Source organism: Lygodium microphyllum, chromosome 3, assembly GCF_053477565.2.
Source record: "Lygodium microphyllum isolate KBCC chromosome 3, Lygodium_microphyllum_v1.1.10, whole genome shotgun sequence".
In the NCBI taxonomy this organism is placed as follows: Eukaryota; Viridiplantae; Streptophyta; class Polypodiopsida; order Schizaeales; family Lygodiaceae; genus Lygodium; species Lygodium microphyllum.
In genome coordinates, this window is record NC_141137.1 from 143,049,217 (window position 1) to 143,121,305 (window position 72,089).

At 40.5% G+C, this 72,089-nt stretch overlaps 1 protein-coding gene across 3 annotated transcripts; it reads left to right on the forward strand.

Annotated features, from left to right (window-relative positions):
- The first annotated feature begins 5,626 nt into the window (after nucleotides 1-5,626).
- On the forward strand, nucleotides 5,627-57,391 carry LOC148038969 (CLK4-associating serine/arginine-rich protein). Of its 3 annotated transcripts, none has more exons than XM_087674834.1 (13): nucleotides 5,627-5,987; nucleotides 20,305-20,343; nucleotides 20,438-20,586; nucleotides 20,730-20,805; nucleotides 20,916-21,201; nucleotides 21,692-21,801; nucleotides 21,926-21,973; nucleotides 22,079-22,312; nucleotides 22,661-22,768; nucleotides 55,788-55,921; nucleotides 56,019-56,163; nucleotides 56,292-56,339; nucleotides 56,937-57,388. In XM_087674834.1, the coding sequence occupies exons 1-13, from the start codon at nucleotides 5,791-5,793 to the stop codon at nucleotides 56,956-56,958; spliced, it is 1,596 nt and encodes a 531-aa protein (XP_087530960.1). In that variant the 5' UTR covers nucleotides 5,627-5,790; the 3' UTR covers nucleotides 56,959-57,388. The 3 variants fall into 3 exon arrangements, 2 of the variants coding, with proteins under 2 accessions (XP_087530960.1, XP_087530961.1); XM_087674835.1 differs by having other exon boundaries at nucleotides 5,876-5,991; nucleotides 56,937-57,391; XR_015690355.1 differs by lacking the exons at nucleotides 56,019-56,163; nucleotides 56,292-56,339; nucleotides 56,937-57,388 and having other exon boundaries at nucleotides 22,079-22,433; nucleotides 55,788-55,925.
- The last annotated feature ends 14,698 nt before the right edge of the window (nucleotides 57,392-72,089 follow it).

The following is a 72,089-nucleotide window of genomic DNA, read 5'->3' on the forward strand; positions in this document are numbered from 1 at the left end:
CATACACCTTCAAAATCCTCCTCTTTGCTTGCCCCCAAAGTCACTCAAGTTCTTGGATACAAGACGGGCTTCATTGGACCATGAATATGGTAAAAGAATGAGAGAAGACGTACATAAGAGCAGGCTGAATACTTTTTCTCAGGTTTCCCCCTTTTATGGACTATCATACCACTCATTTTTGTCATACCAAATGGACGGGTAAGAAGAGCTCTCACCTTCCTTGTTTGTATCTCCTTCTTCAGCTTCAGTTTGCCTTGAGTTTGCATGCTTTGGAGCATGCACCATTGCCCACAGCTCATCCTCCATCTGCCATAGGTATGCAGGCCTGTTTTTTGCGCCGAAAAATGCGGGCTGTATCCTGCTCAGCTCCCACTCTTCATTTTGACCATTTAGGTCACTTACAAGTCATTTAAGTCCATTATTTCAGGTCCCACATGAACCTAGTGGACTTTTGGCACTTCTCTTGATTTCCAACCAAAATTTCCTCTTGAACCAATGTGACTTAACGTGCAAACCGTCAATTACTTCTAGTTGATCAAGTTGTGGGTTCCCATAGACTTGATTTTTGTCAATATACATGGTACAACTGAAAATTGTATGATAGTTACAAAAGAAATTATGAAACTAAGTGATATCTAAGTTGGTTGTTGGGTAACAATGACTGAGTTATGTATGAAAATTCCTCATATAAATCCTAATAAAGTTCTTCTGTAAACATAAGAATTCTATGATTTATATTATGAACAAAAAACTCTCTGACAACATGATCCTCTGGAAGTGATGAGAGAAGTGATTTTCTCTTTCTAAGGTCTAAAATGACGCAAGCTTTTGTGTGGAAGTCAATCTTAAGGTTGAGGCCCAAGGAAACTTAATGAACTCTCCTTAAGGTGGTTGTATGGACCACAAGTTAAGAGTACAGTTTAAAAAGCTATTTTTTAAAAAAATACATGGTGAATCCATTTTTAAAATATATTGCGATAGAAAGCCAATCTGTAAAAACGGCCCGTGGGTTATCGGAAACAACGAGATCTACAACTTTTATGTTGGACACTTTTTCATTCAAGCAACACACAGAGATATCTCCAAATTGGTGCTCTAGAGTAGGTCCTGGAACACCCACATCTTGCATGAAGATCAACTCAAGTCTCTCTCTAAGAAGAGAAGCTCTTGAAAGCCTATAAAAGAGGAGGCTCTACTTGGGTGTAGGAGAGGTGAAGAAAGCATCGCTTTGCATACATCCAAGAGGAGAAGAGAAGGTGCAAGTGTTGCGGAAGCTCTGCTGAAATCAAGTTCCAAGAGGAGAAGAGAAGGTGCAAGTGCTGTGGGAACTCTGCTGAAATCAAGCACCAAGAGGAGAGCCCTACCCATATTGTGCAGGAGAGAAGGAGACTCAAGAAGGATCAAAAGGTGCCAACTTCCAAGTTATGCAAGTGTTAGCCGGTTGTATACCGTGCAAGGAACTATGATCTTGTCTCCAAGATCTACAAGTAAAAACTGGTTTATGTGTAACGGAGGAGCTTGCTCCTTGTTAATAATATAACTCCATGAGGGGGGGATTGGCCCATCTTCTAGTCCCTAATGTGTTGTCAATTTCTATATATATATATATATATATATCTCTTTCTCTCTCTCTCTCTCTACATCTTTCTTTTCTCTCATATGTTCCCTCTCTGTGCCAGTATAATATTCACCATATATATTTTAAGTATATAAGAAAGTTGAGTGTGTATGTTAGATATCATAACATATGTTAGGATAGTAGCGCAACATACAAGGTGGTGATTATGGTAGGTCTATAGATTTAAAGGCAAGGGGGTTGCAATGGTATTACAAATGGAGATTTTTTTACATTGGTGTTATTGTTAGTATGGATGGTGATTAATAGTCATTTTGTGTATAAAGAGAGAGAGAGAGAGAGAGAGAGAGAGAGAGAGAGAGAGAGAGAGAGAGAGAGAGAGAGAGAGAGAGAGAGAGAGAGAGGACCACACAAATTTGGTACTTTTTCATTTGGAATTTCAAGTTATATTTTAGAATGAGTAATCTATTTTCCAATGGATTTTTTGGAGCCTATCATGTAGGCTTGAGAGCCTCTTGGTGGTTTGGAGTGTTACCTTCGGTGCATTCTTTTTAAAGAATAGAAAATATATATGATTTCCACATAGACACACACCCTTATTTATTTATTGTTATAAGATCCGAGATACACGCTCGACTTTCTTATATACTTAAAATATATATGGCGAATATTATGCTGGCACAGAGGGAGAATAAATGAGAGAAAAGAAAGATGTAGAGAGAGAGAGAGAGAGAGAGAGAGAGAGAGAGAGAGAGAGAGAGAGAGAGAGAGAGAGAAATTGGCAACACACTATGGACTAGAAGATGGGCCAGTCCCCCCCTTGTGGAGTTATATTATTGACAAGGAGTAAGCTCCTCCATTACACATAAGCCAGCTCTTACTTGTAGATCTTGGAAATAGGATCACAGTTCCTTGCACGGTATACAACCGGCTAACACTTGCACGACTTGGAAGTTGGCACCTTTTGATCCTTCTTGAGTCTCCTTCTCTTCTACACAATATGTGTCGGGCTCTCCTCTTGGCGCTTGATTTTAGCAGAGCTTCTGTAGCACTTGCACCTTCTCTTCTCCTCTTGGAACTTGATTTCAGCAGAGCTTCCGCAGCACTTGCACCTTCTCTTCTCCTCTTGGATCATGCAAAGTGATGCTTCCTTTACCTCTCTCACACCCAAGGAGAGCCTCCTCTTTTATAGGTTTTCAAGAGCTTCTCTTCTTAAAGAGAGACTTGAGTTGATCTTCATGCAAGCTGTGGTTGTTCCAGGACCTACTTTGGAGCACTAATTTCGAGATATCTCTCTGTGCGTTGTTCAAATGAAAAAATATCTAACACAAAAGTTGTAGATCTCACTGTTTTCGATAACCCTTATGGCCCGTTTTTAGAGATCATCTTTCTATCACGATATATTTTAAAAATGGATTCACCATATCTTTTTTTTTAAAGAACAGCTTCTCAAACTGTACTCTTAACTTGTGGTCCATGCAACCACCTTAAGGAGAGTTCATTAAATTGCATTGGACCTCAACTTTAAGATTGACTTCCACACAAAAGCTTGTGTCTTTTTAGACCTTAGAAAGAGGAAATCACTTCTCTCCTCACTTCCAAAGGATCACGTCTCTTGTCTTTCTTAGTGAGAGAATTACCTCTGTCGTCTTTCTTAATGAAAGAAAAGACCTTAAACCTTGACTTGTAAGGGAGAGGATGACCCCAAATGAATGCAATGCTCATTACACACAAGTAAATGTTCCTAGGCATCCTCGGATGCACATATAAATACATGTACACAACGTTAATGCACTTTCTCTTCTTAGAAATTAATCCATCTTCATTTATGTGTAACTCCTTGGTTCTTGTGTATACACTTACACTTGGCAGACACTTCTTTTTCCCTTCATAACTTATATTGCCTGTACCAGATATCCCCATCACAGTACTCTGATCACCCCATTAAGTGATGCACTAGGAATATTGGTCTCTAAATGGTCTCATGGCCATGCTAGATCATCATCAACACTTAAAGAAAAGTGAGTAATTAATTTATTGACATTAATTTATTAAATAGAGAAGGAGTAATAAGCAATCAATTTAGTGACATTTATCCAAATATTATTTTATATATCCATGTTTGACCTATTTTCTTCTTTAAAATCATGGGTGTCATTGATGTGTCCAAGTAGTGCATGCATGTGTTATGTTATACTCTTCTCTTTCAAGCATTGTAAATATAAAACAAAATGTTCATGTTGTAATAAATTTGATATAAGTTTAATATGAAAGTTTTGATATGGATATATGTGAGTCACACTTGTGCTTTGGCTTTAGCTCTTCTTAATATTTTGGGATGACTTTTTCATATTTAAACATAGATAGAAAGTGTGTTTAAAAGATTTTCATGGTAACTGTTTACAAGGTGGTACATCATGGTACGTAGACATGCTTTGGTTTGCTAGTGCAAAGTAATGTTTTGTGCAAGTAGATATACTAAGAACTAGTAAAAGTTATGTTTTGTGGGAGATCCTGTCAAGATAATTGATTAGATCTTCATAGCCAAAGATGCCAGGTGTAACGAGCTTTAGTGGTAATATGTATTTGAAGAAGAAATAAGAAAGAAATATATATTTTGACAACTACAAGTGCAAATAAGAACAAAACCTAGGCAAAAGGTAGTAGTTTTGATAGCCCTTTATGAATGGAAGTAAGACTGAGAATAGTAAAATGGCAATAGGAAATATCTACAAGGATATAAGTTGTGTAATTGTTCTATGCACATGCGCATGCACACACTTATATGGTTTACATTACTTGTGCATGCCTATTCATGTGGTGCACTTTTGGATACAAATAATGTTCATCCTATTTCCTAATTATCTCTCTTGCCCGTGTCCTTTTCTCTTGTGTGTATGTGGGTGAATACAGATTGTTTGAAGTGATTGTCAAAGAATGTTTGTAAAAAAGCATGTATTCCACTAATGAAAGCCATGTGAGGCCTTTGAGTTATTGTGTCATGCAATAGATCTTGACTCTCTACCATGGGCCTTGCTTGGCTCTTTGTCTTGTGCCACTTCAAGGTCTCTCCAAGAGTGCCACATTTGCTTCTAAGATAATCTCTCCACCCTTTATCTCCATTGCATCATCGACCTCCCCATGTCCACCCACAAGCTTATGTTGCATCATGTAAAATGTCTAGATGCATGAAATTTGTAATTCTATTTTATGTGTATGAATTGAGAATCACATTATGCAATATCCTGTATATGAAAGGGTATTGTGAGTGTAATTGAAATTTTGATTAAAAGTACTTCCATTATATTGCACATTGTTTTTTAAAATGAAGCAAACTTCTCTAGGCTGTGACAACTATAAGATTCATTGTAGGGCTATCTCACATACAAAGCAGAGAGGGCCCTAATGATCAAAATAACTTTATATGTACTTATATAAGAGAGAGAGAGAGAGAGAGAGAGAGAGAGAGAGAGAGAGAGAGAGAGAGAGAGAGAGAGAGAGAGAGAGAGAGAGAGAGATTACAACTTGTGTGTGTGTGTGTGTGTGTGTGTGTGCATGTGGATCTCACAATATTTTGGGAAAATAAATTGGGCAATATAGTTCTATAGTGATTCCATGGTACATTCCATTGTATGATGAAATTATATATTTTGCTACTTACTAGCAATAAAAGAGAGAGAGACCTTAACAATAAGAATCTTTCCCAAGCCCACAAGGGGGGAGCCTCCCCTCCAAATATTAGCCATGTAAGTTATCTTTTATGGACATTCGAGAATAGTCCGTGAGCTGGAGCTTGATCGCAATTGGGATCCTCCTCCTCGAGCCACCCACCACGGAGGAGGGTTCACCCAAATGTTCAAGGTACAAAAATCCTAACTACACGATCACATGCAAACACAAGTATCCCTACCCATGATACACCTTTTTGGGATTTGAACCCACAACCTATAGGTTATGTAGATAGATTAGCTTTAATTACTATGATGATAGAGGAATATACAATATATCAGTTTATAGATAGATTGGCTGTAATTAGCGGGGCTTATTCACGATGCCTATGTGCATCCCTTGGGTAGGTCTACGAATGTGTGTAGGACTCAACATTCGATTGGTGAAGTCTTGCCAGTTTCATTCCATGTTTCGAAACTGAGCGGCGGGAGCTGTAGGAAAACCCTAAACGGCTGGACTGCGAACCACAGGCCGCCTGTGCCAGGATGTGGCATGAAGCGCGCAGATCAGAGCGGCGGGTCCACGACATGATGGATGCCGCGCGCAGGCGAGCCGAGCGCAGGGCTGTGTATCTGGCCAAGAGGCGCGGTGATCCGCAGCAGTCCCTCCGGCTTGTTGGTACTCGTTGCCGTGTTCACCATGACCCGGCTCTCTATCAAGCAACTCAAGATCAGCAGGGATTGTAGGTTTTTCCTTAACTTCCCACTCCTGGAAAATTACAGATTTACTTTTGTATTCGGCTCTACGTCATAAGTGATCTTACAGGGAAGGTTTACAAGGTTTTTGAAGGTGGTATTGGACGGTCTATATGTTCAGCACTACAATCTTTTTGTTGATTATCCGTGGTGACCTTCCAGGAAAGGTGTTCTTAAGGTTTGTGAATGTGGCGGCAGACGGTCTATATGTTCAGCACATTAATTTTTGTGTTGAATATCGGTGTTCTGACGATGACCACTTGCAAGATATTGGAGTGCATTGAAGACGAGAGAACTGCAGACAAATCATTTAACAAGGAGTGCATGAAAAACTTGTGACGTTTATTCTCACAAATTGATTAAGCAGAGGTGAAATGTATAACACCAATCAGATTCAAAAGATTTGTTAGGTGTTTTACGTAGGCCTCATGGTCTACAGACTTTACTCGAAAATCTCTTGAAAGGCCACAAGCAATGGCGTCTCACCTCCTCTTAGAAGACGAAGACAAAAACTTGGATTGTGGAAGGGCCATTCGCACTCAATGCCTATGCATTTGTCCGATGAGGGTGAATGCGAGGGTGAATGTGGTAGGAGTGTGTTGGGAATTGGGATGCCAAGTTACCTAATACAACATGCAAGTGTATCTAATGGAGGAGATTATTGGAAATGGTGAGAAACAAGCTGTTTGTGTGAGGAAGGCTCGTGAGTAGTTAGACCGCTTGTTGTTTGAGTGAATGTAGTAGTATGGACTCTCCAAATCACATTGCTTGGAGTAGATGTTGTGGATGATAGATCAATACTTGGTGAAGCTTCCACAAATTGGTAGTGTTTTCTAGGATGGGGTGTGTGCAACAATGTGCAAGGGAGAGTTGAAGGTTGGTTAATGTAGAATAAGGGGTAGGATGTACTAACATAAACTTCTATTTACAGAGGATTTGGGCTGTATTTGTCCTTTTGTTATGGGATGTGAATTTTTAACTTACTGCTTTGATATAATGAAGTTGTGTACATGTGAAGTGCAAGCTAAGTTGGGCATGATAGTGGTTTAGAACCTTATCTGGGCAGCGGGGCATATTTGTAGAAGTTGGTATTAGCAGTCATGTTTGTCATGCCTTGTCATCTCTTGCCTATGAGCCTCAGTTTGAGTTAGACGAGGACTTTTGGAGATTTGACTTGTCTATCACTTGTTTTGGCGGAGGAGGTAGCTCATTTTAGAGTACTCAATTTATTGCATTTTAGTGCATTTTCTCCTCCAGTCGGGATTTTATGTGCATTTCTTGGGGTAGTTTTTGCATTCTTCAGCTTGCCTCACTTGTCTGACATTGTCTATCCTTTTTGGGGTTTTTTGAGTATTTTTGGCTTTTTTACCAACATTAAATACTGTTTGGACATATTTTTGGCCCTAAGTTTCAAGTCCGCCAGTTTTTGGGATTTTTGGCTATTTATAGCCATTTTCAACCTAGTAGTCAGTCAGATTATCATCTTCCCTCCTTCCTTGGTAAGTGCACACTCCGACTCCGTTATCTTTCTCTGTCTTTGGTGTTGCCGTCATTAGCTTGATCTGGTGCCCTCACTTACGTGGTGGGCTGCGTGCAAGGACTGATTAGTCCTCCTTTTTTATTCAGTATTTGTTCCATGTTTAGTGCAGGTTTCTTTTCTTCTTCTCTTGCAGATTGTCTCTCTCCTCCTCTGTGTTTGAGTTCCTTTTTTCGTTGCGCACTCTCACATGGTATTAGAGCATGGTCTCTGAGAGCGACATAGAGTTTGTGAGGCCATCCACATGTGCATTTACTGAAAATGCAAGCTCCTAGTAGTAGGTGAATACCTTCTGCAGTCAAATGCAACCTTTTTGGAGTAACTGAGAGCATTCACATCAGTGTTTTGGTATTTCTGCATGCTTCATGAGCAGTCAATAATATATTCTCCCTTAGTTGGACCTTCTACATCGAGCTCTCTGCATCCTGTAGCAGATTCCTCCTGTCTTGGGGCTGTCCATAGCCAAACAACTTTTTGTGGGTGTTTTGCAGATATATATAAAGATGCCTTATCACCAATTCTTTGTTGACTTAGAGGATGAGGTCTCTTTTCCTTCTACTGAGAGACAGAGAGATTTTCATGCTAGTTCATGTGATGACCGGAGGTCACCTAGCCCATTTGTATGAGATCCCTCTCCTCTCCGTTCTCTCCATGTTTTACAGAAGGCTCGTTCTGTTGGCCTTCATATGCCTTCCATAGCACCCTCTATACAGGTACCCGTACTCCCTTCTTTACCCAAAGAAGACCGGCTTGATGGGTCCAACTACTTGCTTTGGTCATGTAAGATGGACTGTATCCTTGATACCTTTGATCTTTGGGAGTTTGTTACCTATCCTATTCCCCGTTCAATGGAGGATCCCATCGTGGGATCATCGATGGATCGTGCGGCTATATGGGATTTGCTCAACTCAAGAGCTCGATCTTACCTCATTATGAGCTTATAGGATTCTGTTCTAGTGCATGTGTGCAGGTTGTAGAAAGTAGTGGAAGTGTAGACAAAGCTTGCTTCTTTGTACCATTAGAAGACATTTGCCCATCGGATTACTCTCTAGAAGAAATTACAGATGCTTGATGTTGATGATTCTTCTTCCATGAAGGATCACATCAATAGGTTGGAGGACATGAGGGATGAGCTTGCGTCCCTTGGTAGGATGATCTCTTTAGAGGATATGGCCATGATTCTTTTGATGCAACTGCCATCTTCCCAGTTTGATGTCTTCTACACTAACCTTCTTACATCAAGGACCTGTGAGAAGCTTCTATGGGAGGAGCTTGTCCCGCTTATTTTGGAGCATGACGAGCGCACCAAAGAGGTAGCTAGTGGATCCACCTCTACCAATGCTTTTGTTGCAAGTACCAGAGGGGGGACGCAGGAGAAAGGAAAGTCACAAGCTAAAATACAGGAGAGTTCTTCAAGTTTTGACTCTGACTGAGAGAAGCCTAAATGCCCATATTGTGGGAAGGGGACACATCTAGAGGAGAAATGTTGGAAGAAGTACCCTCACCTTCGTCTGGGAGCAAAGGATGGCGCTGAAACATTCGAGTCTTCTACATCTCCTCCAACGGTTATCCATGAGTTAGTGTTCCTTTACATAGTTGACTCGGAGGAGCCTTCTTTAGTGGTTGTCTCATCTTCTGAGAGGCCTTGGCTGGTTGATAGTGGCGCTTCTCGCCATATGACTCCACAAGGTGATTTGTTGCAGGATCTATGTCCTTTTGAGGGTTCAGTCATTGTTGGTGACATTGTTTCGGTGCCTATTTGTGGTGTTGGCACTTTGCCTTTATTTCCCAACTGTGTGTCAAGCTTCCTCTCACAAGCTCTTTATGTTCCGAACTTGGGCTTTTCACTCCTCTCAGTCTATGGCCTTACTAGGCTTGGTACCCGGGTTGTCTTCATCGAGCATGCCATTTGTATTGAGGATTCTTCTACAGGGGTTGTTCTCGTGATAGGTTGGTAGGAGAGCGGGCTTTATGGGCTTCATTTTCCTTCTCTTGTGCAGGGTCCTCTGAGGCAATGGTCTATTACTACACCTATTTTCGCTTGTGCACCCTCTTTTCCACAGGTTCCTTTCCATCCCCCACCCTCATCTCCGGTGGTTCCTTCGTACCCCCCATTCCTTTCAAAGGGGGATGATCTTGGTGATGTGATTGTGGATTTCTTGGCCCCTATTGTTTTAGAGGGGGACTTTCCAGGATCACGAGGAGTTTCTTCATTGGCAATCTTCATTGACGGACTTCATCGACATTGGCATTTCTCTTGCCACCCTAGGATCCATCTCTCCCTTGGCCTTCTGGCACATTGAGGATCTGAGAGGGGGTGTTAGTAGTCATGTTTGTCATGCCTTGTCATCTCTTGCTTGTGAGCGTCAGTGTGAGTCAGATGAGGACTTTAGGAGCTTTGACTTATTTGTCACTTGTTTTGACGGAGGAGGTAGCTCATTCTAGAGCACTTTGTTTATTGCATTTTAGTGCGTTTTCTCCTCCAGTCGAGATTTTATATGCATTTCTTGGGGCAGTTTTTGCATTCTTTAGCTTGCTTCACGTGCTAGACATTGTCCACCCTTTTCGGGATTTTTTGGAGCATTTCTAGCGTTTTTACCAACATTAAATGCTGGTCGGACATATTTTTGGCCCCAAATTTCAGGTTGGCCAGTTTTTGGGATTTTTGGCTATTTATAGCCACTCACCACTTGGCAGTAAATCAGATTATCATCTTCCCTCCTTCCTTGGTAGGTGCACACTCCGACCAACTCCGTCATCTTCCTCCATCTTTGGTGCTGTTGTCATCATCAGCTTGATTTGGTGCCCTCATTGACGCTATGGGCTGCATGTAGGGACTGATCAGTCCTCCTTTTGTATTCAGCATTTGTTCCTTGTTCAGTGCAGGTTTCTTTCTTCTCTTGCAGATTGTCTCTCTCTTCCTCTGTGTTCGAGTTCCTTCTTCCGTTGCGCACTCTTACAGTTGTGATAAGTTATGTTGGATAGGTGTTAGTGAGTGCTTGGTGATAGTCTTGGTGCTAAGCACTAAATGTGACCTTGGAAATGACTTGTGTCATTAGGGCTAGAGAAAATTGAAATTAAACATGTAAGGCGTAGAACATAGTTAAAAGACTTTCAAGTTCACAGGGCTTAGCATTTAAAATTGTGCATGGACAGTGGCCAATTTGTGGTGAGGTCAAGAAATCTTTTGAATTTCACAATTAATAATTGCTGGCAATTCATTCCTAGAGGTTGAGAAATGCGTTAACAGGTGTGCCAATTGGCAAGTGGAAAGAGAAACATGTCTTGCAAGGCTGGTAGGAGCCATAGTGGGTTGGAGGTGGATTAGGTTGGGTGCTTCTGGGTGGGCGGATTTCTTTGGAGTCATTTTGAGGGCTGGAAAATCAGGCTAGAGTGGAGGTGACAACATTTTGGAGGTGTTTCCAATAGGCAACATCATTTATGCAGCCTTGATCAGTAGGGGACCTGATTTTTGCCCTACAAGACAGCAAGTGACAGCAAATTTAACTCTTTTGGCAATAGATGATTGCTGTTGGAAACCTTTGCCTGATCACAATGATATTTTCGTTCTCTTTTCAAGAAATTTGAAGACATTCAGCTTTATTTTGTTGGATTCAAGCTTGATTATTGCAATAATTAGGGTTTCTGAGTATCTCAGCCATCTTGGGCAGAGTGCCCACAAATTGCATTCTTGTGATTGAAGAGATTGCTGTAAATCTAAGAATTTGCAGCAGATCTAAAGAAGATTGCCCATCTATAGTTGGAAGGACTTGTATTCAAGTGTTGGAGATCTGATTTATGTCTTTGATGTGCATCAAGTCATGCTGATGGTAATTTGTGACAGCCTTGTATTGGCAACTTGTGATAAAAGTATGGAGCAATAGAAGGAAAGAGATGATGTTGATAGATCTACTACAAACACAATGAATAGAAATCAACATCAAGAACGCAAAAGAACTTAGAGAGAATAGTCTTAGGAAATGGAATCCACATATCAAGGCTCAATAGTTGTACAAGGGTACGACCAATAGAGTGCAGTTGTCTCCCAATCTCCAATGCAAGCAATGTGGTGAGCTTTTGATGAATGAATGAGTGGAGGAGAGTAGCCTATTTAGAAAGAATTCAATAGTTATGACTAGTTAGTCAATATTTATAATGGTTGAAAATGCTAGTCGGCCACATTTAATGTACTAAACTGAGATTTGAAATGCACTTTGATAGGAAGTCTTTATACCTAGGATGGGCATTCTATGAAACACCCACCTAGGATCCAACCTGCACACGAGACACAATATAAGCTATTTTCATGTATATAAAGGATTGGACATTAATGATTAGACTCACCTCCCAGCCATAGAGCCGAATGAGCTCACCTCAAGCTTGGGAGCTAGCAACACTTCAGGTCACAACCAAATGCCAAGGACCTGTATCCCATACTACTAACCCACACCATCTCGACGTACGGATGCATTGATCTCATGTTAGTGGTGATCACACAACAATGTGCACAAAAGGGTGTCTCTACCACCCTAACCCTAGTGTTCTTAGTTTATTTGCACTACGACCATTCATGACCATTTTGACCAATGCTAGTAGTGCCCATTTGGATGTCCAAGGGTGTAACACTTTGGATATGTACTTGATAACGCCCCACCTCAAATCATTGGGTGATCAACACAATAAAAGATACAATGAAGGGACTCCTCATAAGTCCTAGGGCATACAACAAATAACAATCGGATAGGACTATGGATACCAGGTAGTGGGTGATCAAGCCACCACCAAGGTGCCTTGGAAAGGCATTGATGGTGATGTTGATTGTGTTAATCCTTGACCATAGAGGGTAGAAATAGTTGACACTCATCTCCCATTCCTATATAGCTTTTGTGTTCTACTCTTGTGATGTCTACCTTTATGGCGCCTTCAATATGTCGATTAGGCTTGTTCTTTGCGACTTTGCAAGCATAGTCACCACTTTGTACATGATGATGAGATTCTTCCTCAATTTTAAAAATCTCAATGTATTAAGTACCGATTTGAGATTTGGCAAAAGAATGTTGAATTTGATTAGATTAAGTGCAGGCCTCTATTGTGCTATAATGGTTCTTACTTTATGACTTGCTATTCAATTCTCCTCTTTAGGACTAATGGATGATGAGCTAGATTTTGAGTTCCTTGGTAATCAATTTGGTGAGCCCATTGTATTGCAAACCAATGTAAATTCAAGTGATGATGTCACTAATGCCTTGTAGAGGCACATCATGACCATGGATTCTTGCCTTTGGTTAGCAAATTGTCGAAGTGTCCCATCAGGAGAATAGACTAGGACCAAAGACCATGGATTTCTTCACCTTTGGTGAATAGACTGCCACAGTGACTCTCGTGAGAATAGACTAGGAGTAAAGATTGATCTCTATTGAATATCCTATCACGTACGTGAATGGCAAACCAACTCTAAGATTTGAATCTACTTAGTTGAGGTTGTGGAAAGCAGTACTTAGGGTCTGTTGCTCTTGGATACAGATGAGGCTTAGATGCCCACCACCAAGGTTGCCATGCTTGCATATGGATGAGACTCATATGCCCTACCACCATCACCACCCGCTCACACTCCCTTTTAGCATTGGAGAGTTGCGAGGGATGAGAGCCCCACTAGGGCTAGAAAGCTAAAGAGGTGAGGGTGGCCCTCGTCGCGTGGCTAAAGTTGGAGTCTAATGAGGGTGATAGTCGAAATGACTCGTTGGAGGAATCCTTATCCTTTGTTCTCTTTTTCTTCTCCTTTTGTGTTATTGCTAGTTTCTTGCAATCCTATGAAGGCATGTCTGTCTTGTCACCAGACCGAGATGGTAGTCCCCTTGTAAAGGCAAAGAAGCCTCATGCTCAAGTAGCATAGAGGTCATATGATGATTGGAGGTCATATGATCAATCATCAATGTTCGAGCTCATAGGGCATTAACCATACCATCAAACTTTGGAGGTAGCATGTAGAGAACAGTCCCCACTAGATGGGCTTTGAGAAGGGTGGACTATCAATTGCCTTGTACTAGATAGTTTGTAATTGACCATAGAAGGTCACAACTTGCATTGTTGACAGAGCCTTGTACACAAGTTGGAGCTTCTCCCACACCTCTACAGATCTCTTGAAAGAGATATATCATCATTGTCCCAGTCAAGGATTGCTTCCTAGTAGTTGTCTTCATCCCAATTATCTAGAATTGGAGAGGGTTTTTAGGGATGCAAAGTTGATTCTAAAACAAAATACGAGAGTCGCTTTTGCATAAACTAAGCTTTCATAACAGCACTCCAGTTGACATAGTGAGGTCACTTAAGTTAGTCACCATGATTGCAACATGGAGGAGCCATGTTTTTGATTTGTTGAACTTGTGGTGTTGGGTTGTGCATTTGAAGGTGTCTCTCTCTCTCTCTCTCTCATGGCCATCCTATTACTTTATCCCCCATGCATCTCACCTAAATTTCATAATGGCACTCCAACTGAGATAGTGAGGTTGCTTAAGTTTGTCATTAGGATTGCAACATGGAGGAGCAATTTAGGGGAGGATAAAGTAAGATGAGGGGTATGAGAGAGATAGGCACCTTCCAGTGCTCAAAGCAACACCATGAGTTCAATAGTTTAAAAACATAGAAATAGGAACAAGTGTTGTTGCGTGACTGTCTTTGCGCAGTCGCCCCCAAGAAAGGAAGCACGAGAGCTCTCGATTCGCCACCCAGCCACGCTCAGGAAGATGCCGGAAGAACCCAACGTGTCTCCTCTTGCCATCCGTCAATTCCTAGCGAGTTATACTAATCTGAACCCCGTACAGGCGCCTAAGTCCCCCAACCGGTCATCTCTCGTGCTGTTTCCCATAAGTTACATTCATTAATGTAACATTTCCTCCCCCTTAAGAATCGGTTTCATCCTCGAAAACGATACTGGAAAGGTCTAACTGTAAATTGGGAAACCTTTTTCTTAAAGTGCTTACTTGCTCCCATGTTGAGCTTTCTTCTGAACAATCTCTGCATTTTACCAGACATTCTTGATAAATAGTATGCCTTGTTCGTCTATTACGAACATTTAAAATTCTTTCTAGTTCATGTGGAATAGATTGGTCACTGAAGAGCTCAATCATATCATTTAAGACTAGATTATCCATATCACCCAGCTTCTTTCTTAGCTTGCTTACCTGGAAAACTAGATGTGTTTTACTACCAACAGGTAGTTGGAACGTGTAAGCTTGTTTCCCCACCCTCTTAAGTATTGTGAAAGGACCACAATACCTGTGTGAAAGCTTTGGATATCGTCCCGTTTTCATGGTTTTAGTTTGTCCAGGCACTTTAAGATAGACCAATTTCCCTTCTTCAAAGGAGATCTCTTCGGTGTAGATTGCATAAGCTCTAGCTCGGTCTTGAGCTTTCTTAATATTTTCTTGAGCAAATTCTAATATAATTTTCATATCCTCCAAAAAATCCTTTGCTGCATGAACCTTTTCCTTATGCAGTCCTACTGCATGAGGAGCTTTGGGCTGAAACCCATACATCAGCATAAATGGACTATATGCAGTGGAAGAGTGTTTGGCACTATTATATGCAAACTCTGCTATTGGTAAATACTCTTCCCAATTAGTTTGCCTTTTACTTACATATGCTCTCAATATATCTTCAAGGATTTGGTTAACCCTTTTAGTTTGCCCATCAGTTTGCGAGCGCTCCGCCGTGCTCATGCTAAGTTTAGTATCCAACTTCCTAAATACAGTACGCCAAAATTGACTATCAAATTTTCTATCCTGATCAGAAACTATATTTGTCGGAAGGCCATACAATCGGTATATGTTCTCTATGAACAATTTAGCCAATTTTGGTGTTTTAACATTAGTTGAAGTTGGAATAAACCTAGCCATTTTGGTTAACCTATCCACAATCACCCACACAAAGTCGTGCCCTCTCTGTGACCTGGGTAACCCGATAATAAAGTCCATGGAGATACTCTCTCATTTCTCAAAGGAATCTCTAATGGGTGGAAAAGTCCTCCCATTTTCAATCTTTTAGCTTTATTAGCTTGGCACTTATTACATTTGACCGCATAGTCAAGGACGTCCTTATTCATTCTAGGCCAATAGAACTGCCTTTTAATAAGACTGTAAGTCTTACTAACTCCTGGATGTCATGCACTAGGGATATCATGACACTCAAAAGAGTATCTGGTACCTTATTTCTTCATCTTTCGGGACACATACCCTACCCTTGTAGAGTAAATAACCATTATCAATGGTAAAATTCTTTCACTTGAATCCCATTTGAGCAACCCTTGATGCTCCTTTTCCTTGTTGAACATCCTCAGATGTTCCTTCCTCAGTGGAGGCCCTTCCATTTGGGTCCCCATTTTCAATTGCTTCCCATATGTTGAAATATGCCGGATCAACCTGGCATTTCCCTTTTAAGGATTCAAGCAAATCGGAAGTGAATTGAGTAAAACTCAATTCATTTATGATGGGCATTCTGCTGAGTGCATCAACTATTATATTGTACTTTCTTTTTCTATAACTTATCTCATAGTCAAACTCTTGAAGAGATCAAGATATCATCCAAGAAGACTATTACAAAGCGTCCTAGATAGGGCCGTAACACATTATTTATTATCTTCATAAATGTAGCTGGTGCATTTGTGAGGCCAAAAGGCATCACCAAAAAGTTATAATGCCCATATCTAGTACGAAATGTCGTCTTAGGAACATCCTGGGCCTTAATTCTTACTTGGTGATAGCCTGATCTTAAGTCAATCTTTGTGAAGAATTTTGCCCCTTGTAATTGATCAAAAAGATCTTCCATTTTGGGCATAGGAAATTTATTCTTCACCGTTATCTTATTAAGTGCTCTATAATCAACACAAAGTCGCATAGAACCATCTTTTTTCTTCACCAATAAAATTGGCGAAGCCCAAGGTGAATTGCTGGGTTGTATAAACCCCTTATCAAGGTAATCCTTGATTTGTCTTTTGACTTCTTGGTGTTGTGTTTCACTTAGCTTGTAAGGCAGTTTAGAGGCAGGACATGTATCCCTATCTATGCCAATTGGGTGATTTACATCACCCCTATCTGGTGGAAGGCCACTAGGTAAGTCAGATGGAAACACATCATTAAATTCATCTAACAAACCACTTAATTCATTATTTACATTCAACTCACAAGCATAAGAAAATTGCTGCTTTATATTACTTCACAAGCATAAGAAAATTGTTGCTTTATATTACAAGAAGTAAAAGTGTCCTGTACAGGGAGGGACCATAACATGTATACCTAACAAGCTTCCTTCTTCATTAACTTCTGTATTTCAAGGAAACACATCAAAGGGTTATCAGATACTTCCTGTTCACCTTGAATCACAAAAGTCTTACAATCCCTTTCAAATTTCAGTGTATTATGATGATAACTACTCTTTAAGGATGGTTCCAATCCCCATAGCCACTCCCTCCCTAAAGCGATTTCGGCCCTTTCCATATTCATAAGTTGGAAATCAAGCTTATCTTTATATCCTTGGATCTCGATTTCCAAATTGGATACCATTGTTTCCCATATTTTGTTATCCTGGCCTTGCATCATACGAACAATGTATTGATGCTCGCTCTTTTGTTGGGGAAGTTTCAACTTTTTGACAAGTGCATAACTTATGAAATTGTGAGTGGCAGAGTCGTCAATCATAACTCTAACCCTCTTCCCACCTATTGATCCATGTACTCTTAAGTAAATCATGTGGCCCAAAGGTAGGTTGCCACATGTAAGTCGACATACAACACCTGTGCTGTACATCCTTGTGTAAGACCTCTAAAGATTTATACCTTTCATGCCCCTTCAATTCTAGGGTCTGCACAACATGGATTTGTTTCTCTTTTCCCTTGCCCTTGTCCTTATCCTTTTCTTTATCTTCCCCCTCCTTTCTTTGAGGGCAATTCCAAGCACCATGGTTAGGAGATAGGTAATTGAAACACAACCTTCTTTTTTGGCTTTATCAAAGTCATCTTGACTTGGCTTCGGCCGTATATATTGTCTGCTTTCAAAGGGCTGTTTCTTACCCTTAAGGAATGGCATTTTTCTTTTGGATTTACCTACAAATTTTGAGGTCTCAAATTTCTTAGTCCTGGGCTTTGTGTAGATGAGACTAGTGAGTGCACCTGGATGCGTATTATCTTCATTGATTAATGCAAATTTAATTGCCTCTTCAAGCGTCTTAGGTGAACTCCTTTTCACTTCCTTTTTACAGGCCTTATCTAGTCCCCTTATAAATCCTCGTCTTTTGAAATTCATCTATTCCTTCCAGTTTGAGGATTATCTCATGATACTCCTCTAGATATGTCAGCAAAGGTCTTCCCTTTGGTCTGACAAAATCCCAATCTTCCCAATTTCTTTCCATTTCATTCTCAGGAAGGAATTCTTTTAGAAAGACCGATTCAAATTGAGCCCAAGTTTCAGGTATTTTATTTGCCTCCTTTAAAGTTCTCCACCATTTATATGCCTTTGGCCCCAAGGTTAAACAGGCCTCCAGTACTTGAAGATTTTGCATCTTTCGATGAAGATGGAATATCTGAGGCCTCTTCTTTACCTTTATCCCTTTTGTTAATTGGGATTTTATTTCGGTGAGTGCTTGAGTTAGCAACTCCATTTGAACCCCGTGTGCTTGCACACGAGCAGTTAAATCATCAAACTGTCCTTGTGTAGCAAAAAATTCTTCCCAGTGTCTACTTGCATTTCAGTTTCATGGGGATCCACCATAGGGTGGTCCTTGGAACTAGAGCCTTCCTTGCTCCCTCCCTCTCTTTCCCCTCCATCTATACACTGGAATTGAAAAGAAAATGTAAGAAATTTGCAGGCAAAGGTGGGGCACTTCCTTGTATTACGTCCGCCCGATTCCAGTTTTCAGCACGTTGGAAATTCCTGAAATGTGGTGCGGTGTCTAAGGCTGTAAAAAGCTTCCACAGTAAGCCAGTTGAAAATTCGTATTCTTTTTGGTTGTGAGATTGCAAGCGCCTGCGTTAATCAGCTGCTCCCGATTGAGTGGGTGTTAGGCTCCCGCGATGTGGGGTCTCAACCGCAGTGAGAATATCCCCCTTTTCACTACGTCAAGAGAATAACCCTTTTGGGTCTGCAAATCACGGGAAACTTTACAGGTGGGCGGATGTCACCGGCCATGTGTACTGAGATGCAGGCTGAGCTTGGACATGGCCCTTAGTAGCGGCGCCCGTCTCTAGGTCGCGAATAGATGGGATTGTTGCCTCCCGTCCCCGCTCTGATACCAGTGTTGCGTGACTGTCTTTGCGCAGTCGCCCCCAAGAAAGGAAGCACGAGAGCTCTCAATTCGCCACTCAGCCATGCTCAGGAAGATGCCGGAAGAACCCAACGTATCTCCTCTTGCCAGCCGTCAATTCCTAGCGAGTTATACTAATTTATAACTCAATTCTTCCTAAGCCCCCCGAACCCTGTACAGGTGCCCAAGTCCCCCGGATGGTCATCTCTTGTGCTGTTTCTCTTAAGTTACATTCATTAATGTAACAAATGTGAAGAGTAGTGACAGAAGCATGACAACCGACATGTGGGATCCTTTGCTAGAGTGTGCACTGATTAGGCTGGAATATGCAAATTTACTGAAAATGCAGATTGAGGAAGATCAGATCTGCCAAGAAATAGTTTAAATTGACTACAGAACAAGCAAAATGTCAGCAACAGATGCCAAAGCAACAGCTCCAGGCAAAATGCAAGCTGTACAGCAGAAAACACAGGGTCATGCAGTTAAGATGCCGACTGGAACAGGCCGCTTGGTGCCTGAAAACTGTTGCCCAGCTCTCACAACTGGTTCTTAGGCTTGCTCAGATCAGGACAGCAGCAAATGCAAATTTCTGGAGCAGTCCATGTGCTATCAGACCTGAAAACAGCAGTCAAACACAACAGCCAGCACTAGAACTAAGAGACACAGGCTCTGATGTAGTGACAGAGTGTGGAGCGATGGAAGCAAAGTGAGGATGCTGAAAGTTTTGCTATATCCACAATGAACAGAAAAGAACAGCAAGAATACAAACTAAGTTGGAGAGAATAGACTTGAGAAATGGAATTTATATACCATCTTCCAAGGCTCAAGAGTAGTACAATGGTACGGGCTGACGACAGCCAACTGTTTGCAGCATTCTTATTCTCTCCAACAGAAACAGTGTGCTGAGTATCTGCTCAATGGATAAGTGGAAAAGGGGGGGGGGGGGGGGGGTGGCTGCTTATAGAATAGTCAGAAAAAGGGTACAAAAATCGTGACTGGTTAGCCAGCACTTAATGTGGTTGAAAATAACAGTCAACCACATTTAATGTGCCAGATTCAGAATCGAAATGCACTCTGATAGGAGGTCCTGGCACTGAGGATATGCACTCTATAAGTACAGAGTCCTACTTTGTCAATGATAAAACCACTTTTTACATATCATAAATTTTTTTAGTTTACAATATTTTACTTGGCTCAAATATAAAATGAAGCCCCCATTCTGGGCAAAAAATCACCCCTTATTTTTACACGTCAAGACTTGCTCTCAGCATGTTTGCTTTTGTGAGCTCCATTGCGCGAATCTTAAAAAGTTTGGTTGGGCTATTTGTCAACCTCTTAAGTGTGACTGAAGTTCCTATCATTTCAATGGACAGTACAGTTTGGTAGAAAGTATTATGTTGCATTGTTGTTTGTATTTTGGTGGACTGAAAAAATGATGAGGTGCAGACTTTTAACATTGTGTCTTCTTTTTGCAGGATTCCATGGAATGGTAAACAAAACAACCTTATCGATAGGTTTGAACATCTGTCTTGTACATTCTGTTCATGGGAACTGTTTATAAAGATGGGACTTTTCATATATATAGCTGCTTTGTTTGCTATGTGACAGATTTGATGGTAGAGCTCTCCTTGATTTCATTCGCGAGAACGATGGGAGATATCGCGCCCCAAGAGAAAAAACAGAGGAGGAGGAAGAGCTAGAGGAACTTGTGAATTTCGAACGTTATCGAGATTTGATTAAACACAAACGGCGTGGATGTCTGTAATCTCTTACATCTTAATAATAACAATGATATAGCCATGTTCTTTATTGCAAGTACATTTATGTTTTTGAAATCTGATAATGTCAGGGTCTGGTCTGCATTTGTGTTTAGATTTATGTTGTATGTTTGTTTGTTCAGTCAATGACGAACAAGGTTTGGAGGATGTTGAGCAGGAACTGGAGGCAAAGGCTGTAGCGCCTTTTGTGTCAGATAGGTGAGATGCTTCCATTTACATGTTTGTTTTATTGCATCAAGTATAACATGGTTTTTTGGTAAGGATCAGTGCTTCAATTAAGAGAGCGGTTATACTTGTTGTACCTGTAGGCAACGGGCTGCACAGGCTATCCAACCAGGTACAGGTACATATGCACAGGTGGGCTTTGCATATGATGGCGAGAGTCGAGAAGACTATGCGCTCTCTGACAGTGATGGGTACGAAGAGGATGAAGATGAAGAGGAAAGCAGTAGTGAAGACAGTGAAGATGAAGAAATAGAGACAATTGCCAAACATTATGGAGTCAAAAGGTTCAATTGGCTCCTGTATATGGACAGAAAGGCAAAAGAAGAAGAGAAAAAGCAGAAAGAGGCTGTGAAAGGTGATCCTGCCATGGTGAGAGTAAGATCAGTCATTGATCAGTTTCTTATTTGTTTTTCTTCCACCGCAGTAGGTTTTGGGTGGTGTGTGTGTATATACATCACATTCGTCTGCTTTAAAGGAAGTCCACATGCTTGTGTGTGCTTGTGTGCATGAGATTGCTGCCATGTGAGTGATTTATGTTAAGGATGTGTTTGATAATTGTTTTTGATTTTTCCTGGAAAAGACTTTGTCATCAAGTCTTTTCTGATTGTAGATTCATGAGATAGCACACTGCAGTTTTTGAATGAATCTCTCATATTTGCGGATTTTCTCTTTTTACATACTTGTAAGGAAATGATGGTTTTACCAGAAGCACGTGTGTGTGTGTGTGTGTGTGTGTGTGTGTCTCCTCTGTTCGGGCCAAGTTTTTAGGAATAAGCATCATATCTTACCAAAACTTGCACAAGAACATTGTTCCTACAGATTGCCAAGTATACTCACTGGTATCTTTTGCTGTATAAAGAGAAAATTGAGCCGGAAGGAGAGGCGCAAAGCTTCTCAACAAGAAAGAGAGAGAGAAAAAGAAGCTATACGCTTAGCTGGCAGCAAATTTTCATATCATGATCCATACAGGTTTGTTGGGAGATCTTGCAACAGTTTGTATTTTGTGTCAGTGGCTACATTCAAACATGACACTCGGGTTATTCACATTGGAATAGTGTTTCTTTTCATTAATTCAATGTGTTTACTGATGTAGGGAGCCAAGAGGCAGTCCAACGTATGAAGCTTACTCAAGATCAAGGAGGTGCTTAGTTGATTGCTTTTCCATCGTTTCTAGGATGCTTTTCTTGTGGAATGGGTTCATGCGGTTGGATCTTGGATCTTGATATTCTTGGGTGCTGCACAACAGGGAAAGGTCCAGATCTCGTTCCCGGTCTCCAAGGTCAAGGAGACACAGTCGACAAGGTTCTCATGAAAGGAGTCGAGATTCTGAGGGCTCTCACAAGTCGTCAAGGACAAGAGTGTCAAGCACAAAGATCGAATATATCACTGAATTTGGCTGCACTGTAGAGGAGGAGCCAGGCTCTACCACGGGGATCACTCCACCGCCATCACCTCCTTCTCAAGTTGACTCAACTAACCGGTCGGAGCACTGGACCTTTAAGACATGCAACGATCATAACTTGGCCTCACTCTTTGTACTACTGCAAGTGCTTCTGCTGCCTCACCTGGCCCCCCAAGGCAGGCGTTTGGGTGGTCTTGGGGTAGGTTGGGCTTAGGCTCACGACCCAATTGTCAAAGTGCTGTGCTTCCTGCAAGTTAGCGATAATAGCAAACCTTCTGCTAATGTCTGAGCTTGTGGAAGCAGTCATTCATAAGAGATTTTGCTGCTTCTGGAGGTCTCATGGGCATGATGTAGAGGCTGCATTGCATGACACAGTTGCTTACATTGAAGATGAACTTTCTACAACTGTGCAAGTTACTGTTGCAGGCTTACAGGTGGACGAATCCTTGAGGCTTTACATATGGATCCGGCTGCATCTGTAGCAACTCCAGTTGAAAAAGAGCGGGTTGCTCGGGAACAGAGAGGGCCTGTCAGGTCAGTTTTTAAATGTTGCAATTCTCAAAAATTGATTGAGCTTCTTTTTGGCTAAAACCTTTCCTGTATTTTTCATGTATGCTGTTTCATACCTGTTTGCTGTTGATTATGTAAGCTTGCTAGAAATGTCAAAATACTTGCAGAGATGACGCTTGGTATTTATGTGGAATATGCATGTGTTTACATCTCCTGAAGCATTCCGATATCTTGCAATTGTTGGTTATTAGTCACAATCTGGTTACGTTGGTAAAGTCGAAATTTACTAGAGAAGTATCAAAAATCATCAGAGAAATTAACAGTGTACTATCTTATGTCTCATAAATTATCCTCTTAACCCCACAAAGAAGCCCTATTTTGAGGATGCCTGCTTATGAAAGCTAGGAGAAACTAACATTTCAGAAATGAATACTTAACTACATATCAGAGTTCATATCAAAAGTGTGCCAGTTGTCTGAAAGTCTTTCCTGTATCTGGAGCCATAATGCAACCAAACAATTCTCTACCTATCAATTCAGAGAGCTTTGTATGGCCACAGTTTTAGGTGATGATAGACCTGCTAGATAACATATTTCATGTCCTAGCAGTGCTCCATGTGCCAAGTGGCTGTGGGTGTTGAAATACGTCTGGCTAAGCAGCATGATTAGTCAAGAACAAGTGCTACTTACTATTGAGGAATCGCCCTGGGCAATGAAGAAGCTGCAAGTGTATTAATAATCTTGCAAACTATAAGTCCTCATAACTTCCTATTTTTCGGGGCAATGGATTTTTCTCAGATTTGGTGTTCTTGGTCTTGGCTGGTGAAAGCAGTGGGAGATGGGTTCTTGAATACTGCAAATCTGTTGAACAGATGTATTGAATTAGCTAGTTGAACATTGAGATTGAAGATCCGAAGTGAGCTCGACTTTTCAAACAATTTTACCAGCAATTCATTAAAGATATATTGCAAGGGATGCAAGTGGGGCCCATCTTCCTTTGTGGAGGTGTAGGAATATTCTAGCTCCAGTTTTTTTTGTTTTTCTAGTTTTGCATTCCAGTCTTTAAGATCATGTGCTTGCAAGTTTAGAGTTTACTGCCGTTTGGTCTACTGAAGGCTGGTTTCAATAAAGAATAATATAGTAAAATTAAAATTAAAAAATAGAAATCAGTAGCCATGTCGACTGGAGGGTTTACGGGGAAAGTGGGCTCCATTGCTTTTGGAGGTGTTCAAGATGTTGACAGTAACTCAAAAAGAGAAGAGAAGGTTGTATCCAATCTATTTTGAAGGGAGGCAAGGAGTGCTTAAGGGCCAAAGTCCATGGTGGGTTTGTTGGATTAATCAAACAACCCCTTGGTTGTAGTGGGGAGGTGGTCCTAAAGTCATGTGACCAACATGTTGACATTGATGAGTGTGGGCACCTTGTTGGTGTAGATAAGGTTTAGGTGTGAGAGAATGGACTCCTCTCGATTGTAGAGAGAGTGGCCTATAAATAGGCACAGTCAGTCTAGGATGGCACCCCTTTTTGGGGCTGCAAACCCTAAAACGCAAACCCTAAAATGCAAAACGCAGAAACGCAAAAACGCAAACTGCGGGTGAAGGGTTTCTCAACAGAAGGGTGTTGAAATAAATTGTTGAAGACGAGAGAAGAGAAAGAAAAGAGAAAGCACAAGAATGTTGCAAAGGAGAACTTAGAGATATACTTGAAAAATGAAATCCATATGCGAAACACGAGACAATCACATACAATAGTGAGCCATAGTCTAGCAGGTTTTTGAAATGCTTGAGCTAGGATTGACTTTCAGGTTCATGATCACCAATGATCTGAGAGAGGGTGTTAGCAATATAGTCAACTCTTAAGTGAGTTTGGGATGTGCCTTAGTGAGACAGACATTACTGAGTATTTTAGGTCTTTTTAAAATGTCATTATGATGATTATTTTAGCACCTTATTGCTGGTAAATAAGCATTAAATGTTGGCTGACTTGATCATATTATTGGCATATTTTTTGCCTTTATATTTTAGCTCCCTTTCCCGAGTCAATCAATCACCACTTGCAGATTCTAGTGCAGGGTTCTATTGGAGAGAGGGAGCCGGTGCTAGTGCCCATGCAGCCAGTGACTTCTCTTTGGAACATGTGCACCGGTATACTTGTATAGATGAGGCTCGCCTTACCCACCTCGCCACCCTCTCACTCTCTCTCGCATTAGAGAGTCGTGAGGGATGATTGCATCACCTGTACTAGGAAGCAGGAAAAGGAGCGGCTGCCAAGCTCTTTCCATGATCCGAAGAAATTGATCCCTTCCATGCCTTGGTCGCTGGAGGAGGCAGATGATTTGGCAGAGGAGTCTATATCTTGTTTCTTCTTCTCCTTCTTCTCCTTCTGCTTCCTCAAAGCCGCTAACTCTTTGCAATCCTTGCGCAAATGTTCCTTTTTACACAATGATAACATTGGGCCTTCGGCTCCTTTTTCCTATCACTGCTCTTTGAAGTAGCAAATGCCTCATTGTAGCCACCATACTCGTAGGGAAGCTATCCTTGTAACTGTAAAGATGCCTTATGCTCAAGCAACATTGAGGACATATGTGCAAAGCTCATTGGTGTTAATGACCTTTGGGCTTGCAAAGCATTGGCTACTCCTTCAAACTCCGGAGGGAGCTTGTAGAGCACAGTCCCACAAAGATGAGCCTGTGGAAGGGTGAATTGCATGTGTTGAAGTTGGTCCTATATTTGTGTAATACAAAGCAAGAATGATTAGATAGAATTCTTCGGCTCAAGCTTCATTTGCTAGAGGTGTCCATAGAGGGTAACTGTACACATGGTCATGTCAAAGTGCAGCAATGTGGAAGCGTGGGACCAAGACAAAGAGAGTGAACACAGAGAGGAGAGAGAGAGAGGAGACAGTGAAATGCAGAAAATTTGCAGTGTAGTAGGCTGTATAGGAATGCAGAAATGTACACGGGTGAAAAGAAAATATTTGCGTATGTTCTCCTCTACGATGTTACCCCACGTGCACACCTTGAGGACAACAAGGCCTGATCACAATGCGATCTCCACGAACTGCAGAGAGTATCTGTGAATGACTGAGAGTGTGCCACAAACTGGCTGTAAATAGCCAAGGAAAGTGCCTAGCACTAGGTTGGCTGCAATAAATGCAGCCGACTGCATAAAATAATGCTAAAAAATTGCCCGATTGATCAGCCTCTGTCCGACTGAACAATCTACTGCCACGTGGCATCTACCACAACTGACGTGGCTCTTGCTTTGCTGACGTGGTACTTTGGCCGTACTGTTCAGTATAGTGCTGTCTAGGAAATGACTCTCTAACACCCCCTCTCAGATCCTAGACAGGAGAAAAGAATGAGGGATCTGGCATGTCTCCGAAGAAGAGCTTGGGGAAGCGCCTTCATGAACAAATCTGCAAGATTATCCTCCGTCTTGTAGTACTCCATATCAATGGTTCCATCCAGAAGCTTCTCCCGAATGAAGTTATACTAGATCTCAATGTGCTTCATTTGGGCATGGAATACAGGATTTCGTACCAAGGCAATGTAACTCTCATTGTTGCATTGCAAAAGAGTAGGACAAGTCTGGGGGCAGCCAAGCTCCTCCAACAATCACTGAAGCCACGCAACCTCACATGTGGTGGAAGATGTGGCCCGATATTCCGCCTCAGTAGAAGAAAGGGCTACCGTGGGCTGCTTCTTGCTACTCCAAGAGATAACAACTGTACCCAAGGTAAAACAGTAGCCTGTAGTAGATCGCCGGTGGTCCACATCGCCAGCCCAATCCGAGTCGCTCTAACTTGCAAAAACAAGATCTGAAGCATCTTGTTGGATAAGAAATCCCTAAGTCAGAGGTCCCCCTCAAATACCGAAGAATCCTCAGGGCAGCCTGTCAATGCATTTGTTTGGGTTCACTCATGAACCTCGCCAAAAGACCCACGGCAAAATAAAGATCAGCACGAGTGTTGAGTAGCCAAATCAAGGAACCAATCAATTGATGGTAGCGAGAAGCATCCGTCAAGGGAGAATGGGAGTGTGAAGTGGCCTTCGAGTTCGGATCCATAGGAGTAGAAAGGGTCCGGCAAGTCTTTATCTCAAAAGCCACCAAGAGCTCCTGAATGTATCTTTGCTGAGAGATGAAAACCCCCCTCTAAGACTGATAAATCTCGTGACCCAAGAAGAAATGAAGAAACCCCAAATCCGTCATTTGGAACGGTCTCTTGGACCTTCTGTACCTGGTCACATGTAAGAATCAAATCATCAACATACAAGACAAACAACACATGACTAGGCTCAAAAGTGTGCACATAAAGCTGCGGATCAGCCTTGGAGCGCCGATATCCCAACTTTGACTGAAGAAACGAGTTAATCTTCTCGTTCCATGCATGCGGAGCTTGCTTGAGGCCATACAAGGCCTTCTTCAATTTGTAAACTTGCCCATCCGAGGATCTAAAGCCAAGAGGCTGCTCTACATAGATCTCCTCTTGCAAGTCACCATTGAGAAATGCCGACTTCACATCCAACTGATAGACATGCCATCTCCTATGGCCAGCCAAGGCAAGAACAACTCGAATAGTCGCCATACGAGCAGTGGAGGCAAAAGTCTCATGGAAGTCAATGCCTAGGCGCTGAGCAAAACCTTTAGCAACAAGGCGAGCCTTGTACTTGTCCAAAGAACCATCACTAAGGTACTTGGTCTTGAAGACCCACTTGATGCCAATCACCTTCTTGTGAGAGGGATGAGGCACAAGGGACAAAGTGTCATTTCTCTCAATAGCCTTCAACTCGGCTTCCATAGCCTTCCGCTAATGGTCAAATTGCAAAGCCTCCTTTACTGAAGTGGACTCTCGATCTTGCATAACACGGGTCATCCATCCAACAATAGTTAGAGTAAACAAGCTCCGTAGAATGTGTCTGATTCCTTCGTGACCTCGGTGGTTCATCCTGCGGTTCCCACTCCTTAGGAACCCCCTCGATCCTTGAATCTTGGAGTGTGTCACATGCCCAACGAGGAGGTCGGATTGCACCTCGTCGCTTTTCATGTTGAAGACTCAGGTACATCCACCGGCGGAAGCTTCACTGGGGTGGCCGGTGGAAGGAAAGACTCTGAATCAGAAGAAGAATCTCCATCAAGAGGCTTTAGCTCCAAAGGAACCATCTTGGGAGCCCAACTCTCCCCTAGATCTCCAAGGACGGGGTGCTTCTCACCTCCCTCTGTGGCCAGAACTTCCACAAACCACACATCTCGGCTTGTGTAGACATCCTGCTTGACGGGATCAAATTGACGATAACCTTGGGATTGGGAGCTGTAGCCAACAAAAACCTGTCGTCGAGAAGCCGCCTCGAACTTGTCACGCTGCGTCTTTGGGATCTGTACATAGGCGTCACACCCAAAGATCCTGAAATAAGAGACATCAGGTGTAGTCCCAAAGTAAGCCTCAAAAGGTATCATCGTGTCAATGGCCGAAGTGGAAGATCGATTGAGGATGTGAATTGCTGTAGCCGCTGCCTCGGCCCACAAAAATTGAGGTGTCTATCGGTGCCCCATCATAGTGCGAGCCATCTTGATTACACTTTGGTTCTTCTGCTTCAAAATGCCATTCTCTTGAGGAGTGTTGGTGTTAGCAAACTCTTGATGAATGCCCCTATCTGAACAAAAACGAGCAAACTCATTAGACACAAATTCACCACCCTTGTCTGAGCGCAAGGTCTTGAGTCTTTGGCGAGATTGGTTCTCCTTAAAGAGAAGCCAATCCTGAAGTGGGAGAAAGCCTCCGACTTCAACGTCAAGAAATAGGCCCATGTTATCTTACTGTAGTCATCTACGATCAACATGAAGTACAAGCTCCCCTTCAGGGACTCGGTCCTCATCGGGCCACAAAGATTTGTAGATACAAGCTCCATAGGTGAAGTAGACCGTTGTGAAGCTTTGTTGGGAATCGCATCCCAATGCAGGTTCCCACGAATGCAGGAGATACATGGTTGATGACTCACCACTATGTTCGACAAACCTCGGACAAACGATCCTCGCGATGCCTTCCGTAGGTACTCATAGTTTAGGTGACCAAACCGAGCATGCCATAGCTCGGACTGTGTTTAAGAGGTAAGAAGAAGAGAGGTAAGAGCTATAGAAGACTTCAATTTGTAGATGCCGTTCTTCTCTCGAATAGCATCACTGTCAAACTCCACCAAGAGACCAAGATAACAAATCTTATGGACTGAAAGCAAATGATACCTCAAGCCTGATACATGCAACACCTCGGAAGTGTGGGTGCCACCATGTCCATCTGGAATCGGTTGCATCTCACCCAGCGTAGCAATAGACAGAGAAGAGCTGTCTCCAATGAGAATTTGCCTACGTGAAGGTCGCAAATGTGCGACACTAATGGGAGGAGGAGTCATGTGCCGTGAGGCACCACTTTCCATGATTCACTCTCGAGCTTGGAGAGTTGTCCTCGCAACATCAGAAGTCTTCGGTGTAGAGTCCTTAATGACCGGGCGACACTTATGGGAGGAGGAGTCATGTGCCGTGAGGCACCATTTTCCATGATTCACTCTCGAGCCTGGAGAGTTGTCATCGCAATATCAGAAGTCTTCGGTGTAGAGTCCTCAATGACGGCTAAGTGTAGAAAAGCAGCTTATGAGGGTGTAGTCACTGCTTTAGAATCCTTTGGGTCCTTCTTGGTGTCCTTCTTGTCCTTGTCGGGGCAATCCTTCTTCCAATGACCGGTCCTACCACAAATATAGCAAGTCGATTCCTTCTCCTTGTCCTTCTTGGATTTGTTGTCCTCCTTTTTCTTTTAGTCCTTCCCCTTCTTCTCAACGGCTTGACCAACCAAAGCCTCCGATTTGGAAGCATTGTGTCCAAGACCATAGGAACCAGCTTTTCCCATCGAAGAGTCGACTCCCGCCCAGATGCAATAAGAGCGGAATAAAAGGTACCGAATCATGGTGGCAATTGGGACAATAAAGTGATCGCCATGTCTTCGGAGGAAATAGGCTTCCCCGCATTTTGAATCTGCATCTGAAGGTGCCGAAACTTGTTGATGTGTTCTCGAAGCGAAGGATACTTATTCATAGACAAGGTCGGCATTTGCATCTCCAAAGAAACCCTCTTCATTAGGGTCATCTGGTTATACATCTGGTCGAGCTCAAGCCATATCTCGCGAGCCACTGTCAGGTGCTCGATGTGAGCTGTCACGGCTGCAGTATAAGATAGAAAAAGAAAAGAATGAATCCTGGCATTTAGATTGTCCCAATGAGACTGGGCCTTAGTTAACTTTGCATGAGCATTGGAAGAGAGTTTGGACTCCTCTCTCACGGAGGGCCAGTTAATCTACTCCATCACAAGCTCCGTCAAATCATAAGACTCCAGAATGGCCAACATCATCGCACGCCAGATGCGGTAATTGGCACCATCAAGCTTTTGATCTGATGGAAGAGCTGGTAGGACAAGCACCTTCCTGTCCATGATCACCTGGAACTCCAAGTTGGTCTCTGTAGACATGTTCACCTGCAATGCCTGCACAAATGCAAAATCAGCCCCCTTTGATTGTGTAAACGCAGCCTGTTAGGGCTTTTTCCTCCGCTTTCCAAACCTTTTGCAGCCGCCGGAGGCGATGAAAAGGTAAAATCTGCAGTGGAAGACCTAAAACATAGCGTTCCTCTTCTTCAAACAGCAATGACCTGCAGCAAATTCACCAACTGGACTCCTTTCCCGCACACCCACACTCGCTTCAGCCTTGTTCCGATGCGCAGCCGTCCCGCTCGCCCTCGAATGCTGAAAACGCAGCCTTGTGTCGCGCTAAAATCTCCTCTTTAGGTAGGTTCTCCAATCAGTCAGTCTAATTTCACCGCTCTGATACCATGTCAGAGTGTAACAATGCGGAAGCGTGGGACTAAGACTGAGAGAGAGTGAACACAGAGAGGAGAGAGAGAGAGGAGACAATGAAACACATAAAATTTGTAGTGTAGTATGCTGTATAGGAATGCAGAAATATACACGGGTGCAAAGAAAATATATACCTATGTCCTCTACGATGTCACTCCACGTGCACACCTCGAGGACAGCAAGGCCTGATCACAATCTGATCTCCACGAACTGCAGAGAGTACCTGTGAATGACTGAGAGTGTGCCACAAACTGGCTATAAATAGCCAAGACTGCATAAAATAATGCTAAAAAACTGTCCGACTGATCAGCCTCTGTCCAACTGAACAGTCTCCTGCCACGTGGCTCCTAATACTTAGTAGTGCTTGTTCAACTAACATGCATTCTTGACTCACTCGTGAGTTGACTATACTGCTAACACCCTCTCTTAGATTATGGGTGATCTTATACAATACAAGGATACAATGATAATAGATTCATCATAGGCTATAAAACAAAGATCACTAGAATAGGACGATGGATATCCAAGTTGTCGGTGATCAAGTGATTGGAAGGTTGCCTCGGAGAGAACTTGATTGTCGATGCTGATTGTACCAAATCCTGCAAATAGAGAACAACCATAGCAAGTTTGTGTGTTTGTCAATAATGCCTTGTAGTAGTATATGTGACCATCCTATCAAAAATGCCTTTGAGCATATGCAAACATGAATTTCCTGCCTTTGGTCAAATGGCCAAATTGTTCCCTCTTGTAAGCTTAGGTTAGACAAGGATACAATGATAATGACTCATCACAGGCCATACAACAAAGACTGCCAGAATAGGGCCTTGGATATGCAAGGAGTAGGTGATCAAGCCACTACCAAGTGAACCTGATTGTTGGTGTCGATTGTATCAAAACTTGAAAATAGAGAAGAACTGTAGCAAGTTTATGTGTTTGTCAACAATGTGTTGCAGTAGCATATATAATCATTCTATCAAAAATGCCTTTGAGTATATGTGAACATGGTTTTTTTGCCTTTAGCCAAAACTGCCAAAGTGTCCCCTCATGTGAGATCGAGCGAGTAGCCAATTCGGCTCTTTGTCAAGTAATAGCCCATCATGAACCTGGAAGTCAATTCCAACTTTAGCATTTCAAAAACCTGCTAGACCGTGGTCGATTCATGAGGAAAGTTCCTCGTTGGAACATGTGTACTTGTATACTTGTATAGATAACCTGATTGTCGGTGTCGATTGTATCAAAACTTGAAAATAGAGAAGAACTGTAGTAAGTTTGTGTGTTTGTCAACAATATGTTGCAGTAGCATATATGATCATCCTATCAAAAATGCCTTTGAGTATATATGAACTTGGTTTTTTTGCCTTTAGCCAAAACTGCCAAAAGTGTCCCCTCATGTGAGCTCGGGCGAGTAGCCAATTCGGCTCTTTGTCAAGTAATAGCCCATCATGAACCTGGAAGTCAATTCCAACTTTAGCATTTCAAAAATCTGCTAGACGGTGGTCGATTCATGAGGGAAGTTCCTCGTTGGAACATGTGCACTTGTATACTTGTATAGATAAGGCTCACCTAACCCCCCTCGCCACCCCATCTCACTCCCTCTCTAGCATTGGAGAGTCGTGAGGGATGACTGCAACACTTGCACTAGGGAGTAGCAGGTGGGGCTGCCAAGCCCTTTCCACGATCCAAAGAAGATGATCACTTCCACGCCTTGGCCTTGGCTTGTTGGAGGATCCGAGTTGAGCTAGAGGAGTCCATATCTTGCTTCTTTCTCTTCTCCTTCTCCTCCTTCTTTGTCCTTAAAGCAACTAACTCTTTACAATCCATGTGCAAATGTCCCTTCTTACCACAATGATATTATTGGGCCTTCGGCTTCTTTTTCCTATTACTCCTCTTTGAAGCGGGAAATGTCTCATTGTAGCCACCATATCGGTAGGGAAGTTGCCTGTGTAACCGTAAAGATGCCTCATGCTCAAGCAACATCGAGGACACGTGTAAAGCTCATTGATGTTGATGATGTTTGGGGTTGCAAAGCACTGGCTACTCCATCAAACTCTGGAGGGAGCTTGTAGAGCACAGTCCCCACAAAGATGAGCGTGTGGAAGGGCAAATTGCATGTGTCAAAGCTAATCCTACGTCTTTTTAACATGAAGTAAGAATGACTAGATAGTATTGTTCAGCTCAAAGTTCATTTGCTAGAGGGTTCCATAGAGGGTAACTACATGCTTGGTAGAGGGAGCCCCATACAACATTTGAAGCTTTGCCCAAATTGTTGAAGTAGTCCTGTGGGTGGCGACCGCTAGAAGAACCTCTTTAGAGATACAATGAAAAAGAGCAAAATATGCACGGACATCATCAAAATCCCATGTGAGCATAGCTTTCTCGTGGTTATCCTCCTCAAAATCAATGGATATAGGAGTGGGGCACCGAGGATGCTTAATAGCTCTAGAAACAATGCACCATGACCTCTTCTACACAAACCATACCTTCATAACAGCAGTCCAGGTTAGGTAATCAGGCTTCTGAAGTTTTTCATCGGTAGAACAATAGGGGGAGCCATCTAGACAAGATAGGAAGAGAAAATAAAGGAAAGGAAGGAGAGAGAGAGAGAGAGAGAGAGAGAGAGAGAGAGAGAGAGAGTACAACCAAAACATAGCACTAAACAGAGTTCACATGTAGTGTAGAGATGGTAAATCTGCAAAAATTTAGGAAGAAGCAGCCAATCAAAGGCTGAAAACCTACTGCCCAGCCTTTAGGATCCCAAGAGGCTGCAAATGCAAATGCTGCAAGGAAAAAACATAGACAAAGAAGTGTTAAGTGCTATCACCAGCACTAAAATAATGTAGAAAATCAGTATACGCAAGTAGCAACAATAGTAAATACAGTCAACGCTGTCAGAAAGAGAAGTGCAGCAGCCACAAGGTTTGGAAGGCTGAAAAGCTCCAAAAACAGGTTGCCCATGCCCAACTGTAGTATACACAACGATTAATGATTAGTAGGAGACAGTAACACAAATGTAGATCTTGAAATCTGATATCAGAAGCGGATGCATCAATGGAAGCATAGAGGGATGGTGAAATAAACTGCTGAACACAAGACAGAAGAGAAAGAGAAGAGAAAACACAAGAACACTGCAAAGGATAACTCAGAGATTTGCTCAGAAAATGGAATATATATACCAAACACGAGACACTTTCGTACAACAATGAGTCACTTGTTGCATGGGCATTGACATCGACTCCCTCTCTCCAGGAGAACCCTACACTTGAATCTGCAAGTGGTGAATGATTGACTGTGGAGGAGGGAGCGAGATTATAAAGACAAAAAATATGCCAATAATATGATTAGGTCGGCCAGCAACAAATGCCAAAATAAACATCATAATGACAATAAAAAATACCTAAATACTGAATAATACTTTTCCCTCCAAGATACATTTGAGACTCACTCATGAGTTGACTGTATTGCTAATAGAATTCCCACCACTGTTGCACTAATACTACTTGGTTGAGAGGGAGGAACATGACATGGGATATGTGCCTAATGGTGTGGTATTCCTTGGTGTGGTGAATTGTATGTCGTTGCACTAACACTACTTGGTTGAGAGGAACGAATGTGACATATGGGATATGTACCTAATGGTGTGGTAACCCATGGTGTCGTGAATTGTATGAATGGATCAATGTATGCAATATAAGGATTCTTGTGAAATGGGTGGAATTTAAAATGTGATGTTGGATTTTGATTAAGTGATGATGAAGCATCAAAAGCAAGTTCATTAAGCATGAGATGTAGAGGTATTACTTGATCTCTTTCTATAATTACTTCTTGTGTTTATATATTGGCATTGATTTGGCTCTTTTGTGATAACTTTCATCCATTACTTGTTTTAGAAGGAGAAATGAAAGAACTTGCAAATTCATGCCATACATACCTTGAATTGTGTTACATGAAACTCTTGAGACTAGATAGCTCTTATTTGCCAACTTGGTTTGTCCTCTTTCAGTTGGGAGATTTGAGATCCATGCAAGTATAAACAAGTGTATAGGCTATGTGGTACAAGTACAGGACAAAAGCAACAAGGTCCAATGTGAAGCTCTCATCAAATTGAAAGTTTGCACCTTGGAATTGAGTCACATTGAAAGTTTTGCCTAGTAAGCAGCACATTTAGGGCACTTAAGTTATTAAGCAGGGCTGGAGCTTAAGTTTGGTCGAGTGGGCAACTGATTTTTGAGTGATATCAAGTCATTAATTAGCCTTTAATAAAAAACGTGATTTGTTTAAGGAGTCGGTGGTTATTCATTTGGAAACTTGATCTTGGTTATTTAAGGCTCTCTTACTCTTACTTTTCTCTCGCGCACATAATTTTTGGAGCAGCCTAAGGTTCTAAAGTTGTAGCAACTAAAGGACATGCATGCTTGTTGATTTTTCATGATGAATAGCAAGAGAAGGGTGCTTTGCATGTTAGCTTGCCATTTTGTTAGCTTGTCATCTCGTGTTTGTGAGCTCCATTAGAGCTTGACAAAGACATTGGAGCTCATTGGTTTTGCCCTTGCAGTTTGTCTGCATTTCTTTTTCAGTGTTAGACAGCCTTGATATTTGCAATCAGATCAAGGTGGCTTGTTTTCCAACTTGTGTCAGCATTTTTCATTCTAGGCAAGCTACTCGGCCAGTTTATGACTGGCCGACTGCATTATTCTATTCCCCTATTGCTGGTTAGTCAATTGTGGTCATTTTTGGCTATTTATAGCAGCCACACAGTTGGGAGTAGCACATTCTTCTGTCATGAGGACTTGAAGTTTTGATGCTTTGCTTAACATTTGATTAAGTAGTTAATTGAATGTGCAAATGTGAATTGCACATGTGATGTGCTAGTTAATTATTTCTCAATGATAGGCCAAGGATCTAGAGATGTCAATGGGTATCAAATGCAAAAGTTGTAACAAGTTATATTAGTTAAATACTAGGTGGTGCTTGGTGATAGACTTTGGCTTAGACAATTTTATTAGCCATTAATGTCACTAGTGATGTCAGAAACTAGGCATTAGTTAATTAATTCATGCAAATGTAGGGATTAATAAATGCTCAAGAATACTTGGATGATAAATTAGCCCATCCAAATTAATTGTTAGTTGGTAAGATTAATTTTTTTGGGCAAGAATTAATAACTAAGTTAAATTTCAGAAGTAATATTCTCAAAAATTGATTTAATTGGCATGAAAATTGTTGAAAATGCATTTAGAAGCTACCACTTGGCAAAACTTGCCATACAAGTGAGGGAAGGCCTACTAGAGGCCGTTGGAACATCATTTCATAAATGCTCAAGAATACTTGGATCATAAATTAGCCTAGCCAAATTAAATGTTGGTTGGTAAGATTATTTTTTGGGCAAGAATCAATAACTAAGTTACATTTTAGAAGTAATATTCTCAAAATCGATTAAATTGGCCCGAAAATGGTTGAAAATGCATTTAGATTAGCCTACCAAAATTAATTGTTAGTCCCCAAGATTATTTTTTTGGGCAAGAATCAATAACTAAGTTAAATTTCAGAAGTAATACTCTAAAAATTGATTTAATTGGCTTGAAAATGGTTGAAAATGCATTTACAAGCTACTACTTGGCAAAACTTGCCATACAAGTGAGAGAAGGCCTATTAGAGGCTGTTGGAACATCATTTCAGCATGGTGGAGATTGGGAGAGAAAGAGAGAGCTGTTGTTGCAATTTTCTAGTCATTGGTGATTAGTCCAACCATTGGAGGCTGTCCAAGAACTGCCCCCAGCTGATTCGGAGGCCATTGGAGGCAAATGATAGCCTTGTAGGCTGTCAATAGGCAAGTGATAGCAAGTTTGGGATCCATAAGAGTAGATGACTGCATGTGGGGCTCTTGTTGATTGTGGGCTGCAGTCAATCAGCCATTCATAGTAGGGAAGCATTAAATTTCAGCCAATTTTGATGATGAAACTTTGAAATCTCTCTCTTTCTCTCTCTAGCTTCCTCTCCGTTTTCTCAACCAATTCGCAATTTCCCTCAAGAGATCTCAACCAGTTTCATACCTCCAAAAGGGTGCAATTGAAGAATTTCTGCTGCTAAACCCTAATTCACAGGAAAAATTAGAATTTACCAGTCACCTTGAGAAGTGAAACCAGCCTTCCTTCTGTGGATGGGTGGTAAGTCCTTGATTACAACTTAATTACAGCAACAAACAATAAATGCAAATCTGAAAATACAAATTTACCTACTGATCTTGGACAATTCACATCCGATTGGCCCCAAAATTGGCGGCCCTTCCAGTATTTTTTAAGCTTTATTGAAGAAAAAGTTGATTTATAATGGGATTCTCCCAATCCCTTTGGGTATTTCAACTCCCCTTATTGTCCAAAGTGACCCGCAAGTCTTCAATCTATTTTGCCCCTTTATTCGAGCACTCAATTGGCCTTCACCCATTTCATAGGCGATGGAAATGCCCCAAATTCAATCGTTGGCTAGTCCCCCACTTGAATTCAGTTGAAATTCACCTTCAGGCTTTAGCCTTGTTGAATCTAGGTCTTGGAGCTTCCAATTTTTGGCACGCTTTCCAAGGTTGTTGCTAAACCCTAATTTCTGCTGTAAATTAGGTTTTACAGGAGAGAAATTTGCAATTTCTTAGCCTCCAAGGGTCCAAATACTGAGATCTTTGGAGCAAGGTTGTGAAATGGCTGGGAGATGAGAGGGAAAGCTGTAGAGAGAGAAAATTCATAGTTTTGTTGCGAAGAATGACTGAAAATCAGTCAAATGTAGCTGCTGCCCCGCCACAACGGCTTGTAGATGCAAAGAACTGAAGAAAATTAGTCGTTTATGTCTCAACAGCCTGTAGATGTTGCCTCTTGCTGTCGATTGGTCTTCTTCTACCCTTGGCAGCCTCAAAAGGTCCTCTAGTAGCTGCAAATCAGACCAGTAGCCTTTCCTCTCTCTCTCTCTCTCTCTCCAGCTTCTCTCCAGCTTCTAAATGCGTTTTTCACTCTTGCATGGGCATTTTTTTACAAGTGGCAACCTTCCTAAATGGGTTTTTCCAGCATTTTTTATAATTAAATATTAATTTTCAGTCTTTAAATACTGAGAATTAATCTAATAATTATTTCGATGCCTTGAAAAATAATCAGACTAGCCAATAATTAAATTGGCCAGGCAACTTTCATTCTCGAGTGTCTCTGTGCCATCTTTGACCATTAGATTGGTGTTAGATACCATTAAACGCCACTTCTCTAGTGTCACCAACTGATAACAATTGGCACCATATACCACCAAGTACCTGTGCGGTATAACTTATAGCAACTTTTGCATTTGACATCCCGTGATTTCTTCGGGTCTTGGGCTCGTAAATTTACTTTAACCCCAGTTGCATCTCACATGTGTAACATTTACTTAATCATGTGATTAGAAATTAATCCACATGTTAAGTGAGGTTTCAAAAATACATGTCCTCATGGCAACCCTTCCCTTGAAATTCTTGCAATTGTCCTCGATTGCATTGCCAAATGCATCAAAAGCGAAGTACTATGTTAGAATTTTCCATAGGGCATCATAGTCAACACAACATTGCGCACTGCTGTGCAACCATTCCATATGCCCAGCATATGCTGAAAAATTACCAGCCAATATAACATAATATAAGACTCATAAAGAATCTCAAAAACATTGCCGGATTATCATGTTACATGTCCATTTCTCATGAGCTCAACTCATCTAGCAAAACCAAACCATAGCATAGCATAACCAAGCATAAACCATGGCTAAAACATCAATGGCATCATAACATATGCTATTGTCAATGGAACTAGATATAAACCATTGAAAACTAAGCATAATCTGATCATAAACTGATCACTTGTTGATTTGAGAACTAATCACAAACTGTTGCCAATGTGACTCCAAACTAGTCACAAACTCATTGTAAAAATTGACGAGCAATCAGTGCAAAAACTGATGCACAACTAATCCAAAAAGTGACCATAAACGACTCTCAAGCTGATAAAAAACTAAGCTGAATACCATTGAATATTAATGATCATATTCTGAAAACCAACATTCGATAATCAGCCCCTGATGATCATTAACTGATGCTACACCAAGCACAACCAATTCCATACCAAGCATAATTGATTACACCTCGAGCATAATGGATGCAAATGTTGGGAATAAAGGGCCATCGTGCCTTTTATATGTGCATGGGTGTGAACACACCCTTAGCACATTGTACTTTCATACATATATCTATCTAAAAACCTAAAATGGTACACTCGTCATTGTACCGAAAAACGTGTTCACTCTCTACTTTGCTCTCTCGCACTCTCTCTGTCTCTCTCACTGAGCGTAACGACTCTTTGCCTCGATCTCTGTGCCTAACCTTTCCCTGCAAACTGGTATCAGAGCCAATGGCTCACTCAAGCTGTTGAGGGGTAGATCAACAGGTGTAACAGTCTTGTGGACTGTTGAGAGGTGTAGGCAACATGTAGAGTCTCGTGTAACAGTCTTGTGGACTGTTGAGGAGTGGGTGATAGCTGGGTGACTAGTCAAGCTGCGTGACAAGTGACGGGCTGCACGACGGGGGACTCCACACGAACTATCGTCCTGCAGAACGATGGAGGCTCCACGATTGACTTGTGAACAGGCGACGGGGGCAACTGCACGGTGACCAGCTGACGCGGCGTGAGGGATCTGCGACAAGCGCCGTGTCTAGCGGGGCGACCAGTGCGAACGGCGAATAGGCGGCGTCAGCGTCACAATGCACGACTGACGGGTCAACGGACCCGTTATGAAATTTTTTTTTTCCTCTTCAAAATCCTTTGAAATTCCCCCGTCTCCTAGAAATTTGGGGCTTCTCTCGAATTTGGGGATCTCAACACAGAATTGGACAATCTGACTCAGAAATTGCAAAGTCGGTGCACATTTGCCCGGGAATTTTGGGGCTTTTCACGTTTCAGTGAAATTCTTTCAATTTCACTGAAATTAATGCACGCAGGACTTGGAAAATTTGGGGATTTGTCCAGATTTGGCGTGAGCAAGATGCAACAGTGATATCTGTCTCGGAAATTGCAGGAATTTATGACATTTTGTCCCCGACATTTGGGGCTTTTAATGTACATGCGCAAATTGGGCTGAAATTAACCCAATTTCTCGATATCGAGGCACATTGGACCCCGTGCAATTTTGGGGCTTTTGCGATTTGGGCAAAATTTGTGCAGCATTTGGTCATTTTTATGTACATGCAGGTTGAATTCCGCGCAATTTGGACATCAACACTTGGTAATATTTGGGGGTTTTGCTGAGATTGTTCTATTTTGGCAAAATTGGACTGTCCTACGCATGACAAAGGAAATGCAGATGTGTGTTTGACGCTTTGAGCACAACATTTTGGGGCTTTTGATCGTTCGTGTCAAATTTTATGCTCGTAGGTACATGTACAACAGAAATTGCAGCTGAAATTGTGGGATTTTTCATGTAATGTGATGCACATGCCCTTTGGAACAGCTGTAATCAGTTGGATAATGCTGTAGCACTTGTTTTGGCGCTTCTGAAAACTTAATTACAGATCTGAAATCTGTACTTTTGCGTGGTCATTTATTGCAGATTGGTACTTGTTTGTACCTTGGTCACTTGGGTGACAGTTTGGGCCTGCATTTGCTGGCTTTTTGGTCCCATTTGGGCTGAAAATCATGGCTGGCAGCAATGACAGCAGAAATTTGATGCACATAAAGAAGCTTGAAGGCGCACATAATTTTGCAGTTTGGCAAAAACAGTACTACAATATCTTGTTACAAAAGAAGCAGGCAAAGCCGATCAAAACCAAAGGGGCAAATCCCGCGGACATGGATCATGATGATTGGGATGAGTTGAATGAGCTTGCACGCTCAACCATAGAGCTATCAATTTCTGATGCCTTGCTGTTCAACATTGAAGGCTTGGATTCTGCATATGCTATATGGACTAGACTGGAAGAACTGTATGCACAGAAGAGTGTTGCAAGCAAAGTGAATTGGTTGAAAAATCTTATGGATTTGCGTATGAATGAAGGTACAGCAATGTCTACTCATTTGAGTGAGTTTAACTCCATTTTCAGCCAGCTAGTTGCCTTGAAGTTCATGATTGATGAGGAATTTAAGGCTACTTTCTTGCTTTGCACTCTATCAGAGAGTTGGGATACATTTAGGACTGCTATGAGCAATTCTAATGTAATCCTTTTGTATGCTGATGCAGAGAGTGCTCTACTTATAGAAGAGATGAATCGGCAGAACAATGCATCCAGTAAGTCTTCCAATGCTTTGCATACTAGGGGCAGATCACAACAAAAGGGCAAATATGATGGCAAGGGACGTAGTAAATCACGTGGCAAAGATGTTGAATGCCATCATTGTGGAAAGAAGGGTCACTTTAAACGTGACTGCTACAAATGGAAGAAAGAGAAAGGAAAAGGCAAGAAGACAGATGATAGCAAGGAAGAGAAGAAGGATAGTCAGCCTAAAAAGAGTAGTGTAAAAATTGAAGAGGTGAATGTAGTCACTCATGATAGTGACAGTGAGAGTGATGTACTCTTTGTCTCTTCACATTTTGGTGCACATGCTTTACTTGCAGATACTGATGATGACATGCATACTTGGATTTTTGATTCAGGTGCTTCCTTTCATGTCACCCCTCATCGTGAGTGGTTTTCCGCCTATACAGGGGGTCGACATGGTGTTGTCCATCTTGGGGACAACTATGCATGTGAGATTGCAGGTATTGGCAGTGTGCAGTTACAGTTTCAGCATGGCTCTGTCTTTACACTTCAGCATATACGGCATGTATCTCAGCTCAAGAAGAGCTTGATTAGCATAAGGCAGCTAGATGATGATGGTTTTTATACCGCCTTTGGTGATGGAAAATGGAAGATTTGTAAGGGATCTAGGGTTATTGCTAGAGGTTGCAAGAGTGATACTTTGTATCCACTTCATGTATCTAGTGTGCATAACCATGTTGTTGCCGTGACCGAGCAGCCAAGCATTTTTTTGTGGCATGTCTGGTTGGGACATATGAGTCAAACAGGAATGCAAGTGCTTTCTCGTTTGGGTTATTTGCCTTGTCTTCGTTATGCTGATTTTGAGCATTGTGATCATTGCATTATGGCAAGCATGCACAGATGTCTCACAAAAAGTCTTTTTCTTTGAAATCTTCTCCTCTAGAGTTAGTACATTCGGATGTATGTCAAATGCCAGGATTATCTTTAGGGGAAAAGAAATATTTTGTCACCTTTGTCGATGATGCTACACAGAAAGTATGGGTTTACCCTATTCGTAGTAAGGATGAAGTGCTTGACAAGTTTAAAAAATTCTTGGCATTGATTGAAAATCAGACAGATAAGACACTTAAGTGTCTTCGCTCTGACAATGGTGGGGAATATGTGTCCAAAGCCTTTCAAGCATTTTGTGGCAGCAAAGGGATAAAGAGGGAGCTCACTGCCCCTCATAATCCACCCCAAAATGGAGTTACAGAGCGTATGAATTGGACCATACAGGATAAGGTCCGTAGGATGCTGTCTCATGGTGCATTACCCCATGGTTTTTGGGCAGAGGCTGTTATGACAGCCGTTCACCTAATTAATCAATCACCAAACAGGTCTTTGGAAGGGGGGGGGGAAGTTTCCCAAGAAGCGTGGTCGGGCAAGCCACCTTTATTTGCTCATCTGAAATTGTTTCGTGCGAGGCTTTTGTGCACATTCGTAAAGAAAAAAACAGCAAACTTGAGCCAAAGTCCTGTAAATGCATTTTCGGTGAAATGGGGTATAAATTGTGGGATCTCGAGAAAAGGAAAGTAATACGCAGCAAGGACGTTACCTTCCGGGAAGATCGCATGCACAAACAGCCCGAAAAGATTGAGGAGGTTCGTAGGGTTGTATTCTGGGAAGAAATACCTTTTGGACAGCAAAATGTACCCGCTGTACAGCAGCAAATACCTGCTGTAAATGAACCTGTGAATGCCGAAAATGATGCTGGAAATGATCAGCCAGCTATTGCCCATGAAAATGAGCCATTACATGTGCAGGAACATCCAAGACAGCAAGCTATCAATGCTGATTTGTAGGTTGAAATACCAAGACAACATGCTGAAAATGAAATTTTGCAAGAACAGCCAGCAAACAATGACCATTGGGTTAGGAGATTGTCTAGGGCGACTAGACAACCTGATAGATTTGTTCCTGGTGCAATTAATGTGGTTGAGTATGTCATGTTGACAGACAGTGGTGAATTGACTTGCTTCAAGGAAGCAATGGACAGACAAGACAGCAAGAAATGGTATAAAGCTATGCTGTCAGAGATGGAATCTCTTGAAAAAAATGGCACTTGGGACTTGGTGCAGTTGCCTAAAGGGTAGAAAACCCTTCCATGCAAATGGGTTTACAAGATGAAGGTCACTTCCGGTTTCTCACCAAAGTACAAAGTAAGATTGGTTGCAAAAGGATACAAGCAGGAGCATGGAATTGATTTTGATGAGATTTTCTCTCCTGTAGTCAAGATTACTACATTGAGAACCATTTTGGTCTTGGTTGCAGTTGTAGATATGGAACTCATACAAATGGATGTAAGGACTGCGTTTTTACATGGTGATTTGCATGAAGACATATATATGCAGTAGCTTGAAGGGTTTGTTGAACAAGAGAAAGAAAAAATGGTATGTAAACTCAGAAGGAGTTTGTATGGGCTGAAATAAGCACCAAGAGAATGGTATCATAAGTTTGATACATTCATGTAGTCCCAAAACTTTCATAGAAGTCAAGTGGATCACTGCTTGTACACCAAGAAGGTAGCAGATGGTAGGCTGATTATCTTGGTTTTGTATGTTGATGACATGCTGATTGTTGGCAGGGATACTCATGCCTTGGATTCATTGAAGCAAAGTCTTCATGGCAGCTTTGACATGAAGGATCTGGGTGATGCAAATCACATTCTTGGCATGCAAATATTCAGAGATAGATCTAAAGGCTTACTCTATTTATCTCAGCAAGAGTATATCTCCAAAGTTTTGTAGTGTTTCAATATGGAGGGGGCGAAAACAATTGGGGTTCCATTGCCTCCATATGTGAAATTCAGTGCAGAGGACAACCCTACATCTGATGATGAGAAGGTTGAAATGGCCAAGATACCATATGCTTCAGCTGTTGGCCATTTGATGTATGCTATGGTTGCTACACGTCCTGACATTGCTTTTGCAGTGGGAGTGGTTAGCAGATACATGGCAACCCTTGGCAAGAAGCATTGGGATGCAGTGAAATGTATTATGAGATACCTCAAAGGCAAAAAGGAGTTGTGTATCTGCTTTGGAAAGCAGAAGGTATCTGTTGTTGGGTTTACGGATGCAAACTATGCTGGTCATGCGGACTGCAGGAAGTCCACTTCTGGGTATGTGTTTACTTTCATAGGAGGAGCAGTCTCTTGGATCTCCAGGCTACAAAAGTGTGTTGCATTGTCTACTACAGAGGCCGAGTATATAGTTGCCACTGAGGCATACAAGGAGGCTTTATGGCTTTCACGTCTAGTGGGAGAGCTTGGCATCACAGAGTTACCTGTTCTCCATTGTGATAGTCAGAGTACTATCATGCTAGCATGGAATCTTGTCTTTCATGCAAAGACAAAGCATATATAGGTGAGTACCACTTCATTAGAGATGTACTTGATAGCAAGAGCATTGAGCTTGTTAAAGTGCATATAGATGATAATCCTGCAGGCCATAACTGGAGGAGTGGAAGTGCTACCTCTCCCTTGAGCATCAGGCAATACTCCGGATCCTTGTTCTGTTGAACCTGACGGAGCTCGAACTAAAGTTGGCTCTAACTGAAAGGCATCTAGGTAAAGCTGCAACAAGTGAGGATGGTTTGCCAAGTCATCCTCTTCCATCCATTTGGTATCCATTAGTGAATAATTCTAAAATTTCACCAAGTATCTCTTGGAAACTTTACCTTTGATCTTTCTTTCCTTGTGTGCCAAAATTTGCTCAGGTACCAAAATCTCATCTAGCTCCTCAACCTCAGGCTGAATTTCAGCAGACATATCCTCTGGCACATCACCATGAAAAGGCCTCAACAAACTGACATGAAAGGCATTGTGTATCCGCCAATGTGGAGGTAATTTTAGCTGATATGCCACATTGCTGATCTTCTCCAACACATTAGATTAGAATTATGGTTTGCTTGTGTGGGTTTGGATAAATCAATCATTTTGGGTATGCAATTGCTTGTTGAAGACATTCCAAATAAAATATCTAGCTAGCCCCTTGTTTTGGGTCACCAATTCATTGAAAATTTGGGGTAAACATTAGGGAAAATGTATTTGGACATATAGATCTGATTTTCCAGCCACTAAAAGTATTAAATTCAACATCCAATCTCATGGCAATTGTATGCTAGAGGTTAGGATTTATGCACAACAGGTTTATTGGTCTGAAGAATTACTTCAATTTGAGAGTGAACTGAATGCGTATTGGTCAGGGCAAAGCTCTAAGATTGTTGGACATCAAGGCTAAGGCTTCATTCGACGAATCAGATAGGTCATCAACCACAAATCCACTCAGCCACCATATATTCAAAGCAAAAAGAAACTCGATTGCAAGAACTTGCAATGGTCAAGTACAATAATCTCTTGTGCGTCTTAGCAACTCAAGAGGCAAGCACTCAAGTAAGACATACATCAATCCTTCAGGGCAGCCAAAGGACAAAAAGAAACCACAAGAACTCAGTTGAGGCCATGAAAACAATGTAGATAGACCCATACTAAATATTAAAGAAATACCAAAGAGCGTTCAACTTGAGGGCCAATTTGCTGATGTTTGCTGTGCAAGAGTGCTTTAGCTCCAAGGCTCTTTGTGTCATTTATTTTCTTTGCCGAATTGAATAGTGTGTGTGCTGTAAGTTTATGTTCACTGCCCTATAGATTAGATCTATAGGATGGTTTCATGGTTCCGTTTCTAGGGAGTGAGCTTGGGTTGTTAAGTAATCAGGCTGGTGAAGATTGTCATTAGTAGAACAGCCAGGAGGAGCCATTTGGGGAGGAGAGGAAGAAAAGATAAAGAATAGAGAGAGAGTACAACCAAACACAATACAGACTACATGAATGTCGAGTTCACATGTAGTGTAAAGAGGAGTTGATCAGTAAAGGACTGAAAAATCTGAGATAAGCAGGGTGAAAATAGCCAAAAGGTTGAAAACACTATCACCCAGCTTGCATAAGCACTAATTTGTGAAAAAGCAGCAGGTGTAGATCAAAAGGCAGACATACACAATATCAAATGAAATTGTTAGCACGTAAATAATGCAGAAAAGCAAGAAACACATGTAGTTGAGATGAAAATGCAGGCTACCAAGGCAGAAAATTAGGCCGATTTGTAAGAGGGAAAAGGCACTTGGCTGTAGCAGACGTGAGAAGGCTTATCAGCAGCAAAATAGTGTGAGGGCTAGACTATCCGCAATAAAAAACAGCACCCAAAACTTGAACATAGACATCTGATACCATGTCAGAAGTGGATGCAGTGATGGAAGCGTCGAAGTCTATTGCAATAGACTGCACAAAACAAGAGAAAAGAGAAAAGAGAAAAAAACAAAAGGACACAACAAAGGAAGAACTTAGAGATATATTGAGGAAATGGAATCCATATACCTAACACGAGACAATCATGTACAATAGTGAGTCGTTGGTTTTGGGGCATTAGACATATCAAGACTTGCTCATGAGCTGACTAGATTGCTAACAAGCAGCCCGATTCGCATGGGGCTCTAGTTCAATAGTTTGTACATAGGCATGGTGCTAGTATGCATGCACAAGGGACTGAATTTTAGTGTGTACTTGGGCAGTCAACTATACAACAACCATTTGCACATCCAAGTTCCAAGCCATGGATGGCAATGCGGCAAGTAGTCTTGGTATGCAAGGAACTTATGGTGTTGGTTTACAGCCTGGTTTGTGACAATTACATGGGTAATGTCTTTAGTGATGCACAACAAGGAATGTAACATGGCATGTATGCAAATATTGGCATGTAACAAGGGTTGCAATCAAGCTTGTATGAACATATGCGAGGCTCTACAAGGCAATATGGAATGCAAAGTTTAGGGGTTGGTCCTAATAACCTAAGCATGGGTGTGGTTGATGCAAATGCAAGAGTTATACCTCTTGTGTCTCCATATTTGCCTACTAGTTTATGACAATCGGATGTCTAAGGAAAAGGCTAAAGATTACAAGGTTAAAAGTATAGATTCTTGTCGTTATTGGGTGAAGTTTAAAAACTATGCACCATCGGATGCAAAGTGGATAGAAGAAGGTGACTTAGTAGATTTACCTTAGCTATTGTAGCTTTACCTTGAGGCATTTCAATTGGAGGCAATCGTCGTTGTGGATTGTAGCTCCATCAGGCTCATGAGAGTGCAAATCTTGAGCATTGCTTGATGTTCAAGAGAAGGGTAGCATTTCCACTTTTTTTGGTTAGATATGCTTAGATATCTAGTGGTCACTTGGTGTACTTTATTTATTTTTACTTGAGGTGTTATGTGGACATGTACTTTTGAAACCTCACTTAACATGTGGATTAATTTTTAATTACATGGTTAAGTAAATGTTGCACATGTGAGGTGTGATTGGGGTTAGAGTAAATTTACAAGCTCGAGACTTGAGGAAATGATGGGATGTCAAAGGCAAAAGTTGCTATAAGTTATACTGCATAGGTGCTTGGTGATATTTGGTGCCAGTTGTTGGCTTAGGTCATTCATTTGGCCATAAGTGTCAGTTGGTGACACTAGAGAAGTGACGTTTAATGGTACCTTATGCCAATCTGATGGTCAAAGATGACGCAGAGACACTTGGGAATGAAAGTTGCCAAGCCAATTTAATTATTGGCCAATTAGATTATTTTTTAGGGCATTGAAATAATTATTAGATTAATTTTCAGTATTTAAAGACTGAAAATTAATATTTAATTATGGATAATGCTGGAAAAATCATTTGGGAAGGTTACCATTTGCCAAAAATGCCAATGCAAGATTGAAAAACGTCTTTAGAGGTTGGAGAGAGGCATTTTTAGTGTATTCAGCCTGCAAGAGAGAGGGAGGAGATGCTGCTGGTCTGATTTGCAGCCAATGGAGGACCTTCTGAGATAGCTAGGGGCAAGAGAAGACCAATCAATAGCAGGTGACAGCATCTACAAGCTGTTGAGACAGGGCAGTAGCAATAAATGAGTGATTTTCTTCAGTTCTTTGCATCTACATGCTCTTCTGGCAGGGCAGCAGTTGCATTTGACTGATTTTGAGTCATTCTTTGTGACAAAACTCTGAATTTTCTCTCTCTACAGCTTTCTCTCTCATCTTCTAGCCATTTCACAGCCTTGCTCTGAAGATCTCAGCATTTGGACCCTTGGAGATTGAGAAATTGTAAAATTCTCTGGTGTAAACCCTAATTTACAGCAGAAATCAGGGTTTAGTAGCAGCCTCAATAAGCGTGCCAGAAATTGGAAGCTCCAAGACTTGGAATTTTTAGGATTGAATGTGAATTTTAGCTAAATTCAGGTGGAGGACTAGCCAACCATTGAATTTGGGGCATTTCCATCGTTTATGAAGTGGGTGAAGGCTAATTGATTGCCTGAATCAAGGGGTAAATGAGATTAAAGACTTGTTGGTCATTTTAAATAGCAAGGGGAGTTGGAATACCGAAAGGGATTGGGAAAACCCCATTGTACATCAACTTTTTCTTCAATTAAGCTAAATAAATTCTGAAAGGGGCGCCAACTTTGGGGCTAATAGGTTGTCAAATGTACTTTTCAGTTTTGTGAATTTGTTATTTACCACCCTATCCGAGGAGGAAAGCTGGTTACACGAGGTACTATATGTTGACAGTATATTTGCTTTGGGACCTGTTACAATCAGTGTTCTAGACACTATGTATGTTATGTAGTTGTGTATGGATGCTCACCATGTTGCTTTATATAATTTGTGTTACATGATATTGTATTTTGTTTGATATGCGAGGTGTGATTTACTAATTGCAGGTTTGTTTACAATGAATGGAATGCTTTTACATGTAAGATGTGTCCTTGGTGTGGATTCCCTGTGTTGGTCATGATGGTTAGTCTTGCAAAGAAGCATGCATCTCTAAGGATAGCTATGGGCATAAATCTTGTGAAGCAGCCATGGCTATGGGTATAAGTCTTATAAAGTAGCTGTTATAGGTGACTAAGGTATCTAGTGGATCACAGTGTTTGTGAAAGCATTAGTGTGTTCCATGTTAATGCTTGGTATTTTTCTTCATTCTCGAAGAAAAAGCAAGGGATGTGATGCTTTTGTCATATGGGATATCTTTGCTCGTGGGTCATCGTAATGCTTTTAGGAATGCATTCGAGGATATTGCTTCCATTTGCTTTGTTGGCAAATGCATGTTTGCCTAGAGTATGGTTTTGGGATGGCCACAAGATAGAGCAATGGCATTATGACATGAATTCCTCGTGTAGTAATTTATAGTTTGCAAGAGCCCTTGTGTTCATGATCTTGTAGGCTTTATGCATGGATTTGTTTTGAGGGCTTTTGCATATATTTTTTATCATATGAGATATCTTTGCTCATGGATCACTATTATGCTTTTAGGAATGCATTTGAGGATATTGCATCCATTTACTTTGTTGGCAAATCCATGTTTGCCTAGAGTATGGTTTTGGGATGGCCACAGGATAGAGCAACGGCATTATGACATAAATTGCTCGTGTAGTAAGTTATAGCTTGCCAGAGCCTTTGTGTTCATGATCTTGTAAGCTTTAGTCATGGATTTATTTTGAGGGCTTTTGGATATGTTTGGTTGGCTGATTTCTTACACCCGATCTATTGATTGTAGGTGTGAGCTTTGAGGATAATACACAATTGAGCTTGGTGTGCTTGGATCTCTAGTAGATAAAGAATATGCTATGTAGAGTTTGACAGCTAAATGGGGCAGATTCTTTAAAATATATGGTCGTCTTTGGTGTCAAAAGAAGTTGGGTTTGACAATTGCAGAGCATTGATGCACCGATGTTATTAAGAAAGCAGCTAAGACTTTCGTTGGTCAACTTTGAGATGAGAGATAGATGCTATTGTAAGGAATTTGTGTTGCCTAAATGAAGCTATTGGATTTGTTTCACGTATATTAGACATGGAGCTTTGAGATTGACTATGATTAGTGTGGTAGACGTGTGTTTTTGCAACTCTTCTTGGTTATTTCAAAGGAAGCCGGGATTTACAATTGTAGAGTTTCAATGCACTAATGCCATTGAGAAAGCAATTAAGGCTTTCTTTGGTCAACTTTGAGATGAGAGATGGATGCTTTCATAAGGAATTTACATTGTCTAAATGAAACTATTGGGTGTGTTGCACCCTTTTGTCTTAGTAGATAGAGAACTTAGAGATTAACCATGATCACTGTGGTAGATGTTTCTACTACCCTTCTTGGGTATTCACTAGTATAGAGTGAGCGAGGAACACTTTGATAGCTAGGGATATGCATAATTGTGATTAGTTGTTTACTAGTGCAATGACTACCATCTTGCAAGGTGTACATTGCGAGTACATGGAGCAACAACATTGTGATTTGTTACTTGGAAACATATATGGACAGTATACGTTGAGAATACATGTAGTAATGGTACTATACTTGTTTACTAGGAAACATATATTGGTCTTTTTATATGCCATATTCGATCTTCATTGCGTGCAATTAGAGTCGCTTGCAATGTTTCATCGGAAATCAATCTCTTTCTTTCCCTCTCTCTCTCTCTGTGTGGTTGTACAAGCTTTGTTTCATAGTAGATAAGAATTAGGGTTTTACTTTTTGTAGCCGATCAGTGGCTAGGGTTTGCATAAATCATCATATTGGGTATGCGATTGCTTGTTGAAGATATTTCAAACAATTTGCCCCTTATATTAGGTCCCAAGTCATTGAAGATTCGAGGTAGACATTAGGACAAATGTAGTTAGACACAAGGGCCTAATTTTCCAGCCATTTAAAGCATTAAATTTAGCATTGAATCTCAGGCCAATCGCATGCGGGAGATTAGAGTTTTTTTAAATAATGCATGGATATATATCTTAATCAAATGGATGAAATGTACAATTGGCTTAAAGTCTCTTATTTTTCTACCTCAGTTTTTTACTTGCTACTTTGAAAATATAGGCATTCTTCTTAACTACCTTGAAGATTGCTAAGCTATCCCGTCCTTACAAGTTGGAAGACATCCTGTGTTGGCATTTTCTTTTCTTTTTTCATCACTACCTTGTTTGTTGTGCTCTCTTAGTACATTCTATAGTTTAAGCATTTTTTAATCCAATCTTGCATGGTTTTCAAAAGGGCGGTCTTTCTTTTTATCAGTTGACTTCAGATATCCCCAATTTTTGGCTAGCGAAGGCTATTGGATGATACCATTTCTCTTCCCTTCCTAAATGCTAGTGGATTTAATTTTGTGTCATCTATTCTCATCATTTTAACTATGTCAAGGTCTGTACACCAAACGTTGATTGTAGAGTAGGATGCCAATGTCCAGCTGTGCAGGTATGATCGCACTCTACTATATGGCCGTAGTACTTGGACCCAATTACACAAAGAGTTTTAGGATCATTATCCTTCATAGTATCAGATTAAGTTTGCGACTTGATATGGCTTGCGTAGTCTTGCTTATTCTCCTCTCTTACACTCCCATTGAGGAGCGGAGAAAGACGCTTCTTCGCTTTGTGTATGTCTTCTTGAGGCCTCGCTTCTCCTACCTTCAAAGTCTCTTCTATATTTCATTTTGCATGTTTGTTTCTCCTTATGATTGCAAAGTGATCTTATCATCTTCGTGGGGTCAATTTTTATCAAGGGTTGTACTAGCATGCCTTTCTTTGAATAATTTCTTATTGTCGTGTCGCCTCTTTATTCTCTAGATTATACTTGGCCCTAATAGTATCCATGTCCAATAGCTCTACTTTAGCCTCATTCCATATATCAATCCATCTTATTATTTCTTTGTTTGCTTGCTTGATCACTAGCTTCACATTTGAATTGATTGGTGGCTTATTATCCATATATGCATGTGAGGTCTAATTAATTAATGCTGGTCTAAGGGTCAATAATTGCTCATGGATACTTGGAAGACAAATTGACCTAGCCAATTTAATTATCGGTTGGTAAAATTAATTATTTGAGCAGTAGAATAATTATTAAATTAATTTTTAGAATTCATATTAAAAAAGTAATTTAATAAGTTGAATAATGTTGGAAAATGGAATTAGAAGACTACCACTTGGTAAAACTTGGCCATGAAAGTGGAAAAAATGTTTTTAGGTGCCAGTCATTGTGAGAGAGAAGAAGGCTGTTAGAAAGTAAGGGGGGGCTGTTGATGTGATTTGCAACCTCTGGGGATTCATCTTGCAACAAGTGATAGCAATTTGGAGCCCTCCAAGAGTAGGTGACAGTAGCCCAAGGTCCTTCTGGTGTAGGTGACAGTATATGGGAGGGGGCAACAGTCTTTGTGGTAGTTCTAAGCTGTAGATGATAGATTCCATGTTGTTTGAGTTATCTCAGCATTTTCTAGCAATTTGAGCGATCAAAGGAAGAGATTTAAGTTAATCTCTGCTGTAAACCCTAATTTACAGTAGAAATTATGGTTTTGACAGCTGCCTCAGGATGTTTGCCCAGAATTGAGAGCTTAGGACTTGAATTCCAGTAGCTGAAATTGAGGAATTTTAGGGAGATTCAAGAGGCCAGCTAGCTAATATTAGACGTGGGGTTGAATTTGTTTTTCAAGGGGCAAGGTGAAGGCCAATTTTTAAGCAAACCAAGGGGCAAATTGGTTTGGAGGCTTGTTGGTCAATTTTGATAGCAAGAGGCATTAGCGGAGGAGATTAGAGGATGTCAGTTGTACTCCTTCTATTTGCAATCTAAGATAAATAAATATTGTAAGGGGCGTCAATTTTGGGACCATTAGGGTGTCAAATGTCCAAGATTAAAGTGGTATAGTGTGCATTTTCAGTTTATGTGAATTTTATGCTTGTAATTAGTGCTTGATTAAGTTATTTACCATCCTATCCAAGATTGTAAGGCTGGTTTTATGGTTCCTTCATTGGGATATCATCAATTCTCTCGACTTGGTGGGCCCAAGTCACCTAATTGAAGGTTAGAAGCTTTGCTCTCAATTTGAAAATTCACAAAGTGTTGGGAAAAATGCAATCTCTAATCTTCGACAAGGCACATAGCATGAAAAGTAAGCTGATAATGTTGGCTTAGACCAAAATGTGAGTCCTTCTGGGTCTCTTGAAGCTGATGATCAACAAGAGAAAGAGGAATTTGATGAGCAGTGTAAAGATTAGCTGATGACAATAGCTAAAATGTTTGTACAATTGGTAAATTATCCTCAACTCATGCACTTTTTGAACCCCTTAGAGGAGGGTAGTAAAGGCAAGAAGAGGAAGTCGTCTTTAAGAGGTTTCGGACAACAAGATGCATCAAAGGAAGAGCCAATACAACAGCATGATGTTCCAAACGTGGGTAGTATGCACAAGCAAATGATGCTAGTGGGGCAATTGATGCATATGTAAGGCTAACTTGGAAGTGCCAATCCAATGCTTTTTGAACAGTAGGGCATGTATGCAATGATAAAGCAACCATGATAGTTTGTTGGTGGCATTAGTTTCCATGCTATGGTGGGCTTGGGATCGCATATGTGGATGTGTGGCACAACTCCCTATGGTATGCAACAACCAATGCGTGATGTTCAAGGCCTAGTGTATCTAGGTATGGCTAATAATATGCATAACCCCATGTATAGCAATATTGACATGATGTTGAGGCACAAAGTGGGAAGTTTGGCAATGTGTATATATAGTCCATTGTGTTTGGGACTCATGGTATTAATGCTGGCCATGCAAATGCTCCATTTAGTATTGGTCATGAGGAAAAATGTTGCTAGTAATGTATGCAATGTATGGGAAAATGTATCTTGGTATGGCTGGTAGTAAGCAAATTCCCATGCACACTCACATTGCAATGGTCCAAAGTATGCAAAAAAGAATATTTCCTAATGTATCAGGTGTTCCTAGCATGTCAGGTACACACGAGGGGCTAGTCAACTGGATGTAATGTTGCATATTAGTTAAGTTGGGATTGTAGCAATGTGAAAGTATAAAGCATTGCAATGCCTGTACTAGTCATTACGAGATGTATGTAGATGATTATTAGTTTCACTCGGGTATTAAAACTATACTTTTGCATGAGTTTATGATCAATTTGACATGAGTTTTTGCCTTAGTTTTGAGATAAAAATTCTGATAAATTTTAGCTTAATTTTTGATCATTTTGAGAAGTGTTTATGATTACTGATGGGATCAGTTTTGGTTGCTTCTGTGCTTGTGTTTGCTTGGGTGTGCCAACTTGTGGCTCTTTGTGCTTTGACTTTGCTTGGGGTCGTGTTGAAGACTCTTTTGTGTTAGAGGGCATCCCATGTGTATCCACTTGAGGCTGTTGCGTCTTCCCAGATTCCGGTGACAACTTTTCTTTGCTTCCCTTTTGCTTCTAGTCCCTTGTATAATGCCCATTTCGATGGCAAATGTAGCATGCATCAGGGAAGTGACTAAACTTAACTTCTACACACACCTCCACTCCTTGTGGATTGAATACCTCCAGGTAGTTTGGGATTTCCTTATGCTTGCTCTTGCAAGCTTTCTTCTTTGCTCTAATGACCCCATAATTAGATTTTGGGATATACAACACCTTGCCTAGCTCCTCTATACAATGCTCCCATCTCTTCCTCTAACCAATGCGAAAATCTTGAGTATGTGACCCAGTCCGGACATTCGTGTTGTAGAGAGTCCTTAGGGTTGAAGTGTAGAGACCATGGAAGTGCATACACAAAGTTGCCTTGGAACCCCACGGCCAACGCCTATTGAGATCACTCTTCCATGATAGGTGTGCATAAACCATCGAGCAAACTCATCTTCTCCAGGTATTTTCCCCGTGAAATAGAAGTAGATCCCACTAACTCTGCATATTTGTTTTTGATCTTTTGCAAGGAGAAATTGATTGGGGCTTTGAGCACCTCGGCTCCTTTCTCTACCACAACCTTGCATCTTCTCTTTGAGAACTCTTGCAGATTTTGACAGAGCTGTAGCTCACCTCTTCATCCTCAGCTTGGCGTTTGCCTATTGTGTGAGCTTGCATGGAAGTATGCCACTTGTCAGTAGCAGCAGTGTGACCTTAAAAGGCATTGAATGTCTTTAAGACCATAAAGGCTTTAAATGCCCCTTCACCTCCCAAAGCTCCTCTCGCTTCTCCCCAACATTTTCCTCTCTTTGGCCAAGAGATAAGAGTTTGTGGACAGCAGGTTTATAGGTGTGAATTATTTCAATTTGATAGTGAATTAAAGGTGCTGATCAGGTCCGGCTAAGATTTGCTGTAGAAACAGCAGGGGCAACAGTCCAAGAAGCTTCATGAACTGGCAATGTCTTGTGGGAAGGATGTGAGCAGTAGTAGGTGAGGTGAGGGCTGAAGGTGTGGTTGGCTGAAATGAAGGGAATCGGGATGCCCAAACACATGATTCCTATTTATAGAGAATTGGGGATGCATTTATCTGTCAAAAATAGGCCATTTGTTTTTGGTAATTAGGCATTAATTGCTTTTGGGGGATATTTTAAGGAGACCAAGTGGTTAATGTACCATAATTATGTCCAACTGCAAACCCTAATATGAGTGGCACAACATAGTGCATGGTTCTTGTGTCAATTGCCCAACTCATTTTTCAAAGCTCTTTCTGTCACTTATAAACTTTCGAGTAAAAGTATTAAGAGACTATTTAGGTTATATTTATCTTTTTGAAATGGAAAGTGAACACACATGCGGTGGTGAAGAAAGAGACACAGAAAAGGACAAGGTTATTTTACTTTCTATTCTTATTTGTTCATTTGTTTGTTAACCTACGTTTTGTTTTGCTGCTTTTTTTGTTAATATGTTTGATATTTTTTGTTAATATGTTTAGTATTTTTCTTTAGAGAAAGGTGAGGTTCGCTGATGAAGCCTAGCATGATCTGCAGGAAGGACTTGACTGCTGTTCTCTTTAATCTTTTCAAATTTCTTTAAGACAGTTCTCTTGAAACTCCATCTTTATCGGATGCAGTGCATCATCTGCGATTGCGAAGCTGAGCAAACCTGTGACTCCTGGTCCTTTGCCAAAGGTCATACAAGGAGAGAAAAAGGAGACACCTCAGGAAAGATTAAAGAGGATAATGAGCAAGCAGCTCAACAAGCAAAGTAAGATTCTTAGCTTCAGTTTCCTGATGGCTTTCCATATATATGAGCTCTAAATAGATGGTTGACTGTTTTATTTATTTTGTGAAATGGAATGAAGTTAAAAAAGACACAGTGTCAGAACTAGCAAAACGTCGAGAGCAAGAACGATTAAGGCAAGAAAAGCTGGCAGAGACTCGGAGAATTGCTCAGCATAGGCGGAGGAGTCGCAGTAGAAGTCGATCCCGCAGCCGCTCTCCATATAGGTACCTCTTTTATAGATGCATCAAACTGGATTCTTGTTATACTATATCCTTTTTGACTTGGTGTTTTTCAATATAGTAGTGTCAGTTTCAGCTCAAGAGTTGTAATGATGTTTTTATGGGCTTGGCAGGTACCACCGCAGTAGGAGCAGGAGTCCTAGGCACCATCGTTCACCTCCGTATGTAGTCCTACAATACTTATCAAGCAAATCAGAGACTCTCTTTTTTTTTCCCGTTCCATCTTTACATACGATTGTGCCTGCATACTCATATTGCACAAAATATGTCCTTTCTGCCTGCAAATTTCTTTTCTTCAGTTTTGTCTTTCTTTTTATTCTATGATGTTTCCTCAGGATCATCTGCCTTAGATTTTGGGTTCCCAAGCTTGTGTGTTCCCTACTGTAAAGGATGAATTCCAAGATAAATCTGTTGTCTATTGCGACATCAGTTGTCTGACCTTGTTTCCATATTTTGACGTCATGGTTGTTAAAGAAGAGCATCGTGCATAAGACTTTTGAGACAATCCTTGCAGCCTTAAAAAAAAAACTTAGGTAGCTAAATCTGAATGTTTCAGAAGGTAGGCATGTTTATTGTGTAGGTTATCTTTAATGGAATGCTAGACTGAGTTACAAATGTTTGGGAATGCAGGCTTGTTTGATTTTGGTCTGGACCCCTGTTTTGTATTTTGAATAAGAGGGGATAGGAAAATGACCTGTGGTGAATTTGTGTTGGCTGAAAATTGAAGTCTCATGGGGGCTTCTGTTTTTTCTGTGCAGTTCAAGGACTCGAGCACGGTGAAGAGAGGTTTTTCTGTTTTATATGAAGATATAATACACGTGAACTGCACGTGGATGTTTGAACTCCCCGTCTGTCATCTTACAACAAACTGTATCTGCAAATACATGTGGATGAAATGACAAACTTAGTTTCCTGTGATTTGACTCTCCTGAAATCCTCTTTATCTTACTCATCAAGTTACTGTTGTTGGGTACTCTGCATGGAGGTGTCACTGTGTTGGTCTAATTGCTGTATGAAATGATCATAATTGTGTCTTTTTTGAGTGGCTGTAATTCTGAAGGACTTGATTTTTGGTATTCAATTGAAATGAACACATCTCGATACTTGATTCCCATCAATGTACGGATTTAGAGCCTTTTGGAATGCCCCATGTGATTCACAATATCGAGAAATGTTGTGGCCTTTTTTTTAAAAGAGGGTCAAATTGTGACAGCCAGTTATAAACATTCTCATATGGTACATAAGGTATAGAGGGATAGGATTTACAAGTCCAGCTGAACCATGGTTTGAGGTTGCTCTGTGTGTTCTTGAGCACGGTATGTTCTCAAGGCCCATTCCACCAATATTGATCCTCTGAAGTTGCCTAGGGGTAGGAGATCTGTCTTATTATTGGCCTCTTGTTCTTGTATTGAAGTCTTGATCTTATTCAGACTTATTTCTTATTGTGTCTGTGTAGAGGCACAGGTACACTTCATTCACTAGTCTGTGTAGGGCTCACATTAAATATCAAGATTCAATCTTGTTGCAATCTGCAGTTTTGTTATTATGGCGTCATCAAATAAAATGGATTTACTTTCATCAAATAATGGCCAGTTTTGGCCTGTTGTCCTTGCATTGATTTCTTTGACCTTGTCTGAACTTGAAGATTTATTTCTGTTTAGAGAGTACAAACACACTTGTGCAGAAGCTTTCTTAGTTTCTAGCCTGCATGGTGGCGAAGTAAAGTTTACATATGACTGGGCCTTTCATTTGGATGAGTGGATTATGCAGGATTGCACCTATGTATACGAGAGTGCTGGCCGCATAGCATGCAATTATCTCAACAGGCAGTTGTGTTTTCATATGATGTTGAATGGATTATGCAGGACTGCTTCCTATGTACATGAGCATGCTGGCTGCATAGCCCTTAATTATCTCAACAGGCAGTTGTGTGTGTTTTCATATGATGTTGAGGTGGGCTCCTGCCTTTTGTTTGCGAGGCAACTCTTATATTTCTAGATGATGGTTAGGAGCTGTGCTCTATTAAAGAGGGATTGCTCTCTACTTTTATCCATTGTTTTTTAAAAAAGGGGTGTGCTTTATGGTGATCTGTTTCTGTGGTGCCTCCATAGATGTGTAAGCGTATGCTTTGTTTGAACTGTGCTCGCTACTCTGATTGTGTGTGGGGTAATTTTCCAAAGCTACTCTGGTGTGGTTTATGGTTAGATGCCATTAAACTTGTCGTTTACTGTCTGGCATGGTTATACTTGTTTTTAATCCTATGCTTTTGTTGTAGTGCGTGCTTTCTGCTTTGATGGTGCTTGTGGCTGCTTGTGACACTTGTAGGTACCTCTATAAGCCTAGTGGTGACCTACCTTGGTGTGTTGACATGCTTTTATATGGTTTGTACTTTTGGGGTGATTGTGGTCTGTGGTTTTACTCCAGTTCTTTTTAGTATGCGCCTTCTGGTTTGATGGTGTATCTACATGCTTCCACAAGTTTTTTGGTATGTGTTGTTTTTCATTCTAGGCTTTCTTTCGTGGTGTGTACATGCTGCGTTGGTTGGTATTTGGGTGTTTGGATCTTTAATAAGGTGTGTTGAAGTGGCTATACTTGGTGCTGTATTTTGTATCTTTTGCTTTTTTATATTGTTTTTGGTTGTTACTTTGGTATATGGGCTTAGTGCTTTCATGCAATGCTTTGATGTGGATGTCAATTGGGTGCTTATGTATGTACATGTAAACATTACATGGTGTTGTATAAAAATTACATGGTGTAACCAATATAATTTGAGAAAGGAGCAGACAATACATAACAAATATGAGAAAAACAAAATGTACTTTTATTTCAAATGAATTGATACAAAGATGACTTTGTCTATCTATCCATTTTTACTGTGGACCTTGGATGGCGATCTAGATAGATAATAGATGAAGAGCTTAAGGTTAGTTGGAATAACTATGAGTGGTGAAAGAACAGAGATCGACGATGGCCTTCTAGGGGTCTTTTATAGTCCAAGAAAATGACTTTGTTTACCTATGTACTTCTATTGTGAAACATGGATGGCAATTTAGATAGATGATAGATGAAGAGCTTAAGGCTATCTAGAAGAACTTTTGAGTGGGTGAAAGAAAGATTGATGATGGCTTTTGGGGGGTCTTTCATAGCCCAAGAAATAAGTGTAGTCTGCTTGTTTGACTATATTAAGAATCGCTTCCTTGGTGAGCTTGAGGATATTTCAAAGAATATTCACTTTACTATTGGGCCTCTTGGACTTCAAAATACGGGTTTTTCATAGTCCCACATTTTATAACTCCATGGATTATGCCTCAAAGTTGCCACTAACATAATTATTCTAATCCAAAGGTTAGATTTATAAATATTATCTATTTGCCATTGATCTTATATTTCATTTGACATACAAGTAATGACCCAATCAATGTTGTTATCAACATAAATACTCTAACCTAAAGGCTAGATTCATAAATGTTACCTTTTTACCATTGGTCATATATTTCATTTAACATAATTAGTCTAACCCAAAGGTTAGATTCATAAATGTTACATTTTTGCCATTAGTCATGGATTTCATTTGACATACAAGTAATGATCCAAGCTTACACATGGCTTCTCATAATGGGGGTTTTATAACTTAAAGAGTATTATGGATAATTGGTAATAGCTTAAGAGGGTGGGGTATTGAGCATATCTATAACTTTCTCCTCAATGGTCAACAAGTGAATTATATTCGTGGTCGAATGTCGAGTCTTTGATAATAAAGTATTTACTTTGTAAAAGTTTTGGTTAAGATATGTGCGTAATTTTTCTTTGTTGGATGGTATTTATGTTGTACTTTACCATCCTCTATCGATAAAGTCGTGCATATAGTAATATTGGATTTGAAAGTGTTTTGTGTGCGTGTGAAAAATTAGATTTTTGGCAATAACATTTTAACTCTAATTGTCACATCTTAGCACTATTGGATCTTCATCTTGTATTTCCATTTGCCATAGGATACTTCTTAACCATATTATCTCACATGTAACAAAATAGCATATCTCGTACTTTGCTTAGGTTGTAGAAGACATTACCACAATTGTTTGGTTTTTATTGATCCTGAGAAGATTCTTAAATCTAAAGATAGACAATATCAAGAAATTGTTATTGTAGAATCATTATCACTTGCCCAATCTGAAAAAGTTTCTCATAAGAGCACTTTTGAATTTGTATGTGATATCATAGTCAAGAGTTATCTTCAAGTATTTGAGCACTTGTATCTTAGCTTTTCAAAGACTTTCTCTTGGTTTTTTTAAGAACTTGTTCAAAACAACAATACTAATATTTTAATATTGTATAAGTAGATGAGGTTGTCAGTCAATCTCTTGTACCTTTCAATGTTTGTTAGTGTTGATGTATTCTCAATGGATAACTTCATTGTGCCCTTCATAGGTGTAGCTATCTTCTTACCTGACTAAATGCTTTTAAGGTCTTTCATGCATATTTCTTTGGAGAGATGAAGATTTTGTAAGACTTGTGTCAGACTTTTTTTCCCAAATAATAGTGTGATAAGCTTAAGTTTGTCATTTCAAACTTAGATCTCAAAGCCTTTCAAGTTTGATAGATCATATCTTTAAAGGCACATGTAATAAGGTTGTCCACATATATGACAATCACTATAGACTTTTCACCATCCATGTAAACATACAAGTTAGCATTTGAGGCATATCTTTTGAAATTCAAGTTAAAAAAGAATTTATCTGCTAGTACCAAGCTTTAGTGGCTTGTTTCAACCTATACAATGCCTTCTTTAGCTTGTAAACTTTATTTTCAAAATGGTGGGTCTCAAACCTTGGTCGTTGAGCCAGGTACATCTCTGTGAGGTCACTATTTAAGAATGCTCTTTATGTTGGGGGCAAGTGCTTTTTCCAAGTATGTTGGCTCCTTTACTTTTCTTATAATCTCAATCATTAAGGCCATATTGACTATGTAAACAAAAGCTTTTTGTATTTTTCTCAATATTGATAGGCATAGAATTACTATGATTATAAGGTTGCTTTCCCTTTTGTAGCAATGGCTTTTATGGTGGCGTGATTATAGGTTGATGGTCTTTCTCATCTTTATCCGAAGAGGATGCTTTCTTCTTCTTGAGGGTAGGGACAACCCTTGGGATAGATTCATAGTGAACTACTTCATTGGTTGTTAAAGTGGAAGAACTTGCGTTCTTCTCCTCCCATGTGTATGATTTCTCCTTGAGCATCACATTACGGCTTGCTATGGTTTTTTTTCTCTCTTAGTTATACAATTCATAATCCTTTTGCTCATCATTATAATCCAAGAAGATATATTTTCTCTCTTTTGGTTTTAAATTGTTTCTCTTATCCTTTAAAATATGTGTATAATATTTTCATCCAAAAGTCCTAAAGTGCTAGACAGATGGTTTCTTACCAGTGTAGGCATCATGAGAAGTTATATCCTTAAGAGCGTTTGTGTAACTTCGGTTGAGAATGTAGACTATATTATTAATAACTTTTGCCCTTGCTCTTAAGCACGTACTTTGCTATTTTCATAATTATACAATTTTGGTGTTTCAACAATGCCATTTTGCTAAGGTGTATGATGCGTCGTCAATTGATCCTTAATTCCTTTAGTCTTGCAAAAGTCTTCAAATTCCTTTGAGTTGAACTCATCACTGCCATTTGTTCTAAATTTCTTCACACTTTGCCTTATTTCATTTTAATTAAGTTTTAGCCGTCCTTTAAACTTATGAAAAGCTTGTACGAAGGAAGTACACTTAGAACTTTCTATTGTAGTTGTTGACGATCAACATAAAATAAGGTCTCCCTAAGGCTTATGTAGGTATTTTAACGTACAAGTGAGCATGGACCAATTCTAGAGAAGCCTTCATTGTGTTATTACTTTCTTGTGAAAATGTCTCTCTATTACTTGCCTATCATATAAGCTTCACATGGTTCCTTCATTTCAGTTAGTGCAGGTAGGTGAGGAATCATACCTTGCTTCTGCATATCCTTTAACAATGCAAAACCAATGTGACTAAATCTTTCATGCCAAAGTTTATGTGTGCTCACAACTCAAAATATCTTTCAAATGTGTTGCATGTTTCGAAGATTAAGAGAATATTGCTATCATTTGCTTCTACAACTAATCTTAGCATGAGGTGAGGTTTACCAAGACACAAACAAAAATTATCGACAATGTTAGCAATTTTTTCGACAAAGGAGAAAAAAGGAACATCATGTATGAGCTAAGTGCTCTTACAATCATTGCTATGTTTCAAGCCTTTGATGCCTTGGTTGTATGTTGAATCAAGGTGAGAACACTATTAGGCCTGCTTGTAACTAGGGTACATAATGTATCTGAGTTTCTTGGTTTCCAAGCTCATAGAAGATTTGCATTTGGAGGAATTATAACACTCGAATTGATAGGTTGGGTAGGTCATGGTTTTGGGTTAGTCCATAGTACCATCTCGAGAAGCTCACAAGAATCAAGGATAGTTGTAATTATGAACTTCAAAGTGTAGTTTGTACCATCTAACTTGCCTTTACTGAAGATTGGCGGATGAATTTTGTGTTTGAATTGTCAATATAACAACACGAACACTTGATGTGCGAGCACCACTACCTAATGCAGTAGATGACATTTCTCCTCTTTGATATTAAAGCCCTTGTCTCTCACATACTATTCACTCCTCAGATCCCCCACAATCTACTTCTTTAGTAGTGTTGTCATGTGTAGCAACATATGCTCTATTACGATCTGAATCAAAATGCTTCTTGAAACATAGATGGATTGGATGATCACTCTTTTTGCAGTAGTCACAAGGAGAATAATCTCTGGATAAACGTGATTGTTTATTTGTAATACCATGTTCTTTATCATATTATTTTGTCCAGCAGTCATCTGTAGTGTGACCATTTCTATTGCAATAAGAACTCGATACCATGTAAAAATTACACTGTACTGTGTACAAAATCTAAGCAAGGAGTAGAGAATACACAACAAATATGAAAAGAATAGAAGCTGCTTTATTTTCAAACGAACTAAAACAAAGATGGCTCTGTCCACTTGTGCACTTTCATTGTGAAGCTTAGATGGTGATTTAGATAGATCATAGGCAAATAACTTAAGGCTAACTAGACAATTATGTGAAAGATAGATTGATGATGGCTTTGGAGAGATCTTCCTTTTATAGCATGGGAAAGTATTCTAGTTAGTGTGTTCAACCATGTTATGAATCTTTCCTAGTTGATGTGTCTTACTATATCATGAACATTTCGTACTCGACTAGGAAATATTTCAAGGAATATATGCTCTATGAGGAGCGGGTCAAGGGCGCTTTTCTGAGACTCGTGTCAGGGGGGTGTTGGCCCCTTTGAGACACCCCAGCCACCCTTGGATCTTAAAATAGGGGTCCTTGATAATTTCCACACTCCCTAACTTGATGCATTGGGCGTGAAAGTTGCCTCACACATGGCTTCTCTCATAATGGCGGTCTTGGAACTTAGACCATGATGGATCATTGGTGGCACCTTACGAGGCTGGGGCATTGAGCATATTTAGAAATTGCATTTAATGTGTTTGTGCTTGGTGTTTTCTTTTTGTGTTGTTTGTGATGGGCATGGATGATGTTTCTGTTTTTTGCTTTTGTGAGGTGCTTTAATGTTGTTTCTACAATGTGGTTGTGCATGATGCTTTGTTTGCATTATGTGCTTGGTGCGATGGTGTTTTTGCTCAATGTTGAGATGAATGTCCTTTACAAGATTTGTGCCTATTGTCTTCATATGTACTTTGGTTTTGTTTTGTTGTGCATTTATAAATTGCGTTGTCAGTTGTTGAAGAGGCGTACCCAGGGAGGTAGCCATCAAATCGAACGTTGTGTTAGATAGGACATGTCGTCTACGAGAGGACAGGTAGACAATCTGCAGAAAGACCCAGGACACAGCGTACCAAGGGAGGTAGCTTCGGAATTGGATCCTGGGGATATCAATTAATGAATCCACTTTCTGGACTGCTGGGTGTTGCCACCTTTTCCACAGCCAGCTTCTCGCCCAAGGGTGTTTACCACCTTTTCTTGGAACGAGGCCTGCTATGACAGGGAATTGCTTCCTTTTTTTCTCTCATAACAGTTTTTTTTTTTTTTTGTTCTCTTTTTTTTCTCGTTTTTCCCTATGCCCGAGGGTGTTTCCACCTTTTCTCAAAGAATAGGTCGGCATGACAGGGACCTAAGTCCTTTTCTCCCATGACCGATATGTTTTTTTTTGTTTTTTTTCTTTTTTGTTTTTTTTTTCTCTTCGAATTGAGCAAGGGAATGGTAGAAAGACCATTTGTCAGAACCAACCTCGCCACTATCGCTGGTGGAAAATAGAGGATAAGAGATCACGGCTGGAAGGTAGGGTTGAGGGGACAGAGGGTTGCGTCCACCTCATCAGGAATGGCTGAAGAATGGCTATCAGAAGTAGCATCATAAGAAGTACAGTGCCACGCCAACGAGGGAAAGGATCAAGTGACCGTGATTGTCAAGATCCCCAAGGAGGAAAGTACTTCTTCAGGCGATATCCATTGATCAGAAAGGGATGATCAGAGGCATCAACGGTCTGCACTTGGACAGAGCCATTAGGGTTGACAGCAAGTACCTTATATGGGCCCATCCACCGCTATTGAAGCTTGCCAGGAAACTTGCCAAATCGTGAATCATAGGCTAGGACCAAATCACTTTCTTTGAACTCCTTGTGCTTGATGAAGCTATCATGGTAAGCCTTACGTCGAGCTTGCGTGGCTTCCATGCACTGTAGAGCCATCCTACGAATTTCGTCCAAACATTCCAGGTGCAGGAGACGGCGTTGTAGTGAATCATCTCCCCCAAACGCTCTTTGATGGCCACTCTCAAAGAGGATAATTCCAGTTCAACAGGGAAAACAGCTTCTGTACCATACACCAGCTGGAAGGGTGTCTGTCCTGTTGCGGCTTTATGGGAGGTTCTATACGCCCAGAGGGCCTTTGTAAGTCGATCATCCCAATCACGACAATGTGCGGCAATCGTTCTTGTCAGAATCGAGCAGAGGATGCGATTGGTGACTTCGACTTGGCAGTTGGCTCTGGGGTAGTAAGGAGTGGACTTGCGATGGCGGATCTTATACAACTCTGTCAACTCTTCCATGACTTTATTAATGAAATGAGTGCCTCTGTCACTTACCAGCTCTAAGGGACTGCCAAAATGGGTGATGATATTCTCGTATATGAACAGGGCCACGCTGTTACCATCGTCTCGCTTTAGGGCTTTAGTTTCACACCACTTTGTGACATAATCCGTACATACGAGGATGTATCTGTTCTGTTTCCTTCTGGTGGGAGGGTCGATTGGGCCTACGAAGTCAATGCCCCACTTCTCAAACGGCTTTAGGGGAAGGATAGGTTGCAGTGGCATGGCACTTGTCTTTGTGGGTTTCCCCATTCTCTGACAAGCATCACATCTTTAACAGTAATCATAGGCATCCTTATGAATGGTAGGCCACCAATATCCTGCTAGCAGAGCCTTCCTAGCTGTAGCTTCTCCTGCAAAGTGACCTCCACATGGCTCATCATGGCAAGCCTTCAAAACAATCCCAATCTCATCTCCTGCAACACATCTTCTGAGCACTTCATCTTTGCCTTTCTTGTACAGTGCGCCGCCTAGCAGGGTGTAGGGGGCCGATTCTAACATAAGCTTCTTCCTTTCCTGACTAGAAATGCTAGGAGGGTACTGCTAGGTTGCCAGCAGATTGGCAATGTCTGCATACCAGGGAGTTACAGTTTCTACTAAGAATAGGGAAGCATCAGGGAGGTCTGGATCATCCTGCTCCTCGTCTGCCATTTGTGGGATACGCGACAGATGATCAGCCAGAACATGGGAACGACCAAGCTTAGTAATCACCTCAAAGTCAAACTCCTGGAATAGAAGGAGCCATCTCATCATTCGTCCTTTCACATCTGCTTTGTTCATCAGGAAGGACAGGGCCTCATGATCCACATAAAATTTAAAGTGGGTGGAGAGGAGGTAGTGGCGGAACTTCTCTAGGGCAAACACCACTTTTTCAAGAGTACAAATATATACATAGAACTAATTTACAATTAGTAATTGTTAAATACAAGAGTTTGAGTCTCACCTTTACTAGAAGGAAATGCCCAGCAACCTGAATAATGTGGGACACACAAGTGGAAGGGAGGCTTTAACCCTAGTTTGGTAGTGAGTGCTTTAGGACAGAGAGTGTATTTTTTAAGGTTTAGGAAAATTGTGGTTTGCTTTAGAAGCACATTACTTGAAATTTTTTGACTAGGAATGCATCTACATTACCGCGAGTGTAAATATGCAACTCTAAATTCTCTAATGCATATGATAGCGAGACAATCCCCAATATAGTTGCATACAAGTTTTGGTGAGTTGTAACAAATGAATTCACAAATGTGCTTTGTTGTGCAAAGACAATGCATTCTTAACACAATATAGATGTCAATTTGGTATTATGGAAAACAAGTTGTAAAGGTTGTAAATGTAACAATACTTACATAGTTGTTATAGAGCTTTGCCATAAAAGTGTATGTTGAGTGGTGGTGGATGATCCTCATGGTTCAACTTTATAAAAAGAATTCAACTAACATTGGTATACCATGGCAATAAATTAGGAATACACTAAAAGAAGCTTCAAGTCTTTACATTGATGAGGTATTATGTAAAACTTTTAATCTTGTAAATCTAGAAGCAATGGCCAAAACTCGTGTTTACTCATCAATTATGCAATGTGCACATTTCTTAAATAGCCATCTTTAGATAACATGTTGACATCACTCACTAGAGAGACCAATTAATTATCTTATTAAAAATTCTAAAGAGGCCCATAAGATTTTCTTGCCTTACCAATATCTATATTAGAATAAAAGTTGATATAATCAAACAAGGAGTGCTTCAAATTAGTATTGTGTATATGATGAGTTGGCATAAGGCTAATTGTTGATGTATAAGATCTCCTAGAAGTTATATTCAAATCAATGTCGTAATAGTAAATGGGAGGTCTCGTTAATCACTATTGGAATGTTAGTTCTTGTTAACCAATATTGTATCACTAGTAGACCTTTACTTGCGGTTAACGGGTCTCTTGCTCCACATAATCTTGTTGATAAAGCTATGTACAATGTGTATCTTCCATTTTTTCCCCTCAGTTTGCTTTCATTTTGTGTCCAAGTTTTAAAACATTGTCAAATGTGAAAGATGGAGATGTACAAGAGAGAGTGTGGGGACCATCAAGATGATGACAAAGATTTTGTTAGTAGAGTTGTAGGAAGCCATTCTTTTGAATGAAGCTTGGACTTGAACTAAGATGAAATATGTCTTCCCCCCCATCATCCCCCCCCCCCCCCCCCCCCCCCCAGCCTCCCTTCCTTCTCTCTCTCTCTCTCTCTCTATAACATTCACTCACTTAGTCAGCATTCTAGCATAACAACACCCTTATTCCTAATGGAAGGGAGTTTGTACCCTTATCATGAAGGGGGATAATAGGGTAGGGGTAAAGGGGAGTGTAATAATAGGGGTAGGGATGTGTGCATAAGAATAGGGAGAGGGGTATTGGAAGATTATTGCACCTCCTACCCCTTTTCCCCTTTGTAGCTTCATCCTTATATCTCCCTAGTCCTATTTTGATGATGGTCATATTCCTCCTCTCAAAAAGGAAGGCAAGTTGAAACCACTTTGCTAGAGTGATGGCATGCACTAATGTGGTAAGGTAGTTCACCTTTTATGATTGAGAATCAAGAAAAAACTTTAGGTCCTAAGGTATAAGCCTTTAGTTAAAGGTGAGTTCAAACATTATGTGACATGGGTGATTCATTTACATTTGAGGCATTGAGGGTAGAGCTTTACATAATTTCCCCCTAAAAGGAATCAAGTTGTTTGAATCTCAACAAGAATTGAGGACATTATTTTACAAGAGTACTTTAATAAACTACATAGCTTCATTACTAGGATAATTATGAGGTAATTTCTAAGCACACAAGTTTTAAGGATATTTTAACTAGTGTCTAAGATGTTGAAGTTGTAATTTTCCAATACATTTTGGCTAGGTCTTACAATTTACTCATTGTTGATGGTATATGGTAGGTTTAAGACATAGGTCGAAGTAAGCTAACACTTAATATCTATGCTCTTGTTCTTCTCGAAAATTCAAGTTAGTCTATGCCTTTTAGATCCTGGTTTATTCTTGTGCCCTGGTTGCATGGACCTTACAAGGTTAACTATTTGCATGGCTTCACCACTTTTAGCTAGATTTTCTCTTCCTTGGGAAACACAAGGACCATTCATATTGATAGCTCTTTTTGAAGATGAATCAAGTTCCCATTGCTTAGTTACTTGCTTATGTGCTAACTGCCACATGTTATAAGGCTTCCAAATGAGGAGAAGCCATGATGGGAACTAGGCATTGGTAGGGTTACCAGTTTAGACATTGGAAGGGTTCTAACCTTGAATATCACATGGTTGTGAGATGGTCCATGTGGTCTTGACCATCAGGTCAATGGGGAAAGAGTTAATGAATGTAATATTTGATGGAATAGAGAATATTCATTGGAATATTACTTAGGATATCATATGTCATCTACATGGGTGGTGGCTTGGTTGGGTAGGTTGGACCATGAAGGTAGCGAGTCAAGGTGAATCACCCAATGTGTATATGACTAGTTGACCTCTAGCACAACATATACATTGATAAGCTACCTTCCTACAGAACATAACTATTGAGTGATCATACCTTCTACACTCACTATCCTCCATCCAACATCTATCTAGATTACCATAAAAGCTCGTAGGAGCACATGGGTGGATAGTGCCTTTAGTAATTAGTTGAGTAAGTTTGATAAAAGGGAATCGTTTTTCTATTCTATTCTCTCTCTCGTAGTGTTCATTGCTACCTCCCCTTGTGTTGATTTTTCTTGCATGGTATCAGAGTGCTAGATGTTCTAAGTAATGCCTTAATACAAGAAAAGTCAACTATGCTTAAAAAAGGGGTAGGAGTGATATCAACTAGTTGTAGTAGTAGCAAAGGAAGTAATATATGGCTACACATGCAAGCTTTGAGAACTTGTCAACCCGCCTTCATGAAATGCAAAATTGATGAAACAAATTATACATTGTGGAAGTTTAAGGTTAGTGACATCTTGAATTCATATGAACTCTTGCATACACTTTTGGAAATTGATGCTAAACTAGTTGAAACATTTTATTAAATTAATCCTACTGACCAAATCCCACACGATCCAACTCTTCTTTGTGCCCAAAAATGAAGAAATGTAGATGCACTTTGCGCCACCATTACCAATGCATTTGGTTCTGTTCTTGCTTTGATTCATCACAGATCCAAAGCTAGCCAAGCTTGAAATTTATTGAGATGTTAGTAGGAGACATGAAACTAGACCAAAACTCAAAACCTACAAAATCAACTTGCATTAATATTAGAGATGTTCATTATACCAATCAAGACTCTACGTGAAAAAACGAGAATAGTTGGATAGAAAAGGCCCTTGAGGAGGTGGCTACATGATGCATCTAAGTGGTACCCTTGAAGTACAATTGTTTGGCCATATCATTGAATACACATGTTATAACTCTTGCTCTCACCTCTAAGGTGTTCAGTGCCACGTCTTTAAAAGAGGAGATGTAGCTAAAGATCCTTGATATGGAAGAAATGATGAAGATGGTGTATTCGTGGAAAATACCAAAGATAAATTTGAGAAGAAGAAGGGATGAGAAGAAGTTCAAATGAAAGTACAATTATTGTCGAAAGAGTGGTCATATGGTGAAGGAATGCAAAAAGAAAGAGAGTGATGAAAAGAATTATACAAGCTCTTCTTTCAAGGGTGAAGTCTTTATCAACACTGTCAAAGATGAGTTGGAGCTAATCTTAGCAATTTGAGGAGTTTTCTACTTCAGCCCAAGGAAGATGAAACTTTAGGGCTAGGTAGTGGAACTTTTTGTTAAATGACTAGCAAGAAATAGTGATACAATTCTCTAAGGCCTATAAGAGAACCCATCATAGTGATGAAAATTTGGAAGAATGTAAATTTTCCAAGTAAAGGAACATATACTATTTCATTTTAAAAGTTAAATTCAAGGTCTAAGAATCTTTTAGTTGTGTTGTATGTTCTTGAAATCAAGAAGAACTTGCTATTCCTGGCCTTGATTGCAAATCATGGTCTCAATATTGTCTTTGATAATATGGGAGTAATGATTCTTTTTAGTTTTGGAAATATTGGTAGTGATGAAGAAGTGAGCCAAGTCAACCTATATGTACTCACATATCTTACAATCACCATTGAGGAGGGCAGTACAATAAACTTTGGCACGAGTAATTTGGCCACATTAGCTTCATTGTGTGTACTCAATGAAGAAGTGGAGAAGATAAGGGTGGTTATAAACTTACCTAACTTTGGTGAAATGTAGCAAGCACATGAAGTTTTTTGAATGAGCAAACAACAAAGAAATTCATTTCCAAAATAGAGAAGCAATCAGGCAAAGACTCCTCGAGAGCTAGTGCATATTTGCCATTGCTTTCACAAGCTATACAATGCTAGACTTAATGGAACACTTAAATGCTTCAAGAAACATGGCTATGGCTACCTCTCACATAACCATTGCATGCTTTCAAAATAATGTAGTGAGCTCAATGATTTACCTTCTCATTAGTCTATTCACAAAGGTCGTCAATGGCTCCATGATTCAAGATATGCAGCTTAAGCAAGCTTCATCTCCATAGCCTTACTTGCCATGCAAGCTTCGTGTAGAAGAAGAAGAAGAAGAAGAGGAAGAAGCAAAAGCTTCTCCCACCCTAGTTTCTCACTCTATCTCAACACACACACACACACACACACACACACACACACACACACACACACACACACACACACACACACACACACACACACACACACACACACACACACACACACACACACACACACACACACACACACACACACACACACACACACACACACACACACACACACACACACACACACACACACACACACACACACACACCCCTAAATCCAACAAGATGCACCCAAGGTTTCCATTGGAACATAACTTGGTGAATAAGACACGTGCTTCCCAATGAGTTTTTCCAACATACAATTCACTAATTTTGAAATGATATTCAACCACCTAACATTGAAATGCTTTTCAACCATTGGAACATAACTTGTTGAACAAAACATGGGCTTTCCAGTGAGTTTTTCCAACAAACAACTTAGTAATGTTGAAATGATATTCAACCATTGAATGAGAGGGATTGAAAATAGTGTAGGAAATTTAAAAAATTTGTCACTACTTGCTTGTAACCCCATTCTTCTTCTTTCTAGATCATTACACACTGCTTCAACTTAGTGAAAAAATCATGCATTATAGGATGCATTTGTAAGTAGCTTCTACTAATCCTGGAGTTTGACTCTAATGTGATTATGTGTAAGGGAAAATAAATTGCATGGCCAATTAACCATGTCTAGGGTACAAGTAGTTAAAACGTAATTGAAACCAACAACAAACTTCCTAATGCACACTTATTTAGATTGTAGCAAGAGGCACAACTCTTCAAAGTTGACTTGACACCCTATTGGGTGGTCGATAACATTGAACACATCGTGGAGAAGTAATTACCTAAATATCTAATAGAAAATAAAATGCTCACTCACCTTGCCATCAAGACTCCACCTTACCACATTGTTGTAGATAATTGTATTCAGTAGGGTAAGATGATCTCTTAAAGAGATGCATATGTGAGCATGAGATGGAGGATGTGCACCAAGAAGTACACAAAGGGACAATAGGAGGTGATTCTAGTACCACAAGATAAAAAGTGCTTCAATCATAAATTGTGGTGGCTCACCTTGTTGAA

Bases quoted from the DNA above. Each gene is read 5' to 3' on its own strand.
- LOC148038969 (XM_087674834.1), top strand. From the start codon at position 5,791: ATGTGGCATGAAGCGCGCAGATCAGAGCGGCGGGTCCACGACATGATG. The intron at 21,802-21,925 runs GTTTGTTGGGAG...TTACTGATGTAG, and splicing joins TCATATCATGATCCATACAG to GGAGCCAAGAGGCAGTCCAA. The intron at 21,974-22,078 runs GTGCTTAGTTGA...GCTGCACAACAG, and splicing joins GCTTACTCAAGATCAAGGAG to GGAAAGGTCCAGATCTCGTT.